Here is a 60,948-nt window from a genome sequence, read left to right as displayed (position 1 = left end):
CTCTTCATATGTGCAAATACATGCAGAGCACAATACAAAAAACTCAAAATCAAAACAAACAAAGAGGGAAAAAGACAAAAATAAAGGTATCACGGTAAGAAAAGCTCCCCAGATCTTCTCTGGAGTACAGCAGGATGTTAATTCATTGATTTGGGGTCTCTATGAGGGAGGGAGAAGTAAACTAAACATGATGTGTAAAGTTGGTGGAGCGGCCCTTTTAAGTTTAAATGAAAGAGATGCTGTCCTTAATATGTGGAAATATGAGGCTTCATCAATCAGTTAGACAAGTGGATATCTCCCATCTACCCCTCTGCTGTGGCTCAGCAAGTAAAAACAAAGAGTAGAAGTGCAAAGTTTTGACTAATTAGATCCGCTGAAGCTTCAGCAGTCAATACTATGTGTGCATGTGGGCGAGTTGTTTTAAGATGCACTTTGTGTTCTTTCAGCCTAGATATGAAATGTACTTCATTTATTCTGTTTCTACAAACTCTGGCCATTGCCTAGACACTAAGCATACTTATATGACCAATAAGCTGTTAAAGGGTCTTAATAACGTACATGATGCACCACTAATGTCATGTCTGTTGTACATTTGTTTGGGCAAACGAATGATTTTGGTGTTTGAGGACAAAGGTCAACCCATGGATGGATTATCAGACAATAGGGCCATCCGCTGCTTGACTAAGATCTGGCTCCACCATGTAGAGATTATACAAAACACTGAAGGACTCAGGTTGTTTTCTTTGGGGATGCAGTTTTATGTTGCAAACATATTTTACTGTTTCAAAAGTTTAAGGGCTCACCTGGATCCCTGGACCTGATCCTCATAGATGCACTTGGTAAATTCATCCTTTGGTCGCCACTAAACACCCACAGCTGCTTAATGCAATGCTACATTGATGATTACAGCTCCTGTTTGGCACTTTTCACAATTGTGCCTACAGCCTCTTTTCTGGCATGGAGGGGTTTAAAAAAAAGTTAGAAGGCTTTCGTTACTCAGTAATAACCTTTAAAACCTTTTTACTGGCTTTCCACAACTGGCAAGTTTTCTAATCAAATAGAGCCAAAGCGAGCGCTGAAGGAAAAATAATACAGCCAGTTCAGCTCAATTAAAAATGTTAATGTGTTATAAAAAAGGCAACGAGGCCACTTTGTATCTGCATAAATGTTTATTTCAGTGGACGGTGAGTGTCAGATAACATAACTGTCACTGAGTTTATCTGAAGTAGATGTAAACAAAGAAATTGAAGAGTTCTAATAGTGAGAGTGAGTTAAAGATTTTCTTTTCAGAGTATCTCTTACAGCCAGATTTTTTAAATTTTTTTTATAGTTGTCCAGACGCTTGACCTTCAAGACACCCAGAAAATTGCTCTCCCAAAGGCACACGCCTTTCGCACTGCCACACAGAGTTGTTTAGTGTGTATACAGTAGACGGAGCTCACTGTACAGAGAGAGACTGCTGAGCGGACTGTACCAGCTGCTGCTGAGTGCTGAAAATGTAAACCAGTCTAAATGTATGGGATTAGAGAAATTCCCTCAACGCACGCCTGGTAAAATATCCACTCAAATAAACACACACACACACACTCCAGTCTCCAATATACATCATTTTTATTGTACGGACAGAAAATTATACAATTTGAGAATGTAAAACATTCCCCGTCTGGCAAATGAGGAGCCAGAACAGGAAAGAAACGTGTAAAAGAGGGAAAGTGAAGCAGGGAGGTGGATGGATAGATGGATGCGCAGAAGGGGGGAGACGCTGGACCGACATGCTGGGATCTCACTTCTCCTGATACCTGAAGAGAGAGAGAGAAAACAACAACACACTCATTAGAGGAGATTTATTTAATGTCAAATGTAAATGTCAAAAACAGATTACAGCCATGACCAAAAAGGTGAAGCTTATTACTCCCTAGGTGTGTGTGTCCATGGTACCATATGTGCACAGTCCAGACAGATTTAAAGGGTTAAAACTCTAGAAGATGTTTCCACATCTGGATTAGTTCAAAAAGTATTTAAGAAGGTTAAGCCACAGCACTATTTCTGTCCCAACCAACACAATCATGGATTTCACTTGTGCTCCAGCAACACAGTCCGCACACATCAAAACAAGTCCTGACAAGAGCTCTCAACAGGTGGATTAAATGGAAACACCTGTGTGGGGGTGCGGAGCATGACCCAATAAACACGTTTTCCAGATCCAAATATCAAACATGTGACCTTTTACAGCGGCTCGGCCACTCGGTTATGCTGACGGCACACACAGACATACACAGACACACACAGACACACACACCTCAGCCATGAAGTCAGCCTGACGATGATCTCTGCAGTGTTTAATCTGTCACACAGCACTTGAACCTCATAAAGCGATGACACAGTATGCGTCGAGGCCCTAATTTGGTCATTGACACCTCATCGGTCTCATCACAGCCAACAGCAAACTCCAACATGGGAGGCAGGCTGCGGCCAATCTAACACAAACACAACAAGCGGCCAGGAATCATTAAGCATCGCGCTTCATTGGCGAGTGCGGCGAGAAGGTTTGCCCTCTGAGCTGGCGTTTTGGAGATGGCAGCCGTGTTTACATTCCTCTGTCAGTGACGGGTGAAACTGGGTTAGGCTTCGAAACAACAGTACAGCCCTGCTTTGTGTGTTATCGCGTAATGTTGCTTGCCATGAAAAACACTCTGACACTATGACGGAGTGTGTTAAAGCCAGAGGGGTGTCTGGAAATCGGTGACAGTATTAGACGTAACCCTAAGTGACTTTCACACTGCGAGCAGCGACGCTGCCACACTTCTGTCCAATAGTTTGATTTGCAAGCTGTCAAAGTAATGCTGCTGTGACCTCAACTCAACTAAGATGGATGATTTTTAAAGACCTACAAGGAGGAAATTATAAATAAATTGACAAACTAGGCGGACAGAGTCAGTAAATGAGGAAACAAGACCAGCGTGGTGAATATCAGCAGACACTTCAGGTTCGCTTCAGTTATGAATGAATAACAAAGCTCAGGAATGATTTCTGGGAGCATACCTCTGCTCTGAGAGCATTTCTACTCGTCGATGTACTCGAAGGGCTCAGGGGGCTCTGGTTCCTGCTCCTCCTCCTCGATTTTGGGGCCGTGAGCTGAGACGGGCTCCACCAGCTCCTCCTCCTCCTCGCTGGTGTCCTTCATGATGATGATCCCGCCTGTGTGGAGCTGGTGACAGACGGGGGGGAAAAAAAAAAACACTTGCTGATACACGATATTTATGTTTAAAAAGTATCCTCGCTCGAAATCAACAGAATGAGCTGTCCTGTATTTGTTTACATCTCACTCTTCACTGTTGACAAGGAGCTTATGTAACAGCTGGAAAGAAACGGCGCTCGGCAGGTACACAACGCTGCAGCCTGGCTGAACTACAATGACCGAAGATACAACAGGCGATGCAACACATCAAAAGGTTAAGAGAGGAAATCTGTCACAACCAGAAGAATCTCCTCTTTAAATACTCCAATCCTGCTGGAACGTGCAAACATTGTTTAATAGCCACGGCCAGATTTACCCCTCACCCCCAGAAAAAATGAGCTGTGGGTACCCCATTAAGCCCGACATTTCTCCCACCTCCTGTGCATTAAACAATCACTGTGGTTGTTTGAGATTTTAGGAGAATTTAGGGGACAATATAGAGGGTATAGGAAATAATTAAAATGAAAACAAACAAATTAAACAAGATGGGATCTCCAAATGTGCATGCAGGACCCGTCTCATTTCAGTTTTTCAGAGATAGAAAATATGTCGATCTTAATAAATAGTGCGCGATACTTGCAATATTTCAATTTGAAACCATTAATAAAGTATGCCAGTAACAGAGGGTTCATTTATTCTAGAGTAAAAAGGTCTCGAACAAGGAGAAATGAGTTTAAATAATCAATTTGTGGAATCATTCAGCTCCAATGAAAATCAGACAGTAAACTTTATATCAACGTAAGTCGATCCACTCTACGGGCTTCCAATAAACCTCCCGACACTGAGCAGATTTCAAGATAACTCTGTAAAACTTCTTCACTTCCTAAAGCCGTCTTTCAAAGTAAAAACAAACCCTTAAAAGGAGAGCAGCTTCACAATACTTGAGACGAGTAAAGACACCATTTTGGCATTTGATACGAGACGTCGTGCGATGTAATGCTCCAAGCTTAACTCGCTGGACACAAAATCAAACAGTACTTCCTCTTTACAGGACTGGGGTGAGTGCTCATTGGGTGACTGCACGTCGTCCTGCCATTTACTGCGGAAAACTGTCAACATTTACAGCTGCTTTATAGGCCTGGAGAGAGAGGAGAGGTTCTGGACTCGGAGATGTTCGACAGAGGCCAAAATCAACCAACAGGCAGGATCCTGATTTGAACGATTTATTTTAAAAAGGCAAATCTCCTCCCTGTTAAATACAATTAAACTGATATTTGGTGCATTCCAAATGTTATTGTGTCTGAATTGTTGTCTGACTTCCTTGTGCTATGAACAAAGAAATATAACCACATCTAACCAGTCATTTGGAAAGTAATTATGGGCAGTCAATATCGTGTCAGACTTGTATTACACGCTGACGCTTATGAGAAGTATTTGCTCTTTAATGCAGAAGAACTGCAAACAAAACCTGACATCAACTATTGAAACGGACAAACTGGACCCAGATATTATAAACGTACGGTGCTTACACACACCACCTGTCTGACATGGTTCATTTATAAGCTGGTGTTTAAAGTGAAAACCGCAGTGTGGATTAGGGCGTGAAGGTGGATCTCTGTCTTCTCAACAAGCTCATTAGGTATGCCAAGTATGCACATCACCACAAATATTTTAATAGGAGACAAACACAGACAGACGGCGTGGTCTTACCGGTTTGAAGGGCTGGTAGCGGCAGGTCTCGGGCATGTTGAGGACTTTGAGCTGAGCCGGCATCACCCTGGCCGGGTTCTCCAGGAGCTGGAAGTTTGGCTCGGCCTCTTTTTTCTTCTCTTTCTCCTTCTCCTCATCCTTCTTTTCCTTCTCACCCTCCTGGACCTCCTGTGACAGAAGAGCAGTATTTTCTGCATCAGGACGACTGCGGTTACTTTTCTTAAGTGCTCTGTACTTTTCCTTCTTTTTCCTTGTTCTTGTCCCCGTTGAATCTTCTGTAGTCATTTAAAGTATACATAAATTATGCACATACACACACATGGATATTTTGTAGGAAAAATTGCTTCTCATCCACAATTCTGAGTAATTCAACCCTCCCATAATCGCACCACAATCAGAATCTATTTTTCTAGTATAAATTCGACATCATTTGACAGTTTGGAGGAGTTATGAGTAATAAATCCCGGTTTCCCTTCTTTCTGTTTGTGATTCAGTCCTTTCCTGCACTGGTGCCCTTGATGGCTGGTGATTTGTGGGGCTATCAGGCAGACACTGGAAACCCATAAAAAAGACACTGAAGGACAGAAGGTGCCAGAGGTGCTGGCAATAAAAAAAAAAAATTAAAAAAAAAAGTTTTGTGTTTCAAGTCCGGACTACATCATCTCCAACAGATGTTCTGAAACACTCAGATGATCCTTTCTCCTCTGACTCAGTTTCTAATAGGAGACAGATACAGATGAAATCTGTGTTTTAACAGGCTTCTTTAGCCTTTTATTATCCATCACTGATTTTATTTGAATATTCTTATTCTCAGCCTTGTTGTTACATGTTGTGTACGCACTCAAATTTTGTTCAAATGTGATTAAATGATACGTAGATTATCAAAACAGTTAAAATAGCTGAATAATCTATTGATCCATCAACGTTATTGCCCTTCTGTTTTCATATTGTACAAAATATACACTGTATTAATCAATACCTTTTTGACATTCGTTGTCATTTCTATCTCAATCTCAGTTATTTACCATACTTAATGTATAGTGTACAAATAAAACAATAGCACAGTGAAGCTTAGAAGTTAAACTAGATGAGTGGTCAAAAGCCGGCTCTAAAAAAACTGTCTAGAAAATGACAACCAGAGAGTTCTGAACCGTCTGACCCCGGTGTGAGCAGATACCACCTCCCCTTCAACTGCCTTCTTCGCAAGTTAAGCCAAATAAAATCAAAAGCCTGAGATGTGAGCAGACCGGACATTTCCAAGCTCGTCTCTCAGCACCAGAGCTGAGATGTAGCGTGGAAGAGCAGATCAAACATGCTGCCAACGCTCAGACAAAATCCCAGTGAACGTTACACTGGCTCTGGTCTGACACGCTGGGTGTGAGTGAGTGAAAATGTTAAGACAGACTTTAAGAAACGAGATAAAAGGTGTGTGTGTGTGTGTGTGTATTGTATAACTGGGTGCATGGATCTGGCTCAGACACCCCAGAGTATACCTCTGAAAGATATATATTAAATATTATCCATACCAAATACATTGCAAGGATCAAAAATAGTCAATTTGTTTAAATTTAGGAAGATCACCACGTATTAAAGGATTATTTTATCCATGTCTGTCTGTCTGTTAAAGAAGATGAATCCACTCCTGACTATACAGTCTTAATAAATAAAATTTAAAATCAGTTACTTTGCAATGCAATTTGGATCTTTTAAGTCCAGGAATTAAAATTGAGTTAAAAGGAAATAAATTAAGATGGGTAATAAATTAAGATCAGTACTAAATTAAGATCAGTAATTAAGGAGGAGAGGGGTTTTGGAGGGCTGTGCATTTTGACTCACCACTTCCATCTTCTCCTCCTCCTTTTCTTTCTTTTCCTTCTCCTTCTTCTTGGCTTTGGCTGTGATGGACAGAACGGCGGTGGATACCTGCCATGCAGAGAGAGCGCAGAGGTTTCCACAATGTAAGACAAAACCAGAGACACTCAGACCTTCTACAAACATGGCTTAAAATGTACAAAACTAGTCAACCACAAAATAAACGCTGCTTGGTCTTTTCATTACTTATTCTCCAAGAGCATCTAGGATCGTGAAATGAAGCAACTGAAAAAGGAAAAAAAAAAGGGCCAGCAATGCTAAAATAATAAATATAACGGGCAAGAAAATGATGAGTCTGACAGGGAGGCTTTAAAATTATTCACAAATCAATACGAAGCGAGATCGGCTTTCCTCGGCTAAGAATTTCAGTGAAAAGGAAAGCAAAACAAGCCGAACTGTTGTGGCGCCTCAGTTCTCACCTTCTCCTTCTCTTTCTCTTTGGGAACCTCCAGAGCTGGTGGGTACGCAAACGTGGAGGGCTTGCAGTTGGAACGGTACTGCACCTTAGGCATCTGTAAGAGGAAAACAGGAGGAGAGTTGATGTTAGGTAACTTGACATAACACGGCCATGATCGACGTCAGATCCTGACAGACCTCCAACATCATTTCAGAGAGTCAGGACAAATAAAAATCAACCGGTAACTTTGATATTTGTTGATTTCTAACCATGTGGGATTGACAGATCACAGTCATACAGGAGAGAATGGAAAACGTGTGTCCATCAAAATCGCCGACAGTTAATTTTCTATTCATGAACTTGCTTCAGCTCCAATGTCCACATTGTCATTGTGATTCTATTATCATTGCCATTTAGCTCACACGCACACAATCACTGTGTGATTACACAGTACAGCCTAACAGAACTAGTTTGTCTGTACACTCTTGTGTAAATGAAAATCAAATCTTACTGTACGTATTACTTCATTACGTATGTATTTAAGGTTTTCTTGCTGACCTATTTTTTGAAGGGTTAGCCACGACAGATCAGAGCTGGTTAGAGATAGTCATGTGAGTAAACCTCGACATTCAGTCACGTCTAAATGGACCCTGAGGTGAGATCATTTTGTAAACAGTTTCCAGTGCCAACAATACACTTTGAAACTCAGCCTCATGAAGTTAACATTTGCTCCACTAACATTTTCAACTCGTCAGGTTTTATAAAGAGGAAGTGTGAATGTTTTACCAGCTAATAAATGAGTTAACGTCGATCTCAGGATATGCATGAGAAAAATAACTGATAAGACTCTTTGTTAGTTTTTGTAGCTTCAGAGATTTAGTCAGTGGAGCAGAGACTAGCAAGGAAAGGGGACAAGACTTGAGCCCTCCATTTCAAGAAAACAGATTCAGACTGAATAGTGGACTACAGTGAACTGTGAAGCACAGAGAAAAACTTCTGTCACAATCAGTTCTGGTGGGAGAAAATGCCACTTCAAAACCTTCCCTAACATCTGGCAGCTGAATGTCACCTCAAATGTCATGTCAACACTGATTTATTTGTTAGGTCAGCCAGATTAATCTTGGTTAAATATGACAAAGAACATTTTAGTCTACTTTCATATTTATTCAGTATTGTATCATCTGAACCATCCATTATCTGATTACTGTCCTTTAGTACTACATTTTTGTTCCAGATCTACTTTTGCTGATTCATAACTACTTTTGTTGGAAGATGTGTTGCCCAAACAATGATTGTCACAAATGATATGATCATTTTAAGGCCGTTCATAAAGCATGCTAGCTGTGTCGGTTGCAGCAAAGCTAAATGATCACAGACTCACTACATCACACACACACAAGACATCACAGGCCTACATTAGAAATAAATGTTTTTTTAAGTCTTCAAAGGAACGGAGAAGATCAAAGATTTATATATTTAGAAACCATTTGGAACATCCTAATCCAGGGAGAGGGAGATCCCAGCACTGCTGGCAGAAGAGCTAAGGACTGCAATTAATCTGAGCCACGTGCATGGGAATGAATTACAATATAATAGATTTCTCGCCTTCTCCCTGATAGTCCGAATAAGCCACGGGTCACTTCCTAGAAATTAAATTGCTATGAGGGTCTGGAAAGAAAGAGAAGCTGCCTGAGCCCCGCTCTTGTTGAGATGACAAGAGGACAAAACACAAGCAGTAATGACGACACAATTTGTCTCAGCATAGTTTTTTTCCGGCTGACGCGCTATAGATAAAAAACACTCAGTCACTGCAGTCTTGTGATGGAAGTTAAAAACCCTGCTGTTTATTCAGGCAACATATTGGTTAAAATGTTGGTGATATTCTAATGTAAACTAACATAAAAATGACAAGTCCAAGTAAATATCGTGATTGGCCTGGTGAAAATGTTGTGACTTAAGGCGCCCTGTGGAATTTCTATTTCTGACACACCCGGTGTATCCTTGAACTCTAACAAACAAACAAAGATGTTGAATGGATTTCCTTTCTGATAAAACATTTGCTGCATTGTTGTTAGCCGCGTCTGGATGCCTTGCCTGTCTTTGCTCGAGCATTGCTACATATCTTGCTGCAGTTCCGCCTGAAGGTAACTAAAATAGCGTGTGAAATTGTGAAACAGTTGGCAGGGCTGTGTTTCACGTCACCTGTGTGCGTATGGCATGAGCACAAGATAAACAAAACTGGGAGTTACTCATAGAAAGAAAAAAAAAAAAAAAGAAAAACTTCTATTCTGCAGACACCACAGAGAACCTTTAATGTGTTGTCATCACGGATGACACTTCCTTCACAGTGCTTTTAGAAGCTGTTTGATAAGTGTTACAAGAGCTGTCCCTGGATATGTATTGGCTTGGAATGGTCAGTTAGGTTAAATGTACATTTAACTGGTTAGACAAAAGGAGAAGCACTTATTACAACACCCTTCCCTCTGCTATTAGCTGCAGCCTTATGTTAAAATGAAAGAGTGCTCTGTCAACTTTACCTAGACAAACATAAAAGAAGATCTCCGGCCAGAGCTGCACCAGGTGCCTTCTGTTTAGTGTGAGCTTTCAAATTATAATGGTGTTCTGAGACTAAATTACTAAACAATCTCTGATCCAACAGAGCAGCACTGCAACACAAGATGTGACCTGGGGTAGACTTCTAATTTTTTTTTAATCACCTCATAATTCAGCTATTTCACTGTGGTATGGAGGCAGAGGGAGAAGCAGTAACGCAGTCAAGGGACGTCCCTTAAAAGCTAACCAACAAGTTTGTTGCTAAAAAAAGAACAACTGGTAAACTATGAGGATGTTCTACGTGCAGTGATGAGAGACAAAGTCTGTGAAGACTCGTTCCGTGTAGTTAAACAGGTGTTGACGAGGCTTTGGCAGGGTCCAACACAAACCCACATGCCCCCATCTTCCTGCACTCCATCCCTGGTGTTTAATTTGGAGGGGTTTTACACTAAGTATATGCTCAAGCGCCTTGTAAAACACACAACACACAAAAGTGTGGGGGTGTCCCTGGTGTCGGGTGCTGCAGATTTGGGTAGCAATAAAGAGATAATGCCCATCTAATGTCTGTTTAAGACCCCAATATGTCACAGTGATCCCTTGGCATCGGTGTGCGAGTGGCAGGGGGCCAGAGCAGGCCTACAGTCAGGAGGGCCTCGTTATGGATAGGCTGCTGGTGACAGTTGTTACCAAGGAAAGCAGCTAAATATTTTCTGCTCCAAATGCAGTGCCAAATACAAGTTCAGCTGCCACAATTTTGCCCCGAGGTCAATTCTGATTTAACATTAACACGACAACGTTTATCATCTAATCACTGCCACGTGGAAAATACATCATAGGATAATTTGCTTTTGTGTTCATAAAACATTTGCCATGGAATTTCCTCTCATAATATAGGGCGCCAACTCTTTACAGTAATTTCTACATTTTATGCCAATTTGGCTTAATGTTTTGAACATCTGAAAGGAATCTTTTTAAGAAAAACATTTTTGAGTGTGTTGGTCTTTAAAAAAACAAAACAAAACAAAAAAAAACACACAAACACAGAAAAACCCCACACATTCCTTCACACACACCAATCAAAGCAAATCTAGCCACTTCAGTACCTTGAGGTCCTTGTTCAGGCCGATTATAGCAGTTGGTGTGAAAGCCAATGACAGGAAGTGGGAGAGGGGGAACCAGAACCAGAACTGGGTGAAGACCAGCAGGCCGACCATCGATGGCATGTGAGTGTGACCAGTCCTGGACTGCAGAGAGATGGTCACATTACGTCCGCCTGGACAACAAAGAGGAGAGAAAGGATCAGAATTGTGGTACAGACAGCACCAGTTTTAAAAATAAAATAAAAATGTTATTCTCAAATTGTGCTGTAGTATGAAATGTACGTACATATTTTGTCTTTTTCATACAGATAAAAAAAATATTACTAGTCACAGCTGCAGTTTCCATTGGTCAAGGTAGAATCAGGCTGAACAAAAAGAAAATTGTTGTTTCGCTTTATCTAGCCAAATTTCTCTCCAGACATGCAAAGATGAGGGAGTCATAACGCTTTGCATATTTGCGTTCATTTTTTTTTTTTTTTTAACTGATGCTTTTCAGTCTGTGTGTGAGGTCAACATCAATTTGTGTTCATCATGTATGAAAGAGACATTGTGACTTAAATGATCATTAAGTAAAATCTCAAAAATCAATTGCTTTTTTTTAGCTTCGGTACAACAAGCTAAAATACAACCTTAATATACAGCACAGTGAATCAGGACAGGGTTGAAAAAGCATGCAAGCTCAGCAAGTGCTGAAGGGGAGAATGCATGTAGAGCAAGCCTCAAACAAGCCTTACGTATCCCTGATACATAAAGGTTAAAAATACATACTGCTCAGGTAGAGGACACTTTCAGTGTAAGTAGAAAATGTACTCCGTCATTTCAGAAACTAGGATTAGCACACTCGACACAAGCAGTAAAGTTTACAGTTATTTTCGGACTGCCTTCAGCTAATAAAGATGACAAAAGGTTCAAAGTTGGAGGTCAATTAATCTTTGTTTTAATGACTACATTCCTTTTTATTGTTCAGTTTTTTTTTCCAGGTCATACTGATCACTGATTGTCAAACCAGTTTCAACTTGGCACAAGAATCATACGATGAGGGATTGGGAGGTTAATGAGGGCACAGACCAGGATGGTCAACACCCAGAGAAGCTTGTCTTTTTGGCATTGGTCGATGTGATCTGTTGCTTCCACAGAAAGATATATTTAACAGGGGCAAACTGGCATGCCATTACACCCAGGAATGCATTGTCTACTGCATCCTGCATTTAAATCTGAGAAAGAAATCTCATTCATTATCATTAGATAATTGTGTCAGCTGTCCCAAAAATATCAGATGCTTTTGCCAGCTGTTTCTAAAGTAGTTACAGATTTTAGTCATAGTTTTTTCTTTTAAAAAAGCGAGTACATCTAATTTTAGTTCATTTTTATCTCGACTTAAGGTGCATGGTTAAATGTTCCTTCTGCAAAAAGAACATCCACCACAGTGTGGAAAGTGAAAGTATATGCCCAGCTGTCATTTGTTTGTTGGTACACCTGGCTGAAGCTAGCTAGATAAAAAAGCAGTTCAATGTTCTTATGTTATGTCTTGCTGAAACTGTATAAGTGTTGTGTTGATTCAACTTTATAGTTATTTGGAGGATGCAGTTTGTGGTATTGTGTTTTGCTGAGAAGCTTTTCTCTCTGCATAAGACTAAATGAATTGTTGCATAATTCCAGAAAATTGGATGACAGCATCTATAGCCTGCTACAATGTCCCAGTGGTCGGGGGGGGGCCTCCCTTGTCCTTTCTGGGACAAACCGTAGGGAGGGACTGCTGATGGGAAGACAGATGTGGGAGGGGGAGGAAGAGAAGATAGGAGGCAACCATGATTTATGAGTCAATTTTACAGGGATGAAAAGAAAAAAAAAAACTTTCCTAAAAAGGATTAGGTTACTGAGGAGTAGCCCTTCCAACTAAAAGGGGAAACTACCCAGACAATACCAGTTAAAGCATCTACTGTTTTTCTTTGAGTCCAGTGTTTTCTCAGGCCACTGGGAACAAAACAAGGCCCTCATCTTGACATCTGAACCAGTGTTGAAACCAGTCCAGTCACACAGATTGAACGTTAGCCAGAATGAGTCACAAGGTCTGCTCGCTGCACTACAACTGGGTGCTTAAGGATCTCTTCAAAACTTGAGAAGAGGTTGAGAGCACTTGACTAGTGCTGCTGTTTTTGCCAACCCTTTGTTTGCTGGGCCAATTTTCATTCCAAGAAGTTCGTTAGGGAGGCACTCCCCGTTACAGTGATTTTTCCAGGTGTTATATGACAATATCAACAATCAACCTGCTTACCATGCCACTCACAAAAAAAAAAAAAAAAAGAAGAAGAATCCAGTGGATAGGGCATGTTTTGTTATATGCATGAAGGAGAAACCACTAATTAATGGACTGTATACATTTGTGAGTCTGTAAATGGGGGCTGAACATGTTGACGTGAGTGTGAGTGTGTGTGTGTGTGTGTGTGTGTGTGTGTGTGTGTGTGTGAGAGAGTGAGTGTGTGAGAGAGAATGTAGACCGACATTTCCTGGGTAATGAGATCTAATCGCTTCCGCCCATTAGATTAAATAAAATCATGCATACACCTCAAAAACGCCTCGAAGAACCAGATACCAGAACGTTTACACTGCACAGGCTTGAGCATGTATGACACTGAAACAGGACCACTCCTGCCTGAATGTGTTTAAACTGTAAGCTTCACACTGAACTGAACTGAAAACACGAGTTAAGCACTGAGTGCTGGAGTTTGGGGGAGAGCGAGGAAGAGTGTCTGCTGTATGAAAAATGACACCGGTGGTCAGGGTTTGTCTGGATGGTCTCACGTTGGGTCATCTTGGCATGTTAGCCGAGTTTATTACGGTTAATGCGGTTGATATGATATATGGTTGTGGTCTTGTCTGTCATCAAGACGGTTAATGCTTCTCTGAACAAAAAATAACCAATAAATAGTGGTGCAGGAGGGGCAGAATTAATCAAAAGGGCAATTTTACTGTTGAAAAACGTCCATGAGTCACAACATCTCAAAAACACATATGCAGCACCTTTGAAGTAACGCTGCATATACTTGAGATAGGCTCCACTTTGTGAAAGTTGCAACACCTGATCGTGTATTTAGACAGCAGGGTGTAAACAGAGCTGGTTTCTTTCTGGCTTAGCACACAGAGTTTTATGTTAGTGCGAGAAAATGGGTTTCTGCTCCTGCCTGCATTGGGGGGGGGTTTGTGTATACATGTGAATATGGGTGTGCTCCGCCCGTGTGCAATTGTGTAGCTCTCTATGTGATGATGTGCAGCTCTCTCAGACCTCACACGCACAAACACACGCTGCATGCTTGTGTCCACAAACACCCGCACAGACACACAAACATAAAGGGACTATCGGACAAACAGTAATCACCAGGGGGAGACCAACAGGCCATATGGCTGAGTGGAGCTGAGGTAGGAACACCAGGCGCTAATGCACCTTAGCATGATCTGTTCCAGAGACGCAGTGCACGGGTGGTCAACTGAAGAGGGTTACTTTGTGTTTGCTTGAGCGTAAATTAACTTAAATTAAGGTGCGCACACACACACACACAAAACCACATACCCACATTACACGCAATTCACTTGTTTAACAGTGTAATTAAGAATGTGGGTCTTAAAGTATCCCCAGGAGGCAAGCAGGACCACATACCAGTCTGATGCTCAGATGGATAAATCCCTGGCTGGTGTCTTTCCAGGTAACACACTAAATTTCTAACTAACAGTATAAACATGTAATGTGTAACATAATTGTGCACTTCTGTTGAACACAAACCTGCATCGAGGATTCCCTGGGCCAGGATGGCGCCAAACTTGGCCATAACGTCATCATGCTTGTCGTTGATCACCTTTGAGTAAAGCTGCCTGAACTGGTTCACCTAAAATAGTGAGGCCAGGAAAATACATAAATATATTTAAATGTACAACACATGATTGCCAATAATAGCCAAACACATTTTATTTCTGTTATGACACTTTGGATCAACATCGGGTTCCTTTCTTTAGATTTAGAGTTTATTCTTCCTTAACATTAACTCTAAAGTTGACTTTAACACGACTTGTTCTGTGAATGCAATGAATGACAAAGGATCCTCAGGCTTTAAATGCTGCACAAAGGGGACTGGCTGCATTTTATCTTGTCAAGTCTGTGCCTCTTTACTCTCCAAATTAAGGCGGCAGAAATGTGTTTGAATGTGGCTGTCACATGTAAAGTGATGTAATGCGTTTTGTCATACTTGCACTCTGTAGACACAATATTTACAAATCCACATCATCCCGTGATGATAGTGTAGTACCTGTGGGAGTCCCGGCACTAGTAGCATATCTCTTAGAAGAGTGAAGGAGTAAATACAGTGTTGAGTAGTTTTCTGCCAATTTTGGGCCACCCTACAGCTCTAACATTTCTGTGTACAACTGTGAGGCAGAGCTGGAAATTACAAAGACTGAGACTTTGAAATAAACAAGGATGCAATACCTCCTGACATTCCTCCGTTTGAAAAAACTCCCTCTTGCACAATCCGACATACCGCCTTGAGCTTTAAGGACTGTTGCTGCGCAGATGAGGAGTCTGAAAATGTGTCTGGCAAATCTTAACCATCTATGACAAAGTATGAGGTGCTCTAAGGGTGAGTGTGTGCTATTGTGCCTGGACAAGTCACTCTCCAATCTCCCATGACACAGTTAAAGACAAAGAACAGAGCAGTGTTTCTTCTTACTCCACACATTTTCACAAACTGGTTCACATTTAAAATAAATAAATAAATAAATAAATAAAAAGGTCTCTGCATCCATACAGACAAAAAACCTTGATCAAGGATGTCAACAATGGCTATAAATCTATTTCATTATAACTGAGAAGCAATCAAACAAGTCTTGAAAGATGGCCCAAAACATTTTACACTTACCTTGGGACAAGTGACTTCAGTCTGCTGGATCATGATGAGGGCAGAGGCAATGAGGGCGCCTTGTCTCACATAATTTACTGGGTCGTTGGTCATTGGCTCCAGCAGATTGATGGCTTCCTGCGGAGGGAAAGGCATAGTAGAGAAGTTGGTAATGTTGCTTAAAATTAAGCAAATTGTTTTTTACACAACCCTTATAGGGCTTAAAATCATCTACTGCGTACATATAGTCCAATTAGGTAGCAATGGATGGCTTATCATATTAAAATAAATGAGAGAAAAACGTTTTTGATGTAAAAAAGGATAACACCACAATGAAATTACTTTCTCATGAATCTCCACAGAGCTTTAAAAGAACCAGCTCATTGAAGGTCGAGATAAGAAATAAATATTGACCCTTCTGGTCTGCTCACAGTACTCTCTGCTGTGTTTGCATCTTTGATGAAAATTAGGACCAAAAATGTTGGTGCAAATGTGAGAAGTATACACTTGTTTTTCAGACTGTAAGACAGATGGGCCAAGTTTATGTTGCCTAAAATTTCACCAGGCAGACACACTTCAGAATTTACTAAGCCTGCAATTACTCTAGATCTTTATCGAAGGTGCCTTACTAGAAACCATGTCATTTAAAAAAGAACGTACTTGAGGGAAAACAGGCAGTTTATTAGTATAAAATGGTGGACAGAGCATGTTTGTCAGTCGGGAAAATGTTTGTAAGGGAATGATGATTATCTTCTGATTATTGTCAGTGTAGGAAATAGTACCTAGAGCTGTCTTCTCTAGTTTAGTCTGTAGCCTAGAGTCTCTCAAGGTAGGCAGTACATTGTGGAAGTGGTTGCCAGACTGAAAACAGGCTCAAGGTTGGTAGAGTGGTTACTGTAAAGGGTTATTTCAAACCTGGAGCATGAGATGTCCTGTCTAATCTCCACATTTTGATGGTGAAAATATAAGCTTAATATTAGATTTCTTTCCATCTCTCCTAAACTCATTGAGGAGGACATAAAGGAGTTTGCTTTGAAGCAGGCGGCTAAATAAAAGTAACAACGATGGCCTGGAAAACAATAATTTTAAAACATACTTGCAACATTATTTGTTTAGTATTGCTTTACGAAAGATGGAATAATTACTTCCATTAATGCAGTAGTGAAATCTGTAGTTTTTCCAAATGTGTCAGATTGAAGGTGTGACGAAATAATGAATGTTGATGTTTTTTCCAACAGAAGATCAGTGCAACAGGGGCACTTTTTCGTGGTTAAATACAGGAAAATGGATTATCAGCAGAGGCAACCAGACCACACTAATTAATGTCATTAGTGTCACTTATATCTAGTTGCCCAGGACAACTGAGTAACAGTTACAACAAGCTCTGCCTCCTCCAGCTTCCTCCCATGATCACTGTGCATGAAAAGAAATGAGCGAGGACCACCTCCTCCTTTCATTTCTGCACTCTTCTGTTCTCAGCTGAGCAGTAATGGCTGTAACTCACACCACCAGACTCAGAGAGAGGCGTCAGCTCCGCCGAGGAAAGAGAAACAAACTAGGATGATGACAGTGGAGGTAAAATAAACCATGTTTCATCAGTGCTCTTGGCTCAGCTGGCTGAGACAGCCATGTACCAGCATGATAAGTCAAGAGCGTAAAGCCAATACCAGTCGACCACATCCTGTTCCTGATAGGTTGTCGGAGGATTTAATTGAGGGTATTTACTGTCAGGCCCAATCAACAGAGCAGGTCGACACATAATGTGGTTGCTTAAGATCCTCTTAATCCATGTACAGTGCTGGACTGTTTTGCGCTTCAGCGTGAGGTGAACTTTAAATTAGATTCAATTCAGCACCGCTCAAAACTGGCCAGAAGCTTGTGCAAATAAATGGAACAGTGCAGAACACACTTTGCCACGACATAATTTCCATTTTCATAAGTATTTATAAAACTGTATCATATGACAGTATTTGCTGAAACGGTTCTTGTGAGTCTGTTTGGTGTTTAACATTACTTTTTCCCACATTTTTCTTGGTGAACAATGTTTCCATCCAATTCACTAAACAAGCTGCTGAGGTATATTTAAGATTTTCATTATGGCTCAAAAACCGCATGAAACAGAAAAGGTCAAAACAACTTTCCTGTGCATTTTTTAAAAATATAGTATAAAATAGATCAGGTGCAAAAAATATCCAAGACCAAGATGTACAAATGATAGCAAAGGAATGTGCTCCCTGTAAATAGGTGACCCAATTCTCTTCCCGAAACATCATTACTCTCACTAAAGGTCCTAATGTGCTTGAGGTTTTATTCTGGAAAAACGGAGCAGTGGGGCTTTGGAGCTGTAGCATGTCTCGGTCTGATCTGATCCAACACATTTACTTTGGTGCTTCCAGGCTCAGGATACAATGAGCCATGACTTTGCTTGAGCTGAGCCACCTGAGACTGATCAGCCCACATAGTTAAGACAACTCAGGATCTTGCAGCATCGAGGACTTCTGTCTTCTTTACTCTCCTTTTCAGACTTTAATGAACCCAAGCGCAATGACAGGGTACAGCCTAGTGTCTGTGTGCCAATTTGGACCAGCAAATCTCTCAAGAACATTCCAGAAATCATCAGCTCATGTGTGCTGGCCCTCCATGAAAATTAAAAGAAATGACAAGGATAAGTACAATAGCTGGTTAGCATATGTTTTAAATCACTACATAACCAAAGTAATGATTGATGCACTTTGGTCAAACTTAAAAATTCACCTGAAGCAGGTGAGGTTCCAAAGAAATCTTGGTATAATAACGGTTAATCTTTTGCGCAACAGCAATACACCCATTTACTGAATAAATTCAAGAAAAGCAACATTTGTTCTGCCCGTATGATTTCTTTGACAAGAGAAAATATGAGTCTGTACTTGCTCACCTAAGATGACTCCCACAAAGGAGCCATCAATTGAGTGCTTTAAAGGAAACCCCTTTATGTAGTGACGCATGTGTAACACCAAGACACAAAGAAAGCACATAGGATAAATGAGGATCGCAGGACCAACGCTGCCTTTCTGGCTGAAAATATGCCATCTCAGCTTTCTTGTACACATGCTTGGGAGGAATATTAATTTCAGTTATGAGCAACAAGTCCAACAGGGCTTGTGCAGACAAGAACTCATTTTTACATCGAAGCCAACATGAGCGAAAAAGGCGAGGTAATGTTTTTTTTCCCATTTAAAAAGAAGGGGGGTTAAGGAGGAGGCACTCACCTTGTTGCCTGTCCCAGCACAGCAGATGCCCAGAGCCATGGCAGCCCCACAACGCACATGAGGGTTGTAGCTCTCTGACAAAAGAGACACCACACTGGGACACTGCTCAGGGGTCCTGAAGAGAGACAGAGAGCACGAGGAAATAAGATGGAGAAAAGAATAGGCACTTGAAGTTGACTATTACAATGACACAGTTAAGAACAAAAGGACAAATGTGTAAAAAAGAAAGACACATCCAGCTGCAACACCTTGGCTTAGGAAAAAAAAAAAAGCAATTGTTCTTTTTTAATGAAATATTACAGCAGTGGGGAGGATAAATGTCACCATCTAGTTTAAAATCAATTTTTGAACTATTGTTTCACTGTGGCAAAATATGCACAAGATGCTTTTAAAAGCTATATTTATTGGGCCCACAAGAATATTAAAGCCAAAAGCTTCATGAAAGTGATGGATGAGGTGATTTGTTTCATGTAATGTAAAGCGCTTTGAGGCCTTGAGCAAAACTATATTAGGGAATGCTTGTTTGGTCTTTCAAAAGTGTCAATATGGTGCCAATATGTGCAACATGGTACACGGGACCAATAACTAAATACTATTAAAGACAGAGATGCATTCACTCTTCGATCTATAGGCTCACCATTATTCTCACTATATTTGAGAGTCCCTACATGACCATGTCAAAGAAAAACTGTATGAGAGTTACAACATTAAAAGTTTCTATGACAGCTATAAAGTGTGTAGAGAGAAAAAAAAGAAAAAAAAAAAAAAAAAAAAAAAAAACGAAGAAAAACCCAGAAGAGCATGAGTATGAATTGCAGGGCTCTGATTTACGTCTCCACATGCATTTTCTCAGCGGAGCAGTAGTGGAATAGAGAGAATAGAAATCACCGAGTCAGACTACTTAAGCCAAATCTTTGGCTCGAGGTAAAATTTCAAATGCTATGGCTCTTCATGATTTCTTTTCAACTCTTGTACTGTACAAACTGCACAATTAAGGGATGCTAACCAAAAGGTACAAAGACTACATACTACATTTATTTTTTTAATTATTCATTACAAGAATGACTTCAATTGAAGTAGCCAAGATAATGGTACTGTAGTGCTACAAAAAGCACTTGAAAAACAGCATTCAGACACGAGTCACAGTCCACTTTATGTACTGTTGACTATATGACAAAAGTAATGAGTCAAAGGGTTGCCAAGATAAGGACCACACACAATTATTAGGCATTTCAAGTTTAAAAGAAGGATCTTAAGTAGGGGAAACAATTCACATCTTACCAGCACCCTTTGTTCCCAAGTTACATTGAGATACTCCTCAATAGTACATGCCAGATGACTAATATAGAGCCTTGAGGCATTGGTCAGTCAATCCAGTGACAGTGTTATGAGAACAGAAATGTCTACTTGAACTCTAGATTTGTTTTTGCTTTGTTTTTTTTACCCATTCTTTCAATCTAATCTGTTCATATAAAGAATGTTATGCAACACTTCATGTGTATGGTGGTGCTGATAACATCAGACGTGCCTGGGCTCATCATATAAAATAATCATTGAAATTACTCACTGACTTATAAAGAAAGGTTTGGTCTGCCTCAGATTGCCAGCAGAAAGCTGTGGTTTCTTTTGAAACAAACAACTTAAGAAGCTGCACTTTGCACTACTAAAAAAAAAAAGTGATAGAACTTTAAGCCAACAGAGAAAACTAACAATTAGATACATACAATAAAAATTAAGACAGCAAGTGAAGAAACCATAAAAAGCATCATTGTGAGAGCTACAGCTATGTCACACTGACAGTGCATGAATATATAGAAATCCCTCCATCTTCATTCAACACCATTAAAAGTAATAATGATAAGGAGGGAAAACAAATGTCAAGGATTTGGGGTTAAGCCAATAAATAGCCTCCATAAAGTCCTGAAAATTATGTCTAAATAAGTATAAGCTTCAAGCTCAGAGGCTCTGCTCAAACACTACAGGATTATCAAGATCACAAATGGCAATCATTGTGAGATCTAGATCACCTTTCAATTTCACCTATGGGAATAGAGTTTAGTCTATTCTGGTACACTGGTGATGCCCTTTAATCTATACTAGGATGCAGACCAGATTGTGCAGCCCTCAGAGACAAATGTGTCATTTGGGGCCACATAAATAAAACTGACTTGACCTGATCAACATGCAGGCTGTGGATTGAGGCAGTCAACTCTCCAATACCTGCCTTTGCAACAAAAGCTCAGCAACTGAGCCTTAAGTTTTGAAAATCGATAGAGGGCTACAACAGCTTGAGGCAAAACTTGAGAAAACTTTCCTGTGGCTTTTTCAAATGGTTTAATCTAAAAGCCTTTTCAACCCTTTCAAAAAGGTAGAAGATAGTCTAATTACTTTCAACAAACAGCAAAGTGGAAGAACTCGAATGGAAAGAATAAATCGATATCCAGCATTTGTTTAGTCTGAAAAGCCAGTGAAGCAACAACATCTATATTTCAAGCTTAACTTAAATATCCTCGTAGTGTGCTGGACTTAAAAAAACCCAAGACACACAAAACACTTCAAAGAGCTGAGAAGACAAAAGATAATAAATGCTGATTATATCTAGTGCGTCCAAAGGCTTGCAAAAAGAAAAAGGAAAAAGAAAACCATCACATCCACCATCATCTGAAGACAATGAACCTTTCAGCAGTGCACAGTCTTGCTCCTGTACTCAGACTATTTTACAAAATGCATGCTTTAAGACTCTGCTGGTATTCTGCCAAATTAGAAATACTTACTCAGGGGCAAGAAACAATGCCCCAGGCTTTTACTCGACCGATTAATGTACCTTATAACCACATGTGCACGCCTCACATTTATTATGATTTGAGACACACACAGAGGTCAGCAAAAGAAACAGGAATAACAGCTTAATCACATTTCATGTGGCAAAATCCACCTATAAATTTGTTTGTGTACTAATGCACACACATTGTAAGAGAACAGATCTCATTAGCTTGCTTCTTATATGTTACCAATCATCCAAATACATTCTGAAAGTACCTGGACAATGTTGTATTAAACAAGCAACGATGCCCCATGGCTTTTTCAACTCAATTAGAAGTCAACCAATGTTTGTCATGGGAGAGACGAGAGAAGCTGTGAGTAGATAATAACATGATACAGCCTGATACTAAGAAAGGCTTCAAAAGTACAATAACTCCTGATTGCCACAGCAGTTTAAAAATGCACAAAATGTGTTGATCTGACAACTTCGGTCGCAATCTGACCAAGCAAGAATGCATATTTAAAAATGTGCCTGTGTGAGATTCATTTGATGTGGTGTGAGCAGAAGTCAGCATAATGCTAGCAGGACATGGACACCTTGAGCTGCTCTATGTATCATTAAAAAATAAATAAATAAATAAATACATACATAAATTAGGAGGACTGTGGCTGGGTGACCTCAGATTTTCCCTGTAATCACAGAGGGTCCGCTTAAGACTGACCAATTAGAAATTAGAAATGCACTTGCTCTCTTCTAACAACAGTTGGGAGTATAAAAGTCAGGAATGACTTTTATACTAAATCCATTTGCAGGTTGGCCAAAAAGGAGCCCATATAGGACAAAGTATTTTAGCACCCTGGGTGAATCAGGGAGCCTGTTTTCAGCTAAAACGTTTGGTATATGGACTCTGGGAATCTGACTGGGAATCCTTAGTGTAAACAGATCCAAGTGGGGGGGTTACTGGCATTTTTTCTCACATTTTCTTGTGAAGAGAAGAATCACTCATCATCACTATCATCATCATCATCTGGTTACTGTAAACTCAAGCAGTCGCTTATTTCTATGTCTCTTAATGTCTCACATCTGCTTTTAAAAGCAGAACAATGAGTGCACACTGAAAGGAAACAGATTTTTGACTTAGGGCAGTGAGCACAAATGAAAAAACTAACCTACAACTAACCTAACCTACAAACTTAACTATCTAGAAGAGAACAGGATTGAATTTAAATTACTTTCTCAAACTAAAAATGTAAACAAAATGAAAAAGCTTTCAGATATGGGTACAATGTCCAAGCACCTTACCACACAGAAGGCTTCACCCCATACACCACTACTAGATCCCCCACCACTACTTGCTTTGAATGGAGGAGAGAACAGAAAGTGACAAATATAAACAGTGGGACGGCTGTGTTGAGGGAAATTACCTCCCAGAACCACTGGCATGTTGCCAGCACGAAGACATTCATCTGTTTTGTACAGAGTCTGACTCATGGGCAAGGAGGGAGGGGAAAAGAGAGAGAGAGAGAGAGCGAACAAGACAGGAGAGAGGGCGAGCTGATCACAGGCTGAGAACAAGAGGCAGCGAGTGGGAATTGGAGAGAGGCAGAGAAGCCACAACATCTGAAAGTTTTAAACCTGTGATCGCGGTAGGTGATGCAAAGCAAGACTGGGGGTTCCTCCAACATGTGGAAGAAAAACAAATTCCACTTCATGGACTACTTCAGAGAGAGACAGATTTAGTTTCTGCCAGTGAGGGAGGGCATTTTCTGTCACGTTCTTATTTAGGGAGGGTGGAAATATAAAGGTGTGATAGGGGAGTTTAAAAAAAAAAGATATTCAACTAAGAAGTGTGCAAAGAATGAAATGCATTGGACGTCAAGCTGCGTGGTTCTCCTAGCACAAAATCTTAACTTTCATCAAGATGTAGCAGCCTGGAAAATTTGAATTTTTGATACGTCAGAGTTGAAACAACCCGAAACTTGAATGTACAGCAGACTTTACCTTCAGGAGCAGGTAAGAAACACAACCAAAACTACATTAATGGTTATTGAATGTACTGTATTATAGCCTTATATGCTCAAGTTAGTTACAATTAGTCTACAAAGAAGTAGATTTTGACTGTACAAAGTCATGTATCTTTCATGTAAGACCTCAGAGGTCCATGGAGGTTTTAAAATCCAAACTAAATACCTGATCTTTGTTTTTATACATTGAAAACTTGTTAATTTAAAATGTTAGATACCTCAATCAAAAATGTAACACATTAATGTACTAGATTTTATTTAACACAAAAGATTGATATTTTAACTTAATCATGCATCCATATCAGAAAATATAAGTAATTTTTTTCCAACACCATCAAGCTTAGTAAATTTCTTAGTCATAATGTGGAAACAATAATCACCACACATCTTCATTTGTTACAATAAACGTCCCTGGTTATTATGTCATCATTCAGACAAATTGAAGCAAACGGGTAACAAGGTATCGCTGTTTTCCTTTAACAGACTCGTTTGTGGACACAGTGGATGACAACAGTGTCAACTGCCTGGGAAAGTGAGGACCCCTGCTAACATCACACTGTGGAAATACTAATCGTGTTGGGATTATTGCCAGCATTGGAGTTCGTAGTGTTGGACCTGTTTTTTTTTTCCTTTTTGTCCCCTCCGAACAGTGGATCTATCAGATATTACTTTTGGTTTGTAAATTGCACAAAGGATGAAGAATCCTGTGCACTGACCCACCCTACCCTGTGTCCTTGTCTGTGGGACCCAGTGACCATGCTGACCGACTGTCCAACACCAGAAAGTTTAGAGCCCCGACCCACGCTAAGGCCTGCTGTAACCCGTGCAGCACCATGTCAACAGTCGCGGCTCCACTCCAGGCAAACAGTTCGCAGTCAGGAGAAGCATCTGGGGTTCAGCTGAAATGGGCTGCTCTGCTTATTGTCATGGTCATCATCCCAACTATTGGAGGAAACATCCTCGTCATTCTTGCTGTGTCACTCGAAAGAAAGCTGCAGAATGCCACCAACTACTTTCTGATGTCGCTCGCTGTGGCTGATCTGTTGGTGGGACTCCTAGTGATGCCCATTGCCCTCATCACCGTTCTCTTCAGTAAGTTTAGCGTGAGGCCTTGTGTTGATTATCTGATTATCTGTGTTATCCTTGAAACAAGTCTGTACTATACAAAAGCAATAAATACTTGACTCTCCCAGGAGAGAAATGTCCTTACTCAATGCCCAGATCAATTCCATGTCCCCATTCTAAAGAAACGTTGATCCAAATGATGAATGGCATTACCCTTACACCTGGCTAGGTTTAAGTAATTTAACCCCTGTGGGTGGAACAGTTTTAAAAGAGCCTTGGGTAAAAGACCTATAAAACCCAATAAACAATAACAAACAAATGTGCAAGACAACGATGCTTTATAGTGAGTGTGTGTTTGTGGGTTGGGGGGTTAACCAGCTAAGGCCGTTTCAATGGAAAATTGTGTAGTGTTTATTAGCCTTACTAATATACAAGGGAAAACAGGCCAGCATACTTATGGGTAGCAAAGGAAGATAAAAATAGTTTGTGAGCAACACTAGATACAATCACAACCATCTCTAAACAAATTATTCTAGATGAAATATAGCAAGAGGGTGGGCAATAAACATCCTACTTCCTCTGGCAGTGCTATGATGTGCTTGGACTGAACTACTGAAGAGGATCATTACCCATAGGAATAAATGCAAAAGAAAACACGTTCACCTTAATTCCACTGACAGTGATGCGTAAATACAACTAGAGCAAAACTGCTTTAGACTCATTCTGTTTCATTGCGACTACAAAAGACAGAGCTATGGCCAAGCCATTATTATTCACCGTTAATTCAATTTGAGGATAATGAGCCGGATCATAATTATGTCTTCCCTCTCACACAGACACACAAAAGTGGAGTATAAAGTGACACAGGGTTAATCTGTTGTCTTGCCTCTTCCATCACATTTTGCATGAGAACTGGACGTGTTACACTGAAAGGCCTGCACAAGAAAATCTAACCTCTGTATTAAGATAAGATTGACAAAATCGCATCTAAGTAAGGGACTTGCAGTTAGTACTACTAACTCTACACTTGTAATAAATCTGTCTGTATGCTGTTCACATTTGGATTAAAGGGTTTATCTCACAAACTCATTAAAAAAAAAAAAAGAAAGAAAAAAAAAGAAATCACATGTGACTGAGAAATGTATAGGTTAATTTAAAAGAAAAAAAAACACCAGTGAAATCTTTTGGGGAGATGCATTATGCATTTGTTAATTACCAACTCAAAGTAATTGTTTTCTCTTGGTAAAGAATACAGTTTCTCTTTAAAAAAAAAAAAGGTGCAGATTAAAGTCGTGAGTTGCTGCTTTGAAACTTTCAGCTCTAGCTCTGAATGTTAATAAAATCAGGTAAACTACTTTTTGAAACATGCTGGTAAAACGTCCTTTACTGTCATCCAATGTGACTGACTGCACCGTCGTCATCATCCTGGCAAGACAAATATTCTGTAGTGGGCTTTTACCTGAACAATGAAGTGGAAATCTGATGTTTTCATATCAAAGCCATTAAAATGTGAGTCCTGCAGGTAAAACATGAAACTAACGTAGGGCTGATGTAAGACTTTAGTGTGGGGTGGCTGCTCTGTAGGTGCACTGAGCTGCCACCAAATGGTCAGGGGAGTGAATAACATTTCTCATATTTGTAGGTAAGGTGTATCAAAGAAAAGACATGAGTAATGTTAAATAACTAGGGAAAAAAGTGAAGCAGAAGTGAAGCATGAAGTGACAGGCTAGGCAGGTTAATATTGTCAATACTGTTACCAGCAGAACATCACTGCTCTACAGTATTACAGCAAACACTCCCAATATGAAGAGATGTAGGTTTAGATTAAAAAGATTAAATTGCGATGCCACAGAGCATTCAATATTCTTATCTAGCCAGTCATGTTCCAGATTATTTTGAGAGGACATGATGTTGCTTCTTAAAATGTCACACCCCGAAAGCATCTTCTCTTGGTACGTTATACTGCCGACTGAGTTTAAGGTTTCATCTCTCTGCTAGCCATATTAAGTATACATTCTCACTATCTCTCTAGTGTCTTCCTGCTTTTCTTTAAAGACCTCTCGGTCAGAAGTTTGTTTTGTGCTGTGTAGGGAGAAAAATACATATCTTTGTCTATTCATCAAAAAAAAAAAAAAAAAAACTCTTGCATGGTCTATAATATAATCTATTTTGTCTTCTAATCACCTACACTTATGATAAACAAAAATCATGAAAATTGTGATGAGTTGTGTGATTTTTCAAGAACAATTAATGTAACAAAAACAATGCAATAAGATTAATTCCCTTGTAAGGCAACGGCCGCAGTCTTGTGTAACCAGAAACTGCTGGACATTCATTACCCTCCATTAGAACTATTTATATGCTGGCAGAAGTGTGTAACATTTTCAAAAGCGAAGCATAAAAAAACAACAATAAAGCCGTTGCTGTTTTTCTTTCCTTAATCCATATTCTCAAATACACAAAGTTAACACAAATACTTAGTGCTGGCTGTTTTTTCTAACAATTACAATGTTTTTAAAATTATTTATGGAAAGAGTATAAAAGTAAACGCAATTGCTCCAATGCAGATTAAGTGAAATTTGTATAGGTAAAAGACACAAAGGCAATTGCAGAGGGTTCAACACAATTTACTTATTTAAAAGTTTCTTAATTCAAGTAAAGAAAATAAAGATATCTTCCTTTCTACAGCTACTTGGAAGCTATATTGCAAGCTATATTGTTTATTGAATTTGGCATGAGGGACTTCGCCAAACAGGTACAGCGTGTATACTTTGAGAGCAAGTAAAGTATTTGTCAATGGCTATGCCTTCCAGATGAAACCTCATCAAAAGAATGACTCAAAGATTCCCCCAAGTGTGACAAGAAAGTGGTGCAGAGGAAGGGAGGATGGGGTATAACAAAAAAAAATGATGTAAAGGAATATTTCCAACAACAGTCTTTACAATGTTAATGGGTGACAGGACAAAAGCCAGAACAATTACGTGCCAATTTTATGCCTGGAACTGAAAATAAACACTACTGTTCAGTATAGTCTCCAGCACATCTACATAAAGAGCTTTTAGCTCCATAAACAGTCAGTGGACCCTCCTTTTTCCAGTAAAGTCATTCCTTACAGAGATAAACAAACACCAATCTTTTGCATGAGTGCTACTTCTAATCCCTTGCGGTACATCTCCCATAACCGGTAGTGTGCAAGACAAAAGATCTTTTTGGGAATGAAAATGAGTTATACCACATGAATACACTATAGGGAGTTACTGACCATACAACAATTTGTCTTACTAAACTAATTTTCTTCTTGTATCCTCTTTAGATTCTGAGTGGCCTCTTCCGGGGCCCCTCTGCCCCATTTGGCTGTTCCTTGATGTGCTCTTTTCTACCGCATCCATCATGCACCTATGTGCCATTTCCCTGGATCGCTACATTGCCATTAAGAAGCCAATCCAACACAGCCAGTATAAATCTAGAGCCAAAGCATTGTTGAAGATTGCACTGGTGTGGCTCATCTCCATTTGTAAGTATTTCAGATTTCCTTAACTCCTTGATACACATTTTACACACTGTAGTAGTCTTTACTTTGACGTGACTTCTCAGGAAGAGTCTTGAACGGTTCTTGATATGAAATCCATGACAAACCTGATTGATAAATGCAAAAAAATATACTGGGATACTATATGGACAGCAACCTGTCAGCAGCAATGTTTTTAGGAATGGTGATTGGGTGGTTAAGAGGCTGGGCCAGTAGTATCACACTTAATCAGTCACAGTAAATCATCAAGATGTTACTGCCAAGGTCCTATGGGGACAACCCCGACAAATTTCTTGGGAAACTGGACTTCATTCAAAGGGTAATGTGGCTTCAGAATCCAAAGCAAGCCGCACTATAGTTGTGGCTAATTAAGTGTAAAAAGATAAAGCACCACCACATCACATGATCATTTTAGCGTCACAGTAACACACTTAAAAAGTAGCTTGTGGTGATTTTGTTTAACACCAGAGTGTAAAAATTTAGCTGAATTCACAGAGGCATTACTACCCAGTGCCCAATGCTCTCTAGACCACTAAAAGCACAGTCATTAGGTTGATGGGTGCAGTTTCCAAAAAAACAGATGGAATGAAGGCAGCAGTATTTTGAGTTTTTCCTCACAATGGTATACCTATGCTCAGTTGAATAGGGGTTGGAGCAGGTCTTAGGTGATTAGAAAAGCAAAAAATGAAATCCTGTCATGGGAACTTGCACTAAACAGTCAATGAAAAATTAAACAGTAATGTGCCTGAGATAAAAAAAAATAAATAAATAAACATCAAGAGGAAAATATATTGATGTGCAGGAGTTCAAATAGAATACAAAAAAGATAATTGTCGATACTAACTATCCATGCCACTTTTCCAGGTATTGCAATCCCGATTCCAATTAAGGGCCTTAAGGACTACCATCCTTACAACAACATCACCTTTAACAGTAACCACACATGCCTGCTGAAAACGGACACCTTCCGGGAGTTTATCATGTTTGGCTCCTTGGTGGCATTCTTCATCCCTCTGACCATCATGTTGGTTACCTACCTACTCACTGTCCAGGTGTTGCGCAAAAAAGTTTATTTGCTCAGGTCAAGAGTGACTCAGCGCTTTAGCTACCCAGCAGTGTCAACAGTTTTTCAAAGAGACCAGTTTGGGAATCCACCTCAGGCTGAGCGACTGAAAATGCAGGACACCAGGCCTCCCAGGATGCAAGAAAAATTAAATGCTGGCACAACAAACTCTCCTTCAAGAGAAGAAATATCCTTTCGGAGAATGTCAGCAATGGGCAAGAGGTCAATGCAGACTCTAAGCAATGAGCAGCGTGCCTCAAAGGTGCTAGGCATCGTCTTCCTCCTGTTTGTAGTGATGTGGTGCCCTTTCTTTATTACCAATATCACCTCTGTGCTATGCACCAGCTGTGATGATGATGTAATTGGTCACCTCATGGGGATCTTTGTTTGGGTGGGTTATGTGTCATCAGGTATCAACCCACTGGTCTATACCCTATTCAACCAAACTTTCAGGCAAGCGTTCACGCGTTACATCACCTGTAACTACAACTACTGTGCCAGACGTGAGGCAGGAAGGCACCCAAGGGCATCAAATGCAGATCGGACTTTTACACGGATTTCATTCAGATCTTCCATGGCAGAAAACTCTAAACTGTTCATGAAGCGGGGAATGAAGAATGGGATTGCAGTTGGCTACCAAAGTCCACTGAGGTGTCGACAAACACCTGTACAGTCACCAAGTAGTGCTGTGTTAGACACATTGCTTCTGAATGAAAATGAAGATGGTAAGCAGGAGGAACATGTTAGCTGTTTATAGAAATACCAGAAAACAGAGTCCAAATAAAATGAAGCACTTGAAGTGGAAATGGAGCAACAACTATTCAAAATGCAACCATTCATGATCAGAAGATCATTACTCTCAATCTGACTGACAAATCTTTAATGTTAGTACTTATTGTACACAACATAACAGCAAAATCTAAGATGTTTGATGTTTACAGTTTACACATCAGTTTTTTTGAAAAAAAAGAAAAAGAAGAAAAAATTTAATTAATTATGCTCATTTCAGAAACACAGAAAAGTCTACTTTTCATACATAACTCAAACTCCTGTTAAATATGTGAATTTATATGATCAAGTAATTAGTTAAAGGGGCTTTAGGACAGGTTATATAAACAATGTGAATTCTCAAAGCAAGACAGTTCATAGCATACCGGAAGAGAGTCTTTCAGATGTCAAAAAAACTGAAGGAGGACCTGTGACAGGTCAACTACCAAAAAAGAACACAGGAGGAGGATATCCTCTGTGGAAGGAGGAAACTCTCTGCTAATATAGTATACAATATATTCCTCTGCTGACCATTTCAAATATCTTAATATGCTGTATCACCATCTCAGACCACATGCTTTAGTTCTGTTCAGACAACCACAAGTCTACCTTTCAGATCTCTTCCACAACAGACACACATATGCATTGCACTCTTGAAATGATACTTATTGTATTTTCTGGACCTCTGAAAAGCACTCTTGTATGTTTATTGCAGCCTCATGTTTTGATATGTAAAAAGGTTTCCAAATAAAGATGTATATAAGGAAAAACAAACCCAGATTAAATGGAAACCTAAATGTGTTTAATAAAATATTTTCTGTGTTGCTGAACTGAAAACAACTGAACCAACTCTGAGCATCTGTGTTCTTTTTTTTAAATCGACGTCTTCACTCTGCTATGGCATTTTTAATTTTACCAGCAAGTAAAACTGCCTTTTTTCCATGAACCAGCCTTGACCAAATACACAACAGGACAGCCAAATAAACAATGTAAATTAGACAGCCTCAAAGATCAGCAAATACCAAATACTGGAATAACAGAAAGTAAGGAACTATGGGGGAGTGTATTCAGCATTTTTTCCTGTTATTGTTTACAATTGTAGTTTTTTGTGTGTCTTTTAGTCTTTTTGTGATCAACAATACTGCACACATCAAAACACATTTGTATACAGCCTAATTAAATCTATTTAACAAAATATGAATAGTGTTTAATCAATGTGGTATGAGATGTGGAGAAGGCTCTACTAAGCTTGGTAGAGTTTGGAGAGTGTCACCATTTTGTTATTGGCCAAACAGGCCTTGTCTCAAGGTAAATGATAAGAAACTGTGTGTGACTCAAGAAATTTTAACTCAAAGCTGTTCGGTTATGCACGTGTGCATGTTGGGGGAGGGGAGAGAGTTATCCTTGAGCCATTAGGAGAGTTGGAGAAGAGGAGGCCAACTGAATTGTTCTGGTTCAGAAGTCTTTCTAAACAGAGCGAAGATTTACACAAAGTTTATCTAGTGGCCAATTGATCACGCAGAATATCACATATCCTTTTTTGGGCTTAAAAATGTACACCCTGATATTTGTGCACTGCCTAGGCGGTCTGTTAAGACTGCTCTGGTTTGTGATTGGTAAATGCTATGTCGGCATAAGAGTGATGAATCTCTATAAATAGCCAGGGAAGAAAATGTGTGAGTGACAATGACAAGTATGTCCAGCTTCCTCTGACCGAGGAATACCTTCCACAAAGTCATTAGAATTCTAGACAACAGTACATCTTAATTCTCCTATCACGCCATGCAGATGGTATTCATTTCAAATTACAGCTTATCAGCAGATCTAAACATTAGAGTGACCCAGGGCAACGGAAGCAAGGACAAAAAAAATGTTTCATTTTAAAAACAAGGGGATTTGCAGTGCCTCAGGAAAAAGCAGTGCTGTGTCTACACTGTGCACAGGTGCAAGCTTTATCGTCATTTGTTTTGAACATACAAATGTCTACAATGTTTTACTGATCCTTATCGAATAAAAACCAATGTGCTTAAGAGTTTATGTTCTGCTCAGAAAGAGTGAAAATATTTCAGTGATCTGTTTGTAATAAACTCATTAGATACCCTGGGAGATTATAGTGAATATTGTACAATGGAGTAAATTTCAGATCAGTATGACATTTATGTCTGAAATTGACTCAATTGTACAATAACAGTTTTCTACAAACACTTAACACTAAGCTGGGTGTGTGTGTATGTGGGTATGTGTGGGTGTGTCTTTTGGTGCATGTAAAGTAACTAAACAGAGTGTTCATAGCTCAGGTAATCCAGCCTGGTCCTTACCTGAACAAGATGAAGCCAATGGACTCGACAGCAGCTCTTCTGACGTCATCATTCACGTCACTCACCTTCAATGAGATCAGCAAAACAGTCAAATAACCAGAGCGCATACTCAGACTCATAAAATCCTGCAAATAACCTTCATGATGCAGCTCCCTTTTGGCTCACAGAATGTGGAATATACTCCACTATCACGTCTAATAACGTTTGCTTGTATAAGGTGCCACCTACAGGACAACAAGTTGTTCACACCTCTTAAGTCTGCAACATTTTCAAATGTAGCCACTGAAAACACAATAAACTAAAGCTCTAAAGTCCCCAGCAGCAGGTGAGGCGCATGTGGAAAAGGCTCATTATGAATGACTTAGTCAATGGAAAGCAATGTGATACTGGATGACACTGGCACCAACCAGGTCTGTTCCCTGTTGCTTTTCCTGGTCTGTGCTTGTAAAATTAACACTGTGTTTGCATCTTTAACAAAATACAGATAACTTCTCCCTCTCTGTGCCTTTGCAGCAGACCTGTGTGATTGTGAGTAGACCGTATGGGAGGACGGGTGCAAGGTGGACATTGTTCAGAAGTTAATCAATCATGGGTGTGGTCATTCTGATTGTAGATCTTTTTTTTTTTATGTCGTCAGCTCTTTAGATACTATCAAATGTGTAAATAACGATATAGTATTGTGTTAAACATGCAGTCGAAAATATAAGTATTAACTCCACAGTGTAATTATATTGTTATAATAATAATGTGCACTGGGTTTAATAAGGGATGTCTGAACCTTTAGCTTCAGGCACAAACAGGAAAACACTAATGTTCTTTGTTAAAGCTGCAGGCCAGTCTTTTGATTTAAGCATATATAAATATTGGACTCCCAATAGAAATTTTGGATTGATCTTTTTTAAACAATCGTAATTACAGATATAAACTAATCTGAATTATGATGCCAGATACATCTGTTGTGCAACCTTGGACGTTGGCATCTGCCTCACAGCCGGCATGATAAAACTGTCTTCCCCACAATGAAATAATGTGTTGTGAAGACTACCAAACAGGAAACACTCACCGCGACATGTAGCAGACGTCGGATGGCCTTGTTGTTCCCGGAGCCGCAGTAGGCCATACCCACTGTGTACATACCAGAGCGACGCAGGATGGGGTCCTATCATAGACATAGTGAAGGAAAGCAGAGCTTTGAAGCTTTGTGTCTGGATGCACAACTACAGTCAACATAGTTTGAGTCATTTACCACATCTAGCTGCAGGATTCCAGGCACAAAGTACAAAGGAAGAGCCTCACATATGAAATACGAAATACACACACAGCCTAGGGTTGTAGAGTGCATACAGGGCTCAAAAGAACAAACACTGGAATTACACACTATGCAGTGCAATGACCTAATAATATCATCAGATTTCTTTTCTTTATATCCTCCCTACTTCCTTCTCTCTTAATCAGGTTTGTAATTCCAGTACTGCAACTGTCATTGTTGCTGGAAATAAGACAACTCAGATCTCATGACATGCTTTCTGATAGTTTTTCAGCTTTACCTTGTCTCTGCAGAGGCTTTCAATAAGGGCATCGGCCTCCTCCATACGTCCGTACATGACCAGGGCAATTCCCACTGCAAGACCACGCAAGATCTTCTCGTGCTGCGTCTCCTGAGCATAGCCTACCATGTCCTCAATGGCCTGGGCAGATTTGGAACCCAGCATAACCAGACCCAGGGCCAGGCCTGCAGCTTCACCTGAGAGGTCACATGATGTTGTCAGCAGGGCTTATTTAATTTTTTTTTTTTTTTGTTATTCATGTCATTCTTTCAAAAAACTTTTTTTTTTTTTATGCGTTAATGTTTCATTTCATTAAATTTTGTGTGGCCTTAATCAAAATGTTGTGTTATGTTGTGTAAATATATTAGATTAGCCGATCAGAGCAGTGAGGACCAAAAACTAAGTTACCACCCTGCAGAAAATCTGAGATTTTGTCTGAGGTCTACACACCAGTAACAGCATCATCCTGGTACAGGTTGGACTTGAGGAGGTCGTAGACATCCTGTCTGGCTGTGCCCAGCGCAGCCAAACCTAGACCAAGGGCACCACCATGACGGACAATCTGTGAAACAGAAAAAAAAAAAAAAAAAAATGGCCAATGAGGTGGAACATAAATTAAATCATCCGCCAACTTGACTTAAACTAGCAGCTGGTCTCAGATACAAACAATAAAACCTTTAATTCTAAATTAATCAAACATAAGTTGTCTAATTTCATTACTTAGTTTTAAAAAAGTGATTCCCTTCTTTCAGCAATCACTTTACAAGTCATATGCAAGTACATATTTGACAATGAACCGGCGTCCAAAGTCATCATAAAAACTCACATCATTGCTGGCATTCTTGAGCTGACTGAGCAGGTAGTCAATAATATCTCCACCATGGTTGGCATGAATGAGTCCCAGAGCATACAGTCCTCCTCCCTCCTGGTAGGCAGAGCCAGGAGAGGTATCTTTGGGCAAGTAGGTGGCCATTAACTGGAGAGCCTCTTTCTCGTGACCCTGAAAAACAGCATGTAATGTTCAAAATTGAATCTGAAATAAATTTCATTATGATTTTTTGATGTACATTATAAATCATCATAGAGGCTTCACCTTGTGGATGACACCCAGACTTGCTGTGGCTGTGAACTTTGCCCAGTTGGTGGCTCTTGCAAGCCATTCCAAGTTTTCTCTACAAGGTCAAACAAAGCTCTGGTCAAAATGTCATTCCAGTGAATATGATTCTTATTCTCTTGTAGCTACGAACTAAATTACCTGAGGAACTGGTCACTTGTGGTTCCTGTGTGCATGAATGAGTTGGCTATTACCGTGGCTGTGTGGCACACCGAATTTCGAACTGCATCCTGGAGTGACGGAGAAAATTAAAGTAATATGAAAGGTCAAGAGGAAGCTATGATAGCAAATGTGCTTTGCACAATATGCAACTTATCTGACTACGTAAACAGCCTATTAGTCACTAAGGCTTTCAGCTTGTTGTTACCTTACCTTTGTGTTTTTGAGGATCATAAGATCTGTGTTGTTATTTCGGATTAGAAACTGCAGGTGCAGCTCAATGGCCATCTCCCCGCTAAGAATTTTGATCATCTTGGCGTTCTGGTCTTTGGGCTCATCTTTCTACAAAAATACAGACAGGCAATGTGATGGTCTGCCAACAAACTCAAAGTTGTTCTATTCAGACAAAGCCAAAATGGCAGGCATCTGGTATAACAAAAGTGCTACAGTACAAAACAGCCCAGAGAGATTACCGTTTCTGCTGGCTTTCCAGCAGGGGAGCTGCCAGCCTTGTCATCTGTCTCCATTGCATCACTAAAACACAAAAAACAACTCTGGTCAGGGCTATTATTTGTAAAACGTAATTTCCTCACAAGTAACTAACTCAATGACTCAAGAATATGTATACTTTTAGTTAGTAGCCCTATGTCTCCAATAAATTCAATGCATTGGGCCTAATGTGCCATAAGATGTACATCTGTATTAGAGTTTATTCAAACTCTAATGTCACATTCCTGAGACATTACTTATTTTCTGAACCTCTAAACAATCATATGAAAAATTATAAAAAACAGATTATAGGGTTTTATCCAAAATATTCTGACTGAATTATCTGAACTTGTGTAATAACCGCTCCTACTGGTATGTTCAATGATCTGCATCTCCCTGAGAACTTGCAGACAAAGCATACCTGACCTTTTAAAGTTTTGAGGTTTCGGTTACGTTCCTAGTAACTCTTTTTCTAAAGTAGAAATAAGAACCAATAACAATGAAAAGTCAGTAAGCCTTTGTGAACATGAACACCACACAGTGCTTAGCCTGCCCACCTGTCTTTGTCTGGTGTGGGCACAGTGCCTGTATTTGTAGAGCCAGGGACCGCAGGGATAGGTGTCCCAACCGTTCGCAAGTTCTGGATGACAGAGGAGAGGAACTGCTGGCTGGCGCTCTCATACAGGTCAAAGCAGATCTGATAGGCCATCAGCAGGTTGTCCTCCTTCACTAGCTTTTCCAGGATGTCACTCACAGCCTGCGGGTCATCCAGGAATATCAGGCACTGGAGAGAGGAGGAGAGAAAAAAAAATGGAGAGGATTAGATTCTGACAGAGTTTTATGATAAATAGAACATTAAATGGCTGTCGGTATGACTCAGGGCTAATACTGGTGAGCTCTAGCTGACACAAGACATCTTTTTTAAAAATATATCTTGAGCACAAAGCTGATGATCTTATGCAGACTAAACTACACTAAGCTGCGAGACTATGACTGAACACTACAGTATAAGCTTCAGGAAAGTAGGACTGTTGTATTAGACTGCAATATTTTAAATTAGGTATACAAAATTAACTGTAAACTGAGTCTACATTAAAGCAACATTATCAGTATTAATATCCAAACTTACATCAAACACTGCAAGCAAACCAGTGTTTGAACAGGTTAATCAGGGAGATGATGCAGATAGTCTTTTTGAATTGATGGTTACCTGGCAGACATTGATGAAATCAGGCTTCTCCAAATTCATGTAGAGTTTGACCAGCACCCGCAGCACCTCGTTGCGGAACTTTTTGTTTTGCATCAGGGACATGCACACCTTCAGGCTGTACGCGAGGAGTCCACTCACATCATTCTACATAAGAAGAGAAAGAAAAAAGTTAAAATTGTGTGTTTCAAAGAAGAAATAATTCTGTACATTTAACAGAATAAATCAAAATCTAGACTTTTGCCTGTCGCCTGTGCAGGTTATGCACTGTAAAATTAGTAAATGTCACCAAGGCAGGCAATGTTAATTCTTTTGAATTAATTGATTCTCTTAAGCTCTGTCAAAATTTTGGAGCATTATCATGCAAAGTATACTAGACCATACAAGATGTAAAGCAATTCCGTCAATTTTTAAAGCTAGTAGATATTACAAACTAATCACAAGTCGGCTGTAAATGACAATAGCTGCTGACCGATTCTAAGATGGTCTTCTCAAACATGTCAAGTCGCCGGGTCTCCAGGGCGATGCCAATGGCCTGCTTGTACTTGTGATCATCTAGGCAACGCAGGAACATCTTGTTGACAATGCCCTCAAGGCGGGGGTCGATGCTTTTTTTCTCCTCATCCTCTGGCAGCTCGGCATTCTCCACCCGCAGCTTGGTGTAGTGGTCGATGCATTTGGCTAGCAACAGACACAAATAAAAAATTAAGGGGGGCTCCATTACATGTCTGAATTCAATGACGTAATCCAAGTAAACATTTTATTCTATATGTCCTTCACTGGCTTTCTCAACCAGACTGTCCTGTTAGGTTGGTAACTGATCATTTTTATTTTATTTTATTCCCCCATTTAAATTATTTATTTCATACACTGGCATGATACACAACATACTGAAGAATCAGGTAAAGTAAAGTAAGTCACATGTTTTTGATTGATCACTCACCAATGATGGTCTCCACATATTCTGAGTCATCTGTGACATTGAAGAGCTCTCCAGCACCGAGAGCATAGTTCAGGGACTCCTCAAAGGCTCCAAGGTGGTAGAAAACCTTTGAGGCCACCAGGGCAGCAAATGCTCTGCTCCGAAAGGTCTCATCCTCATACAGGACCTCGCTGTGAGTGGACAACAGATGGTTACATAAGACTGAGAAGACTAAAGTTATTTTTTCTCTGACCTATAGAGCAATTCCTGTCATGAAGCAGTAAAAATTTTGAAGGATGCAGAAGTTTTCTGAATCAATCATTCCCTACTCCATTTGTGATCATGAGGCAATAGTATGGCCCTGCTGCATTTCATCTGCATTGTCTGGAATAGGTCACCAGGTGATTTTGTCGCATACCTAGTACACCACAATCTTTCTTATTACTGCAAAAGCATGCCTAATGTAACATCCTTTCATCGGTTATAGTTTCCAAGCTCATCACTACTTACATTTTATCAACGGATCCAGAAATCTCAGCCCAGAAGTCATTCACAATGGAGTTCAGCTTGTGAAGAGCAAACTCCTGCAAGCGAAACAGATGTCACAGACATATCATTTACAAAACAAGCAATTCTGTCATGACATGAGATCCAGCTTAGTTTACTCAATATCTTTGATAGTTTGGAAGGAGTGTTTAAGGTGCAGTCAGTATTGAGCTTCAGCTTCTTAACATTACTCACGTCCTTCAATCTGAATCTTGTAATCTGAGGCATGCAGGACTGATAGCCTCTCATTTTCAAACCAGTGAACACAAATGGAAGACGGATCAATAAAACACTTCACTGGCTCTTATACTCTAAGTGCCTCCTTATCTATTCAGAGAAAACATCTTCATACAACTTGTCACACTTCAAACCTCTAAGAAAACTTCTAGGAACCAATCTTCAATCTAACATACAGTACACTATTAAAGATGTTTCAGGGTAACAGCTGAAGCTCTTCTGGAAATTAAAACTTGTGAGTGTTTACAAATGATCTCTGTATGGAAGTTTGCCATCATCTTCCACAACCAGTTCTTACCTTGAGCTGTGGCTCCTCCTCGTCAAGGAGTGAAATTATTCCAGCTAAAGAAAAAAAAGAAAAAATTAAAGTGATTGTCGCTTGACTCATTAGTTTTTTTTTTTATGAATCATAACCAGCCATCTTATATTTTAATGCAATCTGAGGTAAGGTAGGAGAAAATACTAATACTAGGTTACATAATAATAATAATAATAATAATCATATACTAATACATTTTATTTCCTAAGGGTGCCCTCTGTCACCCAAGGACACCTTACAATAAATAAAAAGTAGACAGCAAATAACAGAAACAAACCAAAAGAACTATAAAAGTATATCATATATCAAGAATACAACATTAAAAACAGGTTAAAAGTTCATAACACTGTCTTTATTAAAACACAGTAGATGCAGCTGCATTTGATAAAAGTTTTCTCATGAAAAAAAAAGTAACAACACTACAAACACAAATGTTTTATAGCCAAACGAACTAACATTACAGAACTAATAAGAAAACATAATATAAAAATAGAATTAAGGGGCAAAGTAACACATATTATAATAACATTTCTTATCTCTAAGATGAAAACTCGTTTATATAAAGATATAAACATATAGACATGTAAACATGAACTTGAGCAGCCTGCTAGGACGGCTAAAACCCTGAGCACTGTTAGCATCAGCGTTACGTTAGCCTACGACGATTTCTTTATTATTAACAGACATGCAGTGAACACATCAGTCACATAATCACATCAAACACACATCGATCACTTCTCTTCATCCTGATTAATAATAACATCAAATGTATCGACTATCTAACGGTTAACGGCTGCCTGTCAACGGCTACCGCCGTGTGACTCAGCTAAATCAATGGACGCTCTCCACGACTCACCGGCTGATGTTATCATGATTTTGGCCTCTTTATTCGCACCTCAGCCCCACGATCCTGGTCCGATGGTATAATTCCGTGCGTGTTTTTTAAAGGGAGATGTGTAAAAATAAAAGGTTTGTCACATCAGAGAGTCACAGCAGAGGAGACAAACGCTGCTAACTTCTTTTTGTCCACTACCGCAAGTACCTTTTGCGAAGGACCTCTTGGGCTGGCTGCCCTCTTTTTAAGCCTGATTAAAAATACACATAAATATAATATTATTCATTGTATTTTCGTAGTTTGGGTCATTTTATTTTGTACTTTACTTTTTAAAATATTATCTTACTCTCCATTAAAAAAAATTTATGGAAATAAAGTGAATGAAAGTGTCCGATTTATGGACAGGCTTTCCTGAAAGCGTCTACCGTGAATCAGTTCCTTTGCAAACACTGTGGAGATGAACAATGTGCGCGTCGTGTCAGTAACATAAGTAAATATGTGAGAGTGCAATGTGGATTAAAGAATTTATATACAATCAAATCAACTAATATCACATTTTTAATCTGTAGAAAGAATGGGCAGTGAACGTCCTTTTCGACAAAGGTGTTTATTTACATATTTATACGAATGTACAGAGCAGTAGCCTACATAAATAACGTGAAACGTTATCACAGATTACATTGTCAATAGCACTCATCCAAGGCACACAGTTCTAGTAGCTGGATTAAACTGCTGGAAAAAAAACATAGCTGCTGGGCCTGTATTAATGAAGTAAGACCCTACACAAAAAGACCTTATTATATCAGTTGATGTGCTTTAGTTATGTATGTGTTCCCCAAAAAAATCTAATGATCAGATGCCCCTGGCGCTCTGGGGCCACTTGATCATCCATTGCTGTACTTGACTATGTTAAAGGAGTACATCTGTTGTAGCTGTATTACAGTACCAACATGTACTAAAATGACATAATCAAAACAAAAAAGCGAAAAAATAAAAAGTGATTATGGCTAAGTGATCAACACTACCTTACATACACACTAAACTCCCTTTGTGACTAACCATTGTAGACCGAAGAGACTGTGAATAAGCAAGATGGCAACAGATTTGATGATTTATCAACATATTTCTTCAGAACAAGCACCGTGAAGAAACACTGTAACAGGTAGTAAAGCTCTGTAGCACCATAAAGCCAATCTCACAGTGAAAACAGGATTGTCTACAGTGATATGCCTCCAGCCACAGGTCATGTCATCATCAGCTGTCTCTTCCAGCTGATTCTTCATCAGCAGATGGTCCAGCAGACAAAGGATTGGTTTTCAGAGGGATGCTTTCCTCAATATTTCCATGGTCACCTGAGGAAAATAATTACTTAGTTACTTTGTGTGGAATTGAGTTTAATGAAATTAATAAAACACAATTTGACTGCAGTGGGATTTAAGCAAATAGCCCGTGCATTTCAATTTACTTCTATTGCACAAGTTCATTCAGTTCATTCTTGAATTTCATGAGCTAACTTTTTTTTCCCCAATTGTACATTACCACTTGAAGATGCACAGACAAGGACAATTAAAGTGAAAGACTTCTTACTTTTCGGGAAAAAAAAAACCTCTGAAAGATATATTGCCCCACAGTGTGTGTGTTCTGCTATATTGTGGCTAAACTGGTCTCTTCTGCTCCGTCTACTACAGACTTTTCTTTTCTGAGAATGAATGATGTGTGAATGTCTATGTCTCTGCTGACCACATGACAGACTGGCATCCTGTATTCATGCCTCTTATCCATGTAGTGCATTCTGGGCTAGGCTCCAGTTTCCCCATCAACCCCAAACAGAACTAAGTTGGTGTATGGATAGAGGAAGAAGAGTTTAAAGAAAATATCCTGTGTGAATAGAAATGCTCCTGTAGCTCAATCAATTGCATTTTGTAATGATGCTGGTACCTCTTTCCCTGGTAGTTGAAGAGTTGTTGACCAGGCCTCTGGCTCCTCTTCTCTGAGGCCAGAACAAACACTGGAATGGCCAGCAAAAAAAGTTCCCTCTATCCCTGGTATTATCTGAAAGGCAATAATAAGCATCAATTTGGCAGCTTATCTAAGGCCCTGATTGTTCTATGAATGCTCCTTTTGTTCCTGAGCCTTTGCAACCATGCCTGGGAAGAAAAATGTGTGGTCTTGTGAATGAGTTGACCCATGAAGTGCACGAACACAAATCAGCGCAGTGTTTGCCAAATATTTCTGGAGGAACTTATACTGTGATAGTGCTCATTAGTGAGATAATGAGCGTAAATGTATTTCATCTAACATGACATCATTATAATACCTACATTCCTTTAGTTCTAAATCTATAGTGAACTTATTTAAGATATCACTATCTTCTTGTAACTAATGATAAATGTCAAAATGTGTAGCTCAGTAGTTTTTTCATATGGGTAATCCAGCATTATATTTCAAGCATTATCAAATCTCTATATTGGTCTTCTTATCCAGGGTTCAAACTTCATGTTGACAACTGACATTTGCCTTGCTGACGTGTGTTTGAGCGCCTGTTTGGACAAACAGAAACAACTAATTGCACGAACAAATAATGTTGCATAGAAATGAATTCATGTAAAATCAAGATTGTGCACGGTGGATGTTATTACACCTGCTGTTTGAGATGAGCGTATAACGTTGCAGGCGTTTGTCTTGATGCTGAGCATTTTGGCCTCTGTCTTCGGAATGAAACAGCCGACCCACACGGACTCTGGTGAATGTTTGTGAAACACTGAGCGGATCAGACTCTCCAGGAGTTGCGCACACTGATGCGTCTCGGCACTCTCTTGTCTTGTGTGTATTAATCCAATCAAAGCTGGTCGAGCTATTTTGGAACGTTTCGTGCGCGCCTTTACATCCTTCAAGATCTCTTTTAAGCACAGTCGGTTGGATTTTTCGCTGAGAAATGTCTGTCTGAAGATGAAAATGATGACAGGAGAGTCTATGGCTCGCTTTGGGCTGTAAACATTTGCCCTCCTCGTTGCTGTTCTCTGGGGGTTGTCATTGCGCGTTGGTCCCTCTGGACACGCTGTCACATCCAAATCCTTGGGCGTCGCTGTTAGAGGTATTTCATTGCTTTCAACAGTCTTACAGGAAACATGATTTGCACTTGCGGTGTCACTGTGAATGCTTGACGGAGAGGCGTGGGGCTGCACGTTGCTGTCCGCCAGGCTGCCAGGAAACATTTCTCGGATGAACTCTTGCAATATTCCAGCATCATCCCCGTCCTCCTTTTTACTTGAGCATGGGTCACTCACCAAATAAATCCTCTCTTTACCTCCGATCAACGCTACAGCCTTCTGAAACTCCCTCTCCTCGTCGGGCAGCGTGTCGTCCACAGAGTTTGCCATTCTTGCGCAATTACGGCGGCGCGGGTCCGTTTTATTTACATGAGCCGTCAAGTCATTCACTACCACCTTGCTGACCGGTGAAGAGCAAGAGGAACTTCCTCGCGGTCATCGACACATCATTAGGGAGGGTGTGGATAAAGGCTCAACGTCTATTTCTATTGGTTGGTCAGTTTAGTGGGCGGTGCCGGCGGTCAATGACTTCATATACATCACAGGCTTGTTACAAGATAGTGAAGTTAATCTTTAATAGATAACAAGATACAAAACAGTGATTATAAACAAGATCATACAGCAATAGTAACGTGGGCGTCAAGGAGAAATAGAGCAGTTGTTTTTTCATGAGTCTCTCATGAATAATCCAAGAGATGCTGGTCTGGTCTGTGGATGATGAAATCAGGGTGCAGTGGTCACTTTCTTTATTTCCACTATTTTCATTACAAAAGGCCCTTTCTCTCCAATGTTGTAGATTCCTGTCTTCTCATAGAAAAGAAAGAAACAAAGAGAGGACAGTCATAAGTACACACTTCAACACAAGAGCTTTTTTTCCCATAACTGTTCAAAAAGCTTCAGTGATGCTTGACTTCTTTATAAGATCAAACATGCCTTTCTCCCCCCACTACTACATCAGCAGTCTGTTGAGTTCTTGAGACTCTAATCCTTTAATCCACCCCTGCCTGTTCTTTAATTGAAAGGTGCTGTCAGTCTGAAATGCCACTGAGTTTGTGAATTAAAATACAAATTAAACAACTTAAGCCGCTAAATCTGTGTGGGCTTGCTTCATTGTTTGCAGACGAATAAATGATAAACCATAAAGCCTGACCGACGCCAATACAGAGGTTTCAGCCTTTGACCTTTAGACTGGCTGAACATTGATTAGTTTGGAGGTGTGTTTGTTGTTTGGCTTTTCTTCAAACATAATCTGCATACACTTGCGTCATCATATGCAACTGACTGACAGAGATAACTTTTCCTCAATAATGAATTTAATTTTGTAGCTGATCATCTTTAATTCCTCCCAACTACATAATACCACAAAGGAGAGCTGTAGAAACTCTCTTTGTGAATCTGTGATCTCTTTTGATGTACACAATCTACACAGAACCTTTATGGTTATATAGGTGTCTTGGTTAACCCACTGACCTCTTTGTACAGGGAAAGGAGGTGCTGAGGGTCAAGAATCTCACTCGGACCAGTGAGAGAGAAACGAAGACCTAAACGAACTGCAAAAAAAGGAAAGTTCTCATATGAGTCAAATACAGCAATCATATAAAGGCAAGCATATGAAGCATTTTCAACTTTGATTAGTAACATCATTTGAATGAGAATGACACAAACAACTGTTTCGGTGGCTTACATTCAGATGTGGGCTAAATAATTTCTGTCTTTATACTGGACTGACTGATTTATTGGAGTACGTTTGGTCTTTCATGAATATCAGATATCAACCAATCATTTTGTCTCTAAGATAAGATAGGATTTACTTTAATTAGAATAATTAGACACGTTTCTACTAATTTTTGTTTTTAAACACACATAGACATGCAAATGTAGGGAGATGGTAGACTGATGGGTTGCCAAGTAGCAGCGAATTCGGTGCTTTACTCAAGGGAACCTGGCACCTCTACAGCTACCAGACCAGTTTCCTACTTATGGAGTTGAGTTAGATCACATTATCATTGCACAGCACTCAGTGTCCTTAAGAACCTTAAGAATACATAATTAAAGTGTAACAGACACTCAAGATTTTACTGGTTTTGGTGAAGATCTTTAGTGTCAGATGACAGACAAGGAAGTGGGTGGATTTGGAAAACCAACAGCTAACAATACACTATATGTCTGTCTTGTTCTTCCTAATAACACAGTTGCTACTTAAGTTTCTGTACCTGTTCAGCAACATTTCTCTCTGCCTACGCTTTACCAAAAAAACATTACTTAATCTACCTGTTTCTACTTACTTAATCTAACTTTCCTATTGCGTTGACACAGTGCAAACAGTGTGAAGATGGGTCTGTTAATGTGAGACAAATTCTTAAGTGCTGTTCAGACTTTCACATCCACGTAAGCACTATAAGACTATGGGGGAAACTGAATACTTTTTGTAGCTTTGTAATAAAAACAATCAGGTTTAAAAAGTAGCACACAAGCTGAAATTCTGTCTTTTGCTGCCATCTTGTGGTTGACAACTATTTCAGGGTGCACTATTGTTTCTATATAGAAGAAAGGGAAACAAGGCTTTCGATTCAGTATGTTATTGCTCTTTAAAAATAAGAAATGCAGACTCTAAAATATAAAATAGTTTCACCAGTAGGCCTATCAGCCCTCAGAAGGACATGTCTTTGTCCACAAGGGATAGGCAGTACCAGGTGGGTGAAGATAAGGGTGTCTGGAAATGCCAGATAGTATTAGGTAGGTTGATTAAAACAGACAAAAACCTGTCCTGTGGTTTTACAGTAAAGCTGTTACTTAATGACATAACACAAGGAAGTGTTCTTTCTGTTGTATCTAAGAAGCGAGTTTCACTAACAAGAACAACTGCCAAGTTTGGTTGTGGAGTTTTTACTTGCCACTCAAGCTGATACAACTCAGATACAAATGCAAAATAGTGTTGATGATTTTGCTCCGACACAAGAGCAGATTGAAGCAAACAAAGAAAACACATTTGCAAATAGTACTTGGTATTCTTAGCAGCAGCTGACAGATAACACTTTTTGATTTCATCATGCTGTCTTGAGTCAAGAGAAGAAGTGTGGCAAAACCCTGTGCACAACCTGTGATTTTCTTGTCAGACACCAGATATCTGAGAGTGGAAAGATGAGATGCAGTCAGAATCTTTGCAGGCAAACCGGAGTCTCCAGTGTCAGCAGAGGAAGAGCTTCTTCTTCTTCTGATTACATTGTTTTCTGTCATGTTGAAGTCAAGTGGAGTCTGCATTGGCATTAGCAACACTGTGGACACATTACCAAAAAGTATAATCTTTTGGTTTTAAGACAGTTAAAATGTAAAATGTGTAATGTTTGTGCTGATGGAAAGTGCCAATATTAACTTGGTCTTGTTTCCTCTTCAGACAAGTGCGCAAAAACATGTAGCCATATAACCTGTAGTGGAGGAATGTTGCCGGAGTGGTTGATCTTCCAATGACTTGGAGGTGGTTTCTCTCCATGGCTGAGGCTCCCCCCAAGAACCTGAGACATTTTGTTTGGTGAAGTTTAAATGAACAGACTACCACTGCAAAACATCATCTCCAATCCTATAATTGTATGGATTTTCATTGTTATTTATACACTGACAATGGCATGTTGAAATGTTAAACTTCAGATGAGAAAAAAGCAACATACTGATAATATCATAACCTCTTCTATATCCTAACTACTGTGTTTCCACTTAATTTTGTGTTTTCCATTTACATGTTCAGTTTTCTTACAGAAGAGAGATGTTAGCTTGTTCCATATCAGTCGGCCATAGTTAACATAGATAACATAAATGGGTGATTAGATTTATGTAATAGATACGTATGTAATAGATATTCCTGCAAAATCCATATGTGCATTCATGTTATAATATCAATATGGCACAAAGCAATATCAAACAATAAAACAAAACTTTATACTTATTTTTTTACAGATCATATTTAATTCAAAAGGATGAATTTCTTACCAACAAATACAGTTCCAAAAAGCAGTAAGAAAAGCAAGTGATCAAAACCAACTATCGTCCACCTTTTTAACTGCAAAGTCCCAAAACAAACTGTCCTCTCTATCATAGTGAGTGAGACGGCAAATGTAGCACTGGAGAGTATGTTTCTAGGATGAAACACTATAATGCTCCAGTTTTAAACAATACACAATAGAACCTACCAGGAATAATGGGTGTTACATTTCACTTCACAAAGGCGATGATACCGGGAGTGGTAATTGCATGTGTGGGAAAGATACTGAAATATGGCAGAATGTATAATATATGGAGTACATATTTTACATAAATATATATAAAATAAAATAAAGTAAAGTAAGGCTAGGTAAAATAAGGCTAGCAAACTTTGTAGTTGTAACTCTATAAAACAATGAAAAAACAGAATACAGAAGTGAAAACAATTAACACTGAAAGATTGAAACATTAAAAACTGTTTTAATCTAAGCAAACAACAACATGTCAGTGTGTTATCATACAGATGAAATAACACTGTAAGCATACAGTAAGGCATGAAGATGCAAAGCTTCGTACAGTTGTAAATCATATCATATCTATGGGTAAAAATAATGACAGTAACATATACAGTACAGCTGAAAAGTCTGGATACACCTGCTGTTTTAATGGACCTTTGTTATTTGTATTACTTTCTACATTGTATAACATGTGAGAGGAAAATAAGTTTTGGATTTTAGATTTGCACACTCTCTGCATTCTCTCACTCAGATTCATGAGGTAGTCACCTGGAACACTTTTCCAACAGTCTTGAAGGAGTTTCCATATGTGCTGAGCACTGCACTTGGCTGCTTTTCATTCACTCTGCAGTTCAACTTAACCTCAAAACACTGTGTTTAAGTTGGTTGATTGCAGAGGCCAGGTCATCTGATGCAACACTGTCTTTACTCTTAACTCTCTTTCTTGGTCAAATAGCCCTTACATGGCCTAGAAGTGTGTTTTGTATCACTGTTGTGTTGAAAAACAAATGGGCAGGATGATTAAGTTTGCCTTGAATTTTGAATAAACACCTCCTCTTCCTTGCTTGATGGGAACCACACATGCAGATACCATTGGCTCACCTTCCCTCTGTCTCACAAAGTCATGATGATCAAAAAGTACAGATTTCACTGGTATAATGCCCATTCCTCGAGTTTCTCCCCTCAAGCAATTCTCTTTGTGTAGTTGGTTTCTGTCAAAGTTTGATTGGTACTGTAGGTAAATCAAAACTCAACATATTTAAAATGAGTTTTGTTGCTTTGAGTCCCAGAATGAAAAAGCATTGAGGAAGTATTGGGAGTGAAGTTGCAGGATAGGATGGGTTTCAGGAGTTGTTATGACACTTTAAAATGGGAACACCACAGAGTATGTATTGAGCCTTGTGCCTGATGTGACTATTATCAATGTTTTAGTATTACAAAACATTATTATAATTAATATAACTTATTCAGATTCCTTGGTATAATTCACAAATTTGATTGTTCTACACATCTTTCAACTTGCTGTTGTGTTTTGTGTGCATTCGTGTACAAGCGAGAGGTGGAGTTTAGGAGATTGATTGAAACTAACACTACTGTCTAACTAATGTCTCATTTGCTTTAAAACGTTTGGGTGAATGCATTGTCACTGTCAATAGGAAACATGAGAAAAATGTATTCAAGTACTGGATAGATTCTTAAAAAGATTGTGCCACAGATAATCTGCACTGCACTCCTACACTTCTCATGCAATTATTGAGTTATTCCACAAGAGGGCACTAGTAAAAACAAAATTCTGGAGAGAGTCTATTCCTGGAAACTTTGTGATAACCTTTTGACAGCTGGAGAAACTGCTGCTCAGACTATTATCAAAGCCTGTGCTAAACTCACATTGTTAAGTGTTAGCAGTGTTATGTCTGAGTATTACAAAATAAATTCAGCAACATATATAATAATGGCTTTACTGTGGAATAAAAATACATTGAATTGGAAAGACCCTGCAGGAGCAAATATGTGGTACATAGTACAGTGCTGTATGGAAGAGGCTTTGCAGGTTACCCTCAGTCAGTGGGCAGGAGCATGAAAAAATACCTTAATACTTGTACACTAATATCTCTGATTAAGATACCTAATAAAATAAAATGATCAACTATTTGCAAGATGGATTAAAGTGTTAGTGTAAATTGAAGTTATGCTTCATTCATTCATTATGTTGCAACTATACAGTTGTATAGCTGTTGCAGACAGCCACTTTGTCAGATGTATATTTAGGCAAATATTGACAAGCATCATTTATCTACTGTCATGCTCTTGTTTAAGAATCTGTAGGTACTAATTTATCGTTGCTATATAGTGAATGTAGACCTTGACTATGATTAGCTGTCTGCTAGTGCATTGCTAATGCAAGACTCTCAGTAATTGATATTGTTAGTATCATTGTTGTGTATTTTATGGTTTGCTGTGGTGTACTTCCTCTGAGAACTTGGTAGGATGCGTGGCATCTGGGTGAGTGGGTTGGATTTAGTGGCATCTGGTGGTGTAGTTGCTGATTGCAGACCTGTCACCTCACCCTCTCCTTCCTAGAGTGGAGGAGAAACTTTGGTGACACATGCGGTGACATGACACATGAAAAACTGCAAAAAGCTGTGTCTAGAGCCAGTGTTTAGTTTGTCCGTTCTGGGCGACTGTAAAAACATAGTGGGCTCTGTGGAAGAGGACCTGCCAGCCTGTAGATATGAAGGGTCCTTTTTTTAGGTGATTATACACTAATGAAAACAGAGTTATGCATATTATATTGCATTTCTGTTATATTCTGTAAATATATGTGATGACACACTGGACCTTTAGTGATGATTTTTCACTGGTGATACTTTCTTTCTTCCTGGCATGAAGCACAATGTAATTCATTTGACAGCTAGATTACTTTTTGAAACCAGTTTCCATGTTACTGTGCTAACTCATTTTTACAATATCCTTGGTCCAACTAATATTTCTGGTATCTTTTCTTATTTGTGATCACTGACTTTGTTGCTCAATACTGGTTTAATGGTTTGACCTCAAACTGCTAGCCTGCAAAAATACATTTCTTTTCTATCCCTTTAAATCACTGACACACTTATTATTGTATTCATAATATGAAATCCTAATGACAGTACAGTGTGTTTTGTTTCATGTTTATTACAAATGACACTTTGCATTTCTGCTGTAGTGTTCTGGGTTACTAAGTATATTTTTCCAGTTTAGTCTATCATAGTTAAATATAATTTCTCTTGTAAAGATTGTTTTATAATTAATATAATTTATATTTGTTTTGAGTGGATAAAGAGTTGAAAGCACAAATTGTTGCTGAAGGTTCATTTGGTGAGGGATAAAAGATGAAGGTACTCATCACTAGAGAGGAAAGGTATTGAAGTTATAAAAGATTGAATGTGTATGTTTACAAGTTAATCAGATACAAAGATGATAGATTTATTGTATATATTGAGAAATTTAATTAAAATCTTTTAAAAAGAACCTACGAATTGGTATGAAACATCTGCATTATTAACACTATGTTTTATTTATTTATTTGTGTGATCACCATAACTCGCTGTCAGATTTTACTTGTCCGAAGTTCATAATTAGATACCCTACAACATCTGGCTTTCTGACTTTTGTTTGTATGTAAATATAGCATTACTATTATTTATGTAACGGGAGATTTTCATGACATTATTACACATTACTATGATGTACTATAAATGATTGCACAGGAATAAATCATAGAGCATTAACAAACAAACCGTTTTACAGTGAATAGCTATAGTTTATAACGCTCTATCTTATTAGATCTCTGAATCAAATATATTCCTTCAGTTTCATTAATGTCATAAGCAGATAAAGAATATTTTTTAGATGGCAGGAATGTATTGCAATCTTTGAATACAACTCATTTTTCAGCAGCTGCAAAGCTTGTGCAGAGATTCTTCCACTAGGTGGCAGTGTCTTCCCATCCAGAGTGCTATTTTTACTCGCCTCCTCAGAGTCAAATCTTGCCAAGTCCCTGGTACTGCCACACAAGAAGCATCATGTTCTGTGTGTTATTAAATACATCACCAATACCACAATGCACTGAATGAATGCCAGATAGGAACAAAATATTTACTCACTATCAGCATGTCAAAACAAAACAAGCTCCCTTGAGAGATGGAAGGATGAATATGATGAATAAGTGCCAACTCATCTTGTTTGTGGTGTCATTTCTACAGGGTGACACACTACTCACAGAGAATGTCCTGTGTGTGTGTCTATGTGTGTGGGGACACCACAGCACCATCTGTTAAAGCTTTGGGACATGGTTTAGCTGGTTATGCTGTTTGATTCGTATACTGATCGCCAGGAATGGTTCATACCACAGAGAGGTCATTGAAATTCCCTTCAAAAGATGTTTCTCAATTTAACAGGCCACCTCGAGTGTCAGACCCACGTCAGCAGGCCGACACGGAGGATGCCACGGCTGCTTGGGGAAAGTTTAGGCACGCAAATGGCTGGAAAATAAATGACAGTGGTAGATTTGCACTTGTACATATGCTGGCAGTGCTTCTCTAAATTCTGGGACCTTTGACAAGATCATCTTACATGAAGCGCACCAATGCGTTTGAGTACAGTCACCTCATGGTTCATAAGGACCCGTACTGCTTGAGAAGAACTTGGAGAATGACCTAGGTAGGTACACACACACACACACACACACACACACACACACACACACACTGGACACTGGACACACCACAATGATGGAAAGTATTACATTAATGCTACTTAAACTGCCGTACATTTCAGAGGAAAATATTTAATCACTTTATGAACCTTGATACACTGTCCCCCACCTCTACACATATTCAGTGTGCAGATTTGTCCCCATTGTGAACATGTGTTTCCAGTGTTGCAACCTCTTGTAAGTTCTTGGCTATATAATATGTTGCCATCAAACTTTGATGATTTCCATACTCTATCTCAAAAAGAAATATAAATGTCAATCAAAGGATTACAGGCTCCTCTGTGGGTTCAGAAATTTCTACCGCACATGGGTTTCAGAGACATATTTAAAATCCATTGGATTACCTCAAAAATGCATAGTTCTGAAGTTGAAAACAAGAATATTTTTCTTAGTTTTCTGTTTTAATACAATACTTTATGAAAGATTATAACCACCATTCATTTATCTTAGAGTTTTTCATAGAAATGATCTGCGTTTAGCACATAAATATGATTTTCCTGTTTTCATGTGTTTTAGTATTAACATTTGTTGATTGTTTTTCATCATCTCCCTATTTTGATCAATGTCTAAATGGGCTTAAAGGGATCCCATGCTCCCATAATTGCATATTTACTGTTTACCAAATGTATTAATTATTAACGATTACTGTATATTTTACATGATAAATCATTATGCACTACTGGCTACTGGCCACTATTTGGCTTAATTTTCTTTTTTACTTATGTGGTCCAAAATATGACTAATGCATAACATTTGTGTTTTTATATTTACTTGAAATTGACAATGTAATGAAATGGTAATGAAATCAATTACAGTTTCTGGCAACCACTAGTCTCTTCAATGTGAAAAATATTGGTTGCTTGAGGCAGTTCACATAGCAGCATACAGATACAAACACACACGTGCCCGTGTTATGTTTGGAAACAGCTATTGTTCTGTTAAGATGCAGTCAGAGTCAGAGGTCACTGGGTTACAAGTTAACTCGTACTCGTAGAGAATCACAGCCCTCTGGAGCACTGTTAACCAAAAACAGAGAAAACACAGCACACAAAACACACAAGTGTTCACCAGGAGCCCTGCTACTCCTCTGTCCATCTTTTCTCCAGGACTAAGACATTTACAAAGTCAAACAAACAGTCCACTGTAAGCAACTTTTCCAGCCCAGTGGGCCTGGACACAGACGACTTGTCCACAGAGAGACACAAGGGGGTTGAGTGTGGGGAGTTACAGCACAGATGGTAACACCTTGAATACATCAGGCTAAACCCATAGTGCATGACAGGTCAGAGGTCACCAGAGTCGACAAGCTCCACGGACCTGAAAGGCTGCTTCAGAACTGCAAAACACACACACACACACACACACACACACACACACACACACAAAACTCTTAAGAAACTCATCAAGAGAAGAGGGAAAAAGTTAGGAGATGACTGCACCTTACTAAACTACTAGAGTGAAGTTATGATTCATTGTCTAGACTTCTGTGTCTGTACTCTTGCTTGAATATTTCTAACTTTGCATCTTTCTTTTTAATCAATTACATCAGTGAAATCTGATGTTTGTTGAAATGCTTTTAAAAGCAGCATATGTCAAATGAATGAAATGACAAGAAATTAAATTATGTACTGGGAGCCATTCCAAACTACGTAGCTACATATCTATTGTAGTTTATCTTGAGTAATCATCAAGATAAGAATCCTGACTCTTAAGTAAAATAAACTGAGGTTTTGCTGAGCAAACTAAAACATTTAAACAAAATACCTCTGTTAATTATCACTCATTGTACTCTTGAAATGGCACATAAAAACTAGTGCTATGTTATAACTTGACAACTTTCAATTCACTAAATGTGAAAATTTTCAGCTGTATAACAGAAACATTCTTCATGTTTGTCATCTCCTGCACTGCACTGTCATTTTAGGCAATAAATAAAGGTAAAACGTATATGCAAAAATCCCAACAAACTTTAAGAGACATTGTGCATGAAACATTTCCATGCGAAGACTATAAAGACATCTTGTCAAGGTAATGGCCTTGTTAGAAAATGAATGTATATTTCATTTTGCAATCTTAACAAAGCATAAAATGTTAGAGGACCTTCAGCTGTGTGGCAGTTTTATGATGCAAATCTCTCAGACAAAAAGACTAGGTTTTGAAATGTAGGCCTTGGTCGCATTAATTGAATTATCTCTTCTGAACTGCGGGCATGGAGCCACATAAAGAATGACATCAGTGAGAAATAAAAAAGGCAGTGACCATGGCCAACCATCCTTTCAGCAACAAAATATTTGGACAGTCACATTGCGATTTCAAATTTGGTCGGTGGAAGACACAACACCATGAAACGCAAAGAAATGAATGTACTGGTAGCAGAACCAGTGACTGAAGAAGGTGCTGATTGCAGAAGTCTTCAGCTGCTTGACTTATAGCCCACCAATGTCCCAAAGCAAATGAAAAGGACATAGAGAATACATGTAGCAACACTGCTAATTCACCAATTACTACCACTAATTGTTGCCTCCTGAGGAGAGGTTAAGGAGATGAGTCAGTGCCTCCCTGGGTGCTACTGACTGGCTCTCTGCCAAAATGTCATCCATCCTGGAGCCTAATCGAGTTATCATATCAACAAATCTCCCATCAGGGGCCCCATAGTTGACACTCCAAAAAAGACACCCAGAGGGGGATGACAAATTTGTAGCAGCAGGACACCGGGGAAAGGAACCGGCCTGCCAGGCAGCCATGAAAGCTACCTGCAGCTTGTGGTCAAGCTCCCCTATGGGATGACACTAAAACTGGACTCTACAACTTCAGCCCTGCAGCCCTGGACATTCCAGGGCTGGAAGTAAACATGAGAACTGGGGGGGACGTGGAAGGCACATTATTTAACGCTGCACACAATAGTCCGCAGGGAACACAATGTGGCATCTTGCAGAGTTTAGAGGGGAGAGCGCTGACTGCGGACCCCCTGTGGTGGTTTGAGGGGACAGGGGGTCAGGGTTTAAGAGCCACGCTGGCCTCGCCTAGAGAGAGGGTTAATGTACTGTTAATCTGAGGTCAGAGATGCTCCTTCACACTCATACATCATAAGTGACAGCACCAATCAGTGATGACTACTGGCATCAATCCTCTACACTTTGGTGCTATAGCTAAATGACTCTTATAGGAATGTAGCCTAAAGATTTAAAATGAACCCCTATGAAAGGGGTGAGGTTTTCTATTTGCAAGAAAACACATAATTTTTTGATAGCATAAAGAGGAATGTCAAAAACAAGAAGTGTATATTGCTGTCCAATAAGCACATGTGAGTTCTATGTTTGTGTTTGAAGTGCTGACGATGCATAGAGGCATGAGAGCAAGCATTCCCTGGAAGCACAGGGGTGTCAAGATAAGGCAATAAGGGTGGGATCTGGCTCAGCATAGATGCAAATGTTTGACATGCTCTTTCACCACTGCGTTGTCAAAAGTGCACTTACTTACATATCCACACACGCAAAGCCACAGTCACCTGTACGCACACATGTACATACACCACCTTATGACTCACACCCGCATCAATAATGCTGATAGCTGAGATGTCATCAAAGGTTTTTGTTTTGAGTCTGCGATAAGATCCTTATCCTGCTGAAGTGCTGAGACGTGGCCTACTGAAACGCAGAGAGAAGCCTCTGACCTGCCTCTGCTCGTTATTCCCTCTCATGGACCGATTAATCGAATTAGCTATTCATCGAAAAAGTGAAGAGTGCACTGAATTAGTCTCTCCGCTCTGCTACCTCTCAATCTTAAGAGTCTCCTCAGTAGTGTGTTGACTGATTTCTATTGTATGTAGTTGCGTCTCAGCCGGTCTGTGAGAGTGGAAGGGGGAGACAGGGCAGGGCAGGTATGGAGCAGCCCACACGCTGGCTAACCTTTGACCCTGTTCTGGAGAGGGACTTGGGTCTATCCAGCAACACAATACTTCCAGCATACAGCTCTCTGTGGCTGCCTGCTGCTACCCACAATGAAGCCCTTTGCTGGGGTCTGCCCTGGGCAGAAAGGCCCCCTGGAGCGCTGACTGCCATCCGGAGGTCTTTCACCGCTTTCTCCCCTCTCTACCTCCGGCCGTCGCGTAGAAAGAGAGGAAAAACTCAATAATAGAGAAGATACAAGGGGAACAATAGTCTTTAGAGGGCATCTTAACCCGCAACAAACAGTGTCAACATCTGTGGGGAGTGGATAGATACATAGACACTGTGTCCGCCATGCACAGAAAGGGCCCTTTCCTTGTGGGCAGTCACACTGAAAAGGCTACAGTGTTGTTTTGTTGTGTATGAGAGGGATTTGGTCCCCGTCTCTTTTCAGCTGCAGTTGAACCGCACTGTGGTGTCGACGAAACGATTTTGTCTCGCTGGAGAGCGGGGCAAAAGATGAAGGAAAGCTTCGAGAGCAGGGCCTTTCTTCCCATGGCCCGCTCTTTTGGAGGGGTGAAAAAGATTATTGTCGTACACATTGAGTAAAAAAACGCATCAAAGTCGGCGGGGAGTGTGGCCCGGATTGAGAGAGCGAAGGGTTGATGTTACGAGTAGGGGATGAACACGGACACATGTGGCGTGTAGCGTGTGTGTGTGTGTGTGTGTGTGTGTGTGCGGCGGCCACACACAAGCCCAGACGCGTGGGAGTGTATTGGATTCTCATGGGCTGTCTGGGAAAGACACTGTCCTTCTCTCTCTTTTTCTATCTCATTCTCTCTCAAGCGTGTGGTCTCCTCTCATGTGAACACACTGCCAGTATAAAGGATCTCTTCATCTCTCTCTTTCGGCTCTCTTTTGCATCCTGATGTGAAAAGGGTTCATTCACTGGGCCCTGCAGTCTAACTCCCACTCATCCCAATTTATCAGTTACCGCCAATTGGGCCTAACTGGGAGCTTGTGGGAATCCAGGTGCTTATCATTAATGCTGCTTCATTGTGGTTTGTGAGGATACGCGGGAGGAACTATGTGTCATGTTCCTGCATGTCTGCGAGGGCTTCACCAAACCATGCTTCCCCTCTATATACAGCGTCCAGACACACACGCCCACACATGCTGTTACATATAGGAAGACATGCCTGTGGTGAAAGCTTCTGCAGAGTGTCTTTTGTCCTGCCAAAATGTACAGTAGCATACAAACTGAAATATATCAGGACTATTAAAGTTATAATGGCAATGCATGCTGATCCACCAGTCTCATACTTCTGCTGCCTCTACAGTGACATGTGTTTCTGGTCAGATTATCATAATGTTGTGATATCACTAACTGCTTTCAACTTGGCCAGGATAAGTATATAGTTTCACGTCTGAATTCAAAAACACATAGCATTCAAAAACCATCAAAGAAAATGGGCTAATGACAAACAAAGACAGTCTGTGGCTAACTGTATCATCTGAGATCTAAATCCTCCAGAAAAACCACATCCCGAAAACTCACTGCCTCAACAAATGTATAACCCTGGTTGGACTTCCTGTCAAAAGTTTTAGAAGTGACACAAATAGACACATTCATGCTGAGATCAAAGCCCAAGTTCTGTGGGTGTCTGAGCAGACAGAGAGACAGCTTATGTTTGGTTTGTACACTCAGCATCTTTACTGTCAGGCGTACTGGGTGACTTTTCACAGTTTTTTTAAAAACATTACTTATGACAGTTTTCACAAAAGTTTCTCTCTCAGTCAGTACTGTCCTTAAACTAGATCATAAATCAAGAACTGTGTGAAAGCTGAAATTGAAGTAGGTATGTTTAGATTCTGCAGGACTTTTCATGTGATCTCAGCTCATACATAAATGCATCCATGCCCACGATCCCTGTGCTTGTACAGTTTAGATACTTGATGCTCAATATTTAACAGAGCAGAGGTCCATTTCTAAACATCTGTCATATCTTAATTTCATTATGCTTGATTTACTGACATGCTCTGTCCATTCTGGTGCTCGTGAGATGGTCTTAAAGGTCCAGTGTGTAAGATTAAGGAGAATCTATTGTTTTGTTACCTTAGAATGAGCCTTTTATATCTGCAGAGGCAGTGGGTCCGCCATCTTAGTAGCCTAAAATTGACAAACCAAGCACGGGCTCTAGAAAAGGTCTTTTTCTGTAGATTTTGCGAGTTTCAAGGCCACCATAGTTTCTCCTACGTGCTTGCTAGATGCAACTAAATCCTACAGATTGGTACTTTAAAAGAATTCAGCTACTTTGTATAATGTATATTTCTCTTTGTGATATAAAGGGTAAACTACTTTTTGTCTGACACTAAATGTCGATACTGGTTGTAAACTATGTGCTGCAGATTTGTCCCATACAAATGTAATTCCTTAAGGTTAATAGGTCAGATCTTTTGGGATGACATTTCACATGAATTCCAGGGTGTACCTTATATTGTATCTTCATTCAGAAGAACATGTGGTTAGAGGGCAGAAAACACGCTGCAGTAACAAACTGTAACACTAGTCTTCAGGGAATCAGTAAAGCTGCATGCTACAAGTATTAGATTTTGAAAGAACACGTACTAATAAAAAAATGTGGCTTCATTCAGCTTCCTCTGTTTAGACTAAAAAAAAACATCAGATCAGTGCCACATGGGAGGTGTAGCCTAATACTTACACACTCACACAATGACGCAGTAACACAGTTAAGGAGGGACATCCTATTTCCTGTTACATGGGCGATAAGAGGATGGACACTTCAAAAAGTGAAAGGCCTGTAAAAGAAAATACTTTCTTTCAGGTTTGTCGTCCTCCCGGGAAACCACAGGGGGGAGTGAATGCCAGCTGCAAGCATCTTTAGCTTTTCAGTGAACCAGTCTGTAATGTTCATTAGCGAACCTGGGGAGAAAGTGGAGGACATGAATGGAAGGTACACCTTTGTTCTGTAACCTTGTGCCAGTGGAGGACCAGTAACATTAGATATGGCTGACCTGAAGTGAATGTTGGAAAGAGAGTGCCATAGTGGGGGGTGAGGAGAGGAGGAGAAGCAGCACCCTCCAAACTGATAATCACTTGTATTCTTTCCCCCATGGTGCCCCTTATTTCCAGCAACCCGTCCCCTTTCCTTACCATCATTGGTTAAGCTACTTATTGCCAAATTACAATTATTGTATGTGGAAGTCCCCCCTCAGCGCGCACACACTCACAACCACATACACACACACACACACACTTCCTACCATCACAGAGGGTCCTGCTGGAAAGAGTTTGCTGATGAGGTGCCCCTAATGCACATCTAATCTGTGTTTCATTGAACTGCACCGACTGCATTTCATTAAAGAGACTCACTGTTTCTTTTTTTTTTTCTGTCTTTCTTTCTTTCATTGTTGTGTTCTCGTTCAGAGATTACAAAAAAGGAAATAGATAACTTTTTTTTTTTTTTTTTTTTTTTTTTTTTGCATGACACAGCAACATTTCCCTCCCACTTTAATTATGCAGTGACTTCAGGGTGTGGACTTCCTCGTACTACAGCATGTGTTAAGAACCACATAGTAAAAACGTGGTCAATGCTCATTCTAGTGCAATACACCCGGGTTTGGGAAGAAAGGAGAAAACAAAAAGACAGCCCAGTAAAAGGTCACTTACACAACAACACAAATTTGGTGGTCGTGATGACTGTAAACATCAGACTGTAAAACTCTGTCTACCGTTGGGAAGAAAAACTATAAACGCGCCAGTTGTTTCTGGGGGTATTTTATATGCCACAACAAATGGCAATTTGAATGCCTGAGCATGACAACCAACCCAGTCTCTCTTTTCTTTCCTCTCTTCCTCCCCTTCCAGGCAAAAAGTTAGCAGTTTAACGTGTGTTCACGCAGGCTGAAAATACACACTGCGTCAGACTCAGTTCTAAACCGCAAAGAGCCCTCCTGTTAGGGCCGACCTTAATGAGGCAGGCGTAGTGTATGTGCATGTGTGGCTAACACCTGGACCAGCTGCTTGCTATAAAGTGCTGGCGCTGTCAGGGACTATCAAAGCACCTTGCGGGCGGCCATCTTTCTTCCTTCCCCTAAATCTCCAGCGATGCCTCTAAAATCACTTAACAGCATCCTCCATTAATTGGCCTCTTACCTCCGACAGGCTTCACGTGGGGGCGAACACATATGTATGCAGACATGCACATCCAGAAGAGCAGAATGCTCTCACACACATTAAACCACAAACACACACGCCCTCAGGTGAGTCAGACACTACAAACACAGATCTCCTTTTTTTTTTTTTTCCATATTTGGTTTCTCACATGAGAAGTTTGTGTGTGTGTGTGTGTGTGTGTGTGTGTGTGTGTGTGTGTGTGTGTGTGTGTGTGAGCGAAAGAAAGAGTGTAAGGAAGTGTAAAGCAGGCTTATCTGGCTCAGCATCAGCAGCGGGATGATTTACTTATAGTCAGCGTTGTGCGGGTGCAGAGAGAGCGCTTTTGTCCTCCTGGCAGAGGGGCAGGCTGGGATCCTGCCTCAACAGCCACCAGCTCACAGTCATTTATTTACCAAGTAAAATGTGGAGGAATTTATCTTGATTGTGTTTCTGCAGAGGCATATAGACAACTAATGGTGCAGTGCAATTCTCTTCTTATTATTGTTCAGTTGGTCATTTATAAAGTTCTATTAACCTACAGAAGATGCATAACTATTGAGGACTGGCTCATCAAAGATGAATGGGAAACACTGACCGATTCATGTTTTAATAGTTTCCTCTTGATGTGGAAAATGTCTCCAACATTGGCACCAAAGCGCCTCCGATTTTGATGGCAAGATGGCATGTCGTCATGAGGTAACATTTCATAAGCACTCGTCAAGGCCAACAAACGTTGACTAAGGAACAGAATTCATTCACACCATCATGCCCTTTTCAGACTGCCACTACCACAACATTTTTACTTGAAAGTTGATGAAAGGCAGACGAACAGTGGAAACTACACTGGGAACAACCACAGTGCATGGATTTTTTTTGGAGGCAGAGCAGCACACTGTCAAAAAAACGAGAGCCGCTCCAACTTTTTTATAGAATAGCATGAAAGGTGGAACACTTTATGTAAGCAGTAAAGAAAGGTGGTGTTCATACTGTGCAGGCAGCTGACAGTTTACAACAAAAAAGCAAACCGAAACAGGACCGTAAGGTATTAAATCAATAAATACTAGTAGTTACTCTGATGATGATGGCTCACACTGAGCTGAGGAATTTCAGGTCAACATCACTTGGTCATGGTCGTTTTGGAAACAGTGTTTTTTTAATGTTTAGCACATAAAGACGTCGAGGGAGTGACTTTTTTACAATTAAGCCAAATCAAGTTGTATAATCCAGTACATCCTG

General features: G+C 39.8%; 3 protein-coding genes across 5 annotated transcripts; 1 reads left to right on the top strand and 2 right to left on the bottom strand.

Annotated features, from left to right (window-relative positions):
* Positions 1-1,587: 1,587 nt before the first annotated feature.
* Positions 1,588-40,074, bottom strand: psmd1 (proteasome 26S subunit, non-ATPase 1). The gene is made up of 25 exons (XM_019255006.2): positions 39,872-40,074; positions 38,995-39,038; positions 38,424-38,497; positions 37,935-38,104; positions 37,464-37,672; positions 36,995-37,138; positions 36,342-36,568; positions 35,769-35,829; positions 35,509-35,637; positions 35,278-35,366; positions 35,116-35,194; positions 34,849-35,022; positions 34,473-34,584; positions 34,023-34,219; positions 33,539-33,634; positions 32,476-32,540; positions 18,945-19,059; positions 15,718-15,834; positions 14,589-14,691; positions 10,814-10,983; positions 7,180-7,272; positions 6,725-6,811; positions 4,889-5,056; positions 3,043-3,208; positions 1,588-1,799 (listed from the first exon to the last, which is right to left on the bottom strand). Exons 1-24 carry the CDS (start codon positions 39,885-39,887, stop codon positions 3,062-3,064), a joined length of 2,886 nt encoding a protein of 961 aa, XP_019110551.1. The 5' UTR covers positions 39,888-40,074; the 3' UTR covers positions 1,588-1,799; positions 3,043-3,061.
* On the top strand, positions 23,096-31,006 carry htr2b (5-hydroxytryptamine (serotonin) receptor 2B, G protein-coupled). 2 transcript variants are annotated; one of them, XM_010736622.3, is made up of 4 exons: positions 23,096-23,721; positions 24,216-24,824; positions 28,111-28,311; positions 29,191-31,006. In XM_010736622.3, exons 2-4 carry the CDS (start codon positions 24,566-24,568, stop codon positions 30,144-30,146), a joined length of 1,416 nt encoding a protein of 471 aa, XP_010734924.2. In that variant the 5' UTR covers positions 23,096-23,721; positions 24,216-24,565; the 3' UTR covers positions 30,147-31,006. The 2 variants fall into 2 exon arrangements, with proteins under 2 accessions (XP_010734924.2, XP_027145960.1); XM_027290159.1 differs by lacking the exon at positions 23,096-23,721 and having other exon boundaries at positions 23,998-24,824.
* Positions 40,075-40,750: 676 nt separating the features above from the next.
* LOC104923505 (uncharacterized protein C2orf72) lies at positions 40,751-43,342 on the bottom strand. 2 transcript variants are annotated; one of them, XM_019254996.2, is made up of 3 exons: positions 42,492-43,342; positions 41,789-41,902; positions 40,751-41,202 (listed from the first exon to the last, which is right to left on the bottom strand). In XM_019254996.2, exons 1-3 carry the CDS (start codon positions 43,228-43,230, stop codon positions 41,105-41,107), a joined length of 951 nt encoding a protein of 316 aa, XP_019110541.2. In that variant the 5' UTR covers positions 43,231-43,342; the 3' UTR covers positions 40,751-41,104. The 2 variants fall into 2 exon arrangements, with proteins under 2 accessions (XP_019110541.2, XP_019110542.2); XM_019254997.2 differs by having other exon boundaries at positions 42,496-43,342.
* Positions 43,343-60,948: the final 17,606 nt, after the last annotated feature.

This window comes from Larimichthys crocea, chromosome XVII (assembly GCF_000972845.2).
Source record: "Larimichthys crocea isolate SSNF chromosome XVII, L_crocea_2.0, whole genome shotgun sequence".
NCBI lineage: Eukaryota > Metazoa > Chordata > Actinopteri > Sciaenidae > Larimichthys > Larimichthys crocea.
This window is presented reverse-complemented; position numbering and strand designations above follow the sequence as displayed.

What these genes read in the sequence shown, in the direction of transcription:
- htr2b (XM_010736622.3), top strand. Translation starts at nt 24,566, where the DNA reads ATGTCAACAGTCGCGGCTCCACTCCAGGCAAACAGTTCGCAGTCAGGA. An exon ending in CCTCATCACCGTTCTCTTCA is followed by an intron (nt 24,825 to 28,110) that starts GTAAGTTTAGCG and finishes TATCCTCTTTAG; the next exon opens with ATTCTGAGTGGCCTCTTCCG. An exon ending in GGTGTGGCTCATCTCCATTT is followed by an intron (nt 28,312 to 29,190) that starts GTAAGTATTTCA and finishes CCACTTTTCCAG; the next exon opens with GTATTGCAATCCCGATTCCA.
- psmd1 (XM_019255006.2), bottom strand. An exon ending in GACGTCTGCTACATGTCGCG is followed by an intron (nt 32,541 to 33,538) that starts GTGAGTGTTTCC and finishes ATCTCATTGAAG; the next exon opens with GTGAGTGACGTGAATGATGA. An exon ending in AAGAGAAAGAGAAGGAGAAG is followed by an intron (nt 6,812 to 7,179) that starts GTGAGAACTGAG and finishes TCTGCATGGCAG; the next exon opens with GTATCCACCGCCGTTCTGTC.
- LOC104923505 (XM_019254996.2), bottom strand. Translation starts at nt 43,230, where the DNA reads ATGGCAAACTCTGTGGACGACACGCTGCCCGACGAGGAGAGGGAGTTT. An exon ending in ACGCTCATCTCAAACAGCAG is followed by an intron (nt 41,903 to 42,491) that starts GTGTAATAACAT and finishes ATTGCCTTTCAG; the next exon opens with ATAATACCAGGGATAGAGGG. An exon ending in TTCAACTACCAGGGAAAGAG is followed by an intron (nt 41,203 to 41,788) that starts GTACCAGCATCA and finishes TATTTTCCTCAG; the next exon opens with GTGACCATGGAAATATTGAG.